The 72,089-nt window shown below is 43.5% G+C and overlaps 1 protein-coding gene across 1 annotated transcript; it reads right to left on the bottom strand.

The window, feature by feature from the left end:
- Positions 1-35,099: 35,099 nt before the first annotated feature.
- On the bottom strand, positions 35,100-64,098 carry LOC121554065 (vasorin). The gene is made up of 5 exons (XM_041867515.2): positions 63,841-64,098; positions 39,870-40,111; positions 38,998-39,557; positions 38,528-38,755; positions 35,100-38,346 (listed from the first exon to the last, which is right to left on the bottom strand). The coding sequence occupies exons 2-5, from the start codon at positions 40,087-40,089 to the stop codon at positions 37,141-37,143; spliced, it is 2,214 nt and encodes a 737-aa protein (XP_041723449.2). The 5' UTR covers positions 40,090-40,111; positions 63,841-64,098; the 3' UTR covers positions 35,100-37,140.
- Between the last annotated feature and the right edge of the window lie 7,991 nt (positions 64,099-72,089).

The following is a 72,089-nucleotide window of genomic DNA, read 5'->3' as shown; positions in this document are numbered from 1 at the left end:
GATCTGAGAGACAAGGCAAGAAGGGTCTTCTATGCCATCAAAAGGAACATAAAATTTGACATACCAATTAGGATCTGGCTAAAAATACTTGAATCAGTTATAGAACCCATTGCCCTTTATGGTTGTGAGGTCTGCGGTCCGCTCACCAACCAACAATTCACAAAATGGGACAAACACCAAATTGAGACTCTGCATGCATAATTCTGCAAAAACATCCTCCGTGTACAACGTAAAACACCAAATAATTCCATGCAGAGCAGAATTAGGCCAATACCCGCTAATTATCAAAATCCAGAAAAGAGCCGTTAAATTCTATAACCACTTAAAAGGAAGCGATTCCCAAACCTTCCATAACAAAGCCATCACCTACAGAAAGATGAACTTGGAGAAGAGTCCCCTAAGTAAGCTGGTCCTGGGGCTCTGTTCACAAATACAAACAGACCCCACAGAGCCCCATGACAACAACAACAACAACACAATTAGACCCAACCAAATCATGAGAAAACAAAAAGAGAATTACTTGACACATTGGAAAGAACAAACAAAAAAACAGAGCAAACTAGAATGCTATTTGGCCCTAAACAGAGAGTACACAGTGGCAGAATACCTGACCACTGTGACTGACCCAAACTTAAGGAAAGCTTTGACTATGTACAGACTCAGTGAGTATAGCCTTGCTATTGAGAAAGGCCGCCGTAGGCAGAACTGGCTCTCAAGAGAAGACAGGCTATGTGCACACTGCCCACAAAATGAGGTGGAAACTGAGCTGCACTTCTTAACCTCCTGCCAAATGTATGACCATATTAGAGACACATATTTCCCTCAGATTACAGCGATCCACAAAGAATTTGAAAACAAACCCAATTTTGATAAACTCCCTTATCTACTGGGTGAAAAACCACAGTGTGCCATCACAGCTGCAAGATGTGTGACCTGTTGCCACAAGAAAAGGGCAACCAGTGAAGAACAAACACCATTGTAAATACAACCGATATTTATGTTTATTTATTTTCCCATTTGTACTTTAACTATTTGTACATTGTTACAACACTGTATATATACATAATATGACATTTGAAATGTCTTTATTCTTTTGAAACTTCTGAGTGTAATGTTTACTGTTAATATTTATTGTTTATTTCACTTTTGTTTACTATCTACTTCACTTGCTTTGGCAATGTTAACATACGTTTCCCATGCCAATAAAGCCCTTAAATTGAAATTGAAATTGAGAGAGAGACAGAGAGAGAGTTTTTCTGTTTTTCTGTTGTGTTGTAGTTTTTATGTAATGTTGTTGTTTTTCTATTGTGTTATTGTTTTTCTGTTGTGTTGTTGTTTTTCTCCAATCCATTGTGCATTCTATGCCTTCTGTGCTTTTTGCTGAGTACAGTCTCTGCCTGTCTGTACCAAACCAGGGTAACAGCACCTCCACATACCCTTCTATAACATCCTCATAGTGAATGGACTTGTATGACTGTATGCATTGGATCAGTTAGCAATGACAGTCTGGTAATGACAGGTGACGTGTCTATTGTCCGGGGCGACGCCCTGACGTTGACTTCTGTTGTTTTAGTCTTGTTGTGTGTGTGTGTGTGTGTGTGTGTGTGTGTGTGTGTGTTGTTTTAGTATTGTTGTGTGTGTGTGTGTGTGTGTGTGTGTGTGTGTGTTGTTTTAGTCTTTCACCACCCCTAATGAGGTGCTAATCTCACTGCCACACTACTGTAAAGAGACCAGCTTGTCGTGTTGCTTCATACACACATACTTGTGCACACACACCCACACATCACACGCAAGTAAAAGTGCGCAAACACACACAAAATAAAAACACACACACATGCACGCACACACACACACTGGTTTTCCCTTCCTGGCTCCAGAGTTACTGCCCCACAGGGACAAGAGAATGTTGTGCGCCCTGTGTCTTTAAGGACTGTCACTGAGAGAGGAGCTTTCAGTAGTCACTGTCATCTGGTGAAAATATGCTTGACACCCCACTCTCCCTCTCTCTCTCCCTCCTTCCCTGTCTCCTTCCCACCCTCCTTCCCTGTCTCCTTCCCTCCCTCCTTTCCTGTCTCCTTCCCTCCCTCCCTTCCTCTTTATGATGTATTTATTGTAAAGGGTCCCAAGTCAAGAACGATCAGCAAACATTGTTCTTTTGTTCTCCCTCTTTCTCTCTCTATCTTGTTCTGCCGGTCAAGAGCCATTAGCAAATATTACCACTCTTTCTCTCCCTCTCCTTTTCTCTCCTTTTCTCTCCTCTCTCTCTCTCTCTCTCTCTCTCTCTCTCTCTCTCTCTCTCTCTCTCTCTCTCTCTCTCTCTCTCTCTCTCTCTCTCTCTCTCTCTCTCTCTCTCTCTCTCTCTCTCTCTCTCTCTCTCTCTCTCTCTCTCTCTCTCTCTCTCTCTCTCTCTCTCTCTCTCTCTCTCTCTCTCTCTCTCTCTCTCTCTCTCTCTCTCTCTCTCTCTCTCTCTCCCTCTCCATCCCAGTCTCCCAGTGTGTTAATTGGTCTTTGCTGTGGTGCCAGACCTGTCATTCACTATCCTGGGTTTACTCCAATAGGACTTATATGTCCTGTCAGCAATCACCAGCAGAAGAAGGGATGAACTAAGAACTGTCATCTTCTGCTGTGTATCCTATCATCTTTTATTTGTGTCTTGTCTTCTTTCAACAATTATTATGACTTGAGGTTATTGTAATGTTGGTGGTCTGTATTAGTCTTGGAGAAAGACAGTGTGTCTTGTCTTCTTTCAACAATTATTATGACTTGAGGTTATTGTAATGTTGGTGGTCTGTATTAGTCTTGGAGAAAGAGAGTGTGTCATGTCTTCTTTCAACAAGTATTATGACTTGAGGTTATTGTAATGTTGGTGGTCTGTATTAGTCTTGGAGAAAGACAGTGTGTCATGTCTTCTTTCAACAAGTATTATGACTTGAGGTTATTGTAATGTTGGTGGTCTGTATTAGTCTTGGAGAAAGAGAGTGTGTCATGTCTTCTTTCAAAAAGTATTATGACTTGAGGTTATTGTAATGTTGGTGGTCTGTATTAGTCTTGGAGAAAGAGAGTGTGTCATGTTTTCTTTTAACAAGTATTATGACTTGAGGTTATTGTAATGTTGGTGGTCTGTATCAGTCTTGGAGAAAGAGAGTGTGTCATGTCTTCTTTCAACAAGTATTATGACTTGAGGTTATTGTAATGTTGGTGGTCTGTATTAGTCTTGGAGAAAGACAGTGTGTCTTGTCTTCTTTCAACAAGTATTATGACTTGAGGTTATTGTAATGTTGGTGGTCTGTATTAGTCTTGGAGAAAGAGAGTGTGTCATGTTTTCTTTCAACAAGTATTATGACTTGAGGTTATTGTAATGTTGGTGGTCTGTATCAGTCTTGGAGAAAGAGAGTGTGTCATGTCTTCTTTCAACAAGTATTATGACTTGAGGTTATTGTAATGTTGGTGGTCTGTATTAGTCTTGGAGAAAGACAGTGTGTCTTGTCTTCTTTCAACAAGTATTATGACTTGAGGTTATTGTAATGTTGGTGGTCTGTATTAGTCTTGGAGAAAGACAGTGTGTCTTGTCTTCTTTAAACAAGTATTATGACTTGAGGTTATTGTAATGTTGGTGGTCTGTATTAGTCTTGGAGAAAGACAGTGTGTCTTGTCTTCTTTCAACAAGTATTATGACTTGAGGTTATTGTAATGTTGGTGGTCTGTATTAGTCTTGGAGAAAGAGAGTGTGTCATGTCTTCTTTAAACAAGTATTATGACTTGAGGTTATTGTAATGTTGGTGGTCTGTATTAGTCTTGGAGAAAGAGAGTGTGTCATGTCTTCTTTAAACAAGTATTATGACTTGAGGTTATTGTAATGTTGGTGGTCTGTATTAGTCTTGGAGAAATAGAGTGTGTCATGTCTTCTTTAAACAATTATTATGACTTGAGGTTATTGTAATGTTGGAGGTCTGTATTAGTCTTGGAGAAAGAGAGTGTGTCATGTCTTCTTTCAACAAGTACTATGACTTGAGGTTATTGTAATGTTGGTGGTCTGTATTAGTCTTGGAGAAAGAGAGTGTGTCTTGTCTTCTTTAAACAATTATTATGACTTGAGGTTATTGTAATGTTGGTGGTCTGTATTAGTCTTGGAGAAAGAGAGTGTGTCATGTCTTCTTTCAACAAGTATTATGACTTGAGGTTATTGTAATGTTGGTGGTCTGTATTAGTCTTGGAGAAAGAGAGTGTGTCATGTCTTCTTTCAACAAGTACTATGACTTGAGGTTATTGTAATGTTGGTGGTCTGTATTAGTCTTGGAGAAAGAGAGTGTGTCATGTCTTCTTTAAACAAGTATTATGACTTGAGGTTATTGTAATGTTGGTGGTCTGTATTAGTCTTGGAGAAAGAGAGTGTGTCATGTCTTCTTTCAACAAGTATTATGACTTGAGGTTATTGTAATGTTGGTGGTCTGTATTAGTCTTGGAGAAAGACAGTGTGTCATGTCTTCTTTCAACAAGTATTATGACTTGAGGTTATTGTAATGTTGGTGGTCTGTATCAGTCTTGGAGAAAGAGAGTGTGTCATGTCTTCTTTCAAAAAGTATTATGACTTGAGGTTATTGTAATGTTGGTGGTCTGTATTAGTCTTGGAGAAAGAGAGTGTGTCATGTTGTCTTTTAACAAGTATTATGACTTGAGGTTATTGTAATGTTGGTGGTCTGTATCAGTCTTGGAGAAAGAGAGTGTGTCATGTCTTCTTTCAACAAGTATTATGACTTGAGGTTATTGTAATGTTGGTGGTCTGTATTAGTCTTGGAGAAAGACAGTGTGTCTTGTCTTCTTTCAACAAGTATTATGACTTGAGGTTATTGTAATGTTGGTGGTCTGTATTAGTCTTGGAGAAAGAGAGTGTGTCATGTTTTCTTTCAACAAGTATTATGACTTGAGGTTATTGTAATGTTGGTGGTCTGTATCAGTCTTGGAGAAAGAGAGTGTGTCATGTCTTCTTTCAACAAGTATTATGACTTGAGGTTATTGTAATGTTGGTGGTCTGTATTAGTCTTGGAGAAAGACAGTGTGTCTTGTCTTCTTTCAACAAGTATTATGACTTGAGGTTATTGTAATGTTGGTGGTCTGTATTAGTCTTGGAGAAAGACAGTGTGTCTTGTCTTCTTTAAACAAGTATTATGACTTGAGGTTATTGTAATGTTGGTGGTCTGTATTAGTCTTGGAGAAAGACAGTGTGTCATGTCTTCTTTCAACAAGTATTATGACTTGAGGTTATTGTAATGTTGGTGGTCTGTATTAGTCTTGGAGAAAGAGAGTGTGTCATGTCTTCTTTAAACAAGTATTATGACTTGAGGTTATTGTAATGTTGGTGGTCTGTATTAGTCTTGGAGAAAGAGAGTGTGTCATGTCTTCTTTAAACAAGTATTATGACTTGAGGTTATTGTAATGTTGGTGGTCTGTATTAGTCTTGGAGAAATAGAGTGTGTCATGTCTTCTTTAAACAATTATTATGACTTGAGGTTATTGTAATGTTGGAGGTCTGTATTAGTCTTGGAGAAAGAGAGTGTGTCATGTCTTCTTTAAACAATTATTATGACTTGAGGTTATTGTAATGTTGGTGGTCTGTATTAGTCTTGGAGAAAGAGAGTGTGTCTTGTCTTCTTTAAACAATTATTATGACTTGAGGTTATTGTAATGTTGGTGGTCTGTATTAGTCTTGGAGAAAGAGAGTGTGTCATGTCTTCTTTCAACAAGTATTATGACTTGAGGTTATTGTAATGTTGGTGGTCTGTATTAGTCTTGGAGAAAGAGAGTGTGTCATGTCTTCTTTCAACAAGTACTATGACTTGAGGTTATTGTAATGTTGGTGGTCTGTATTAGTCTTGGAGAAAGAGAGTGTGTCATGTCTTCTTTAAACAAGTATTATGACTTGAGGTTATTGTAATGTTGGTGGTCTGTATTAGTCTTGGAGAAAGAGAGTGTGTCATGTCTTCTTTAAACAAGTATTATGACTTGAGGTTATTGTAATGTTGGTGGTCTGTATTAGTCTTGGAGAAAGACAGTGTGTCATGTCTACTCCCACTCCCCCTCTCCAGCGCTCAACGTCGCCGGTCTACTAACCACCGGTCCTGGCACCATCATTACCTGCTCCCCGTCACTACGCACACCTGGACTTCATCATCACCTTGATTACTCTCCCTTTATTTAGCCCTCAGTAGCCTCAGTCATCAGGCAGTACTGGTTTTGTTCAGGTTCAGTACGCTTCTCCTGTTTGGTTTATCTGCCTTTTCTTATCATTAAACTCACCTTCTGCACCTGCTTCCTGACTCCAAGCATAGACGTTATTAACTAATAACGTTAAACGTTACGTTAGTATTTTAATCCATTGCGTTAAAAAGTACTACAATCTATTCACCCCAAATATCCTGTGTTGTATCAACCTCATTAATCAAAATCAAATGCCCTAGCTAGTTTAGCAAGTGGCCGTTTGAATTCGTGTTGTGGTTCAGGTCATTTTAGCCCTGTATGTTTCATCGCATTCGTTTTTAGACGTTTTGTTTTCTCTTGGGCCCAGGAGAGCGAACCAGATTTCCAGACGCCAGTCGGGGAGTGTGGTGGTTGAGGTTTGGCTTATCAGATCCCAACATTCCATTTGACTTGTTCAAGAGAAATCGTTATTGTCACGTTGAAAGTTTGTTTTCTGAGATAAAAAGAAAGGAACGTAGTTTTTCTCTTCCATACCAAGAGAACAACTAGCTGCTTAGCTGAACAATGTTCTTGTTCCCTGTGGATTGGCTCAAAATGGCTGCCGACCTTGCAGGTAAAAATCTGTTGATGTGCACTTGACCCTAATTGCTCCTGTAAGTCTGGATAAGAGCGTCTGCTAAATGACTAAAATGTAAATGACCTTCAGCCTTCAATGGAGTATCCTTCTAGGCATTATGGGTAGGCTCTATTGCTGTAAGTAATAGTAAAGCCACATTCTAATTCTATGAACTGTATCGCACTTCCCAGTTGAAGAACACTATTTACAGACCATCACTGTGAGAGATCGCAGGCCTGAGAACTGGACTACTGAAGATATTGTTTAAATGTTCATAATCCAAATAGTAATTCATTTCTCTCAAGTATCTTAGTCACAGTTCTCAATTGATGTCTCTACAACCCTCTTGAGCTGTCTAACACTATGGTTCTGTTTGGCAGGCATAGGGTACACATTCACACACATGCACAGAGAGACAGAGAGAGAGAGATACGGATCTGAACTATGAGGAAGCTCCAACTCTGTGTGTCTTGGGAAAGGTTGCAGGAGTATAAGCAACGTAGCGGAGACAGTGATGGGAATGTTTAGGATGCAGTGTGTGCGTGTTTGCGTAGGGTACAGTTTATTCATTGTACAGATTAGTTGCTTTGTACAGGATGTCTTGTCAACTTTGTCAACTTTGTGCACTTCGGATGTCATCCTCCCTTCAGCAAAGCATGCAATAGGCCTACAAATCTCAATGCTAAAGTTGACAAGTTCAGTTAACACTTCTCTCCCTTTTCCCCTCCATTCTTCTCTCTTGAAGTCTGGTGCCTCGGAAGAATATTATTTATTTATCTCTGGCTCCTTTTTGAGGGACACACTCACACAGTCATTTGTTTTGAAAGAAGATGGATCCAACAAGAAAAAAAAAGCACCCAACCAACGTCTTTTGGTTTAATCCAAACATCATGCTGGCTTGGCAAAAATAAATACAAGATGGTGTGTTGGCTGAGTTAGGAGTGCTGTGTGTCTGTGTGTGTGTGTGTGTGTGTGTGTGTGTTGGCTGAGTTAGTAGTATTGCATAAAGATGACAAGGGTTTCTTTAGGGATTCTAGAGGTGTTGAAATGTATTGTGTGGTCGTTGAGCTCAGAGGAGACGAAGAAAGGGGTAGATGTTTTTTTTCAGATCTTTTTTCAAAATGTGAGCCTTTATGAATCTTTATATCAGAATGGGGAGGAGAGGGAGAGAGAGAGTGTGGGGGAGGGGAAGGGAGATAGGGAGGTAAAAGAGAGAGAGAAAGACAGTGAGAGTGATAAAGCCAGAGAAGGAAAGAAGGACAGAAAGCAACGTTTTTAATCCAAAATGTCCCTTTTTATTTCAACAGGCACATTTCTACTCCTCTGGAACCCTTGACTTTTATTTTACCCTTCCCTCGTTCTTTCTCTCTGTATTTATTTTGACATAAACACAATCAAACAAACATAATAAGACCCACTGGCAGATCGCTATGATCACTTCTTACGTCCTTCTATCAAAACCATCTGAACGGATGAATAGGCCTACTATGTACCAAATAGCTGGCCGATGTCAATGTTGGTATTTTACAATGTTGGATGTATGTCGTTTTGACGTTTCAACAGTGTTGGAAAGCTTAACTTTTTGGGTTGCATTTCGCACACCTGAGGTCCATCAGCGTTCTGGCTCTGTTAAATACAATAAATTACTTACACCATATCGAAACCATCTGAAGATATAAAAATGTACCAAGTAGCCTAGCAATATGTCAATGTTGGCAGTTAGAACAATGTTGAAACAATGTTGGTTTAATGTTTAAACAATCTTGGAAAGCTTTTCTTGTTGGCTTGCAGTCCATTAGCAATCTGGCCCTATTTAGTATAATATATTATTGGTTTTCTGAGAGTTCTGAATTTGGACCAAGTAGCCGGCTGATTTCAATGTTGGCAGTTGGCAATGTTGGAAAGCCAGAACCAGCACCTGGATCTACTGTAGATGCATTACTGTGTACATTGTTTTACCTTGTTTTTGCACTTTTCTAGGTTAGGGGAGAGTGGGGTAAGTTGAGCCATTTTTTACATTCAGCATCACTGCGTCAAGGGAAATATATGAGTATACCATACATTAGGAACACCTTCCTAATATTGAGTTGCACCCCCCATTTTTGCCCTCAGAACAGCCTCAATTCGTTGGGGCATGGACTCTACAAGGTGTAGAAAGCATTCCACAGGGATGCTGGCCCAAGTTGACTCCAATGCTTCCCACGCTGTCAAGTTGGCTGGATGTCCTTTGGGTGGTGGACCATTCTTGATACACACGGGAAACTGTTGAGCATGAAAAACCAAGCAGCGTTGTAGTTCTTGACACAAACCGGTGTGCCTGGCACGTAATACCATACTCCGTTCAAAGGCACTTAAATCTTTTGTCTTGCCCATTCAACCCTCTGAATAGCACATGTACACAATCCATGTCTCCATTGTCACAAGGCTTAAAAATCCTTATTTAACCTGTCTCCTCCCCTTCATCTACACTGATTGAAGTGGATTTAACAAATGACATCAATAAGGGATCATAGCTTTCATCTAGATTCACCTGGTCAGTCTATGTCATGGAAAGAGTAGGTGTTCCTAATGTTTTGTACAGTCAGTGAATATAGAGAGTGTATATAAAGAGCCTATCCAGCTGACAATCTATTGGAACCAAGACTTGAAAATAACTGGTATTGGCACAAGATGGAGGGAATGTTGGAACATAACTAACAAAATTACACTTAACAAAAATGTATGCTTAATCAAGTATAAACTAATGTATAGAGACAAAATTCACAGATTTTATAGCACAAAGGCAGAGTCATGTCTTAAGTGTAAAACTAACAATGACTCAATAATCCATGCCTACTGATAATACTATTAAATCCAAAAGTTATGGGCAGAGTTAAAAATGTGACTGTCAGAAGTATTACAATGTAAATTTACTTTTAATCCATGTCTGTATATTTCAAGACATGGCATATGAGGGTGCAGTGAGATACCCAATGGGTTGGAGAATACTTTTCTAGTCAATCATCTTGAAAAAACGTATATTTAAAATTGCAATTCAACCAATCCTCCATCGTTAAAACAATGGAAAGGTCAAATGCTTTATTATCTAAATGTTGAACGTGCATGGGCGACTGACAGAAACAAATGGTTCAGTTTGAGGACATTTGGCAGAGAGTGATGCGGGCACTGGAGATAGGGGTGTGAGCATGTGGGTCTGGGCAGGTGTGATGTCGTTGATGTTTGTGTGTGTGTCTGTATGCTGTCATTTGTATGTGTATGAGATATAGTAATCTTTCTAACAAAGATATCTCCACATACACTACATATACAAAAGTATGTGGACATCCATTCAAATTAGTGGATTCGGCTATTTCAGCCACACCCGTTGCTGACAGGTGTATAAAATCGAGCACACAGCCATGCAATCTCCATAGACAAACATTGGCAGTAGAATGGCCCATACTGAAGAGCTCAGGGAATTTCAGTGTGGCACCATCATAGGATGCCATCTTTCCAACAAGTCAGTTTGTCAAATGTCTGCCCTGCTAGAGCTGCCCCGGTCAACTGTAAGTGCTGTTATTGTGAAGTGGAAATGTCTAGGAGCAACAACGGCTCAGCTGCAAAGTGGTAGGCCTCACAAGCTCACAGAACGGGACTGCCGAGTGCTGAAGCGCGTAGCGCATAACAATCGTCTGTCCTCGGTTGCAACGCTCACTACCGTGTTCCAAACTGCCTTTGGAAGCTTCATGAAATGGGTTTCCATGGCCAAGCAGCCGCACACAAGCCTAAGATCACCATGCGCAATGCCAAGTTGTGGCTGGAGTGGTGTAAAGCTTGCCGCCATTGGACTCTGGAGCAGTGGAAACATGTTCTCTGGAGTGATGAATCACACTTCACCATCTGGCAGTCCAAAGGATGAATCTGGGTTTGGCTGATGCCAGGAGAATGCTGCCCGAATGCATAGTGCCAACTGTATATTTTGGTGGAGGAGGAATAATGGTCTAGGGCTGTTTTTCATGGTTTGGGCTAGGCCCCTTAGTTCCAGTGAAGGGAAATCTTGACGCTACAGCATACAATGACATTCTAGATGATTCTGTGCTTCTAAGTTTGTGGCAACAGTTTTGGGAAGGCCCTGGTTCAGCATGACAATGTGCCTGTGCACAAAGCAAGGTCCATATAGAAATGATTTGTCAAGACCAGTGTGGAAGAAGTTGACTGGCCTGCACAGTGCCCTGACCTCAACCCCATCGAACACCTTTGGGATGAATTGGAACGCCGACTGCGAGCCAGGCCTAATCGCCCAACATCAGTGCCCGACCTCACTAACGCTCTTGTGGCTGATGGAAGCAATTCCTCGCAGCATTGTTCCAACATCTAGTGGAAAGCTTTCCTAGAAGAGTGGAGGCTGTAATAGCAGCAAAGAGGGGACCAAATCCATATTAATGCCCATGACTTTGGAATTAGATGTTCGAGGAACAGGTGTCCACATATTTTTGGTAATGTGGTGTATTTCAGGATGTTGTGTATCCCTGGAAATAGTCAGAATTCATGTAAACATTACAGTTTTGAAAACATAGCTTGTCCAAAAAATAGTGGTATTTTGCACAACTTACCCTGGGTATGGGGTGTGTTGAGCTACGGGACAGGGTAAGTTAAGCCGCCTACATTTTTCTGTGCTGAATTAAATATATCACCACTACCTTTATAAAACCATGTCTATCTTTATATCCAAAAACAATTCCACACAATCACAATCGTTTTTTTGTCTTTTAACAATTTTAAGCATCTTTTAACACAGGCCTAACACCTAACAAACACTTTGTACTTTTTTTCAACCCTTTTAACATAGGCCAGGCCCTGTTGTTACCTCATATCCCAGCGATAATGCCTTGCATTACACCATGGAAGAAAACATTTACATTGGCTCAACTTACCCAATGGCCATTGGCTCAACTTTACCCCAAGGCAAACGTTTTGACTGTATTAGCCCACACAGCTACAAGGATGCACTTTCATGCTACTGTAGGTTTGAAGCTCATAGAGACTTCAACTGATGTATAGAACAACCTAAAATGATCTACTTTAGTTTAGATACAAGCATCATGAAACCTCTTAACACAATACATTAATTTCACTTGATGAAAATCAGTTTTCTGGACCTAACATGCTTCCCACTTTTTGCATGTGGTTTCTTCCTTCACAGACTCCATGGAATGATGACCTCTTCTTAAATATTTGGTCAAATGATTCATTTTGTTTATGGTTTCCTAGAAACAAAGGTGGCTCAACTAACCCCTTTGGATCAACTTACCTACTCTCCCCTACAGTTGGAGCATGTTATTGAGTCAAAGGGTGTAGTTTCTGAGAGGACCAATGTGAAACAAGTTGGCAAAGTCAATGGTGGCAGTTGGCAATGTTGGAACGGTTTTCTCACTTGGTTACATTCCAAACACCTGAGCTCAATCAGATTTCTGGCTCTATTTAATATTTAATCTTCTGGAGTCAGAGGTAGGGGTGTGGTTTCTTAGATTATAAACGTACTGTAGCTGGTAATGTCTGATCAGTATCAAGGCTTCTTCTTGTTCGGTTGCAGTTTTGCACATCTGATGTAGATTATAATTCTGGCTGTGTTTCTGGCTCTGTTGGGAGATGGAGTCCGAGGTATAAGGTGGGGTTTTGAGCTACAGCTCTTTCTGTTAGAATGAAAGCAGATCATCTGGCAGAGGATTGGGGGATGAGGCATGGTGTATATATGATGGGAGTGTGTGTGGAGATGTTAAAGTGATGTGTGTGTATCAGTGTGGTTATTTAAAAGGTGGTAGTGTGTTCTCAATGTGTGTGTATTTGTGTTGTGTGTCCGTGACTCGTGAGTGTGTGTGCATGCATACGTGTGTGTGTGAGAATGTGTAGGAGGACAGGAGCCTTGCAGGCACCCTTGAGTAAAGTTACATTCTGTGGTGCAGATGGAGCATGAATTCCCTCTAATCCCAGCAGCAGGGTGAGTTATACCAATTCACACAGAATGAGTTAAACCAACTTAACTATTTGCAGTGACTGAAAATATGATTTTCTTCAACCCCCACTTTGTCTCCCACACGTTGCCACATGAGGCCCACACTGTCACACGTTCTCATGTTCACGCACACGTTCATACACACCATAAACAACACAAACACACACAGTCAGGGTCAGACCAGAGATAACCTTGATGCTGTGAATCAGACAGACAGGCACGGTGAGGGGCCACCTCTAGTCCAGTCAGGACCCCACGACACAGCCCACCCACTCTATAAAGACCCCCACAGGAGTCTGCACAGGAGGGAGGAAGTGTGTTTGTGTGTGTGTGTGCGTGTGTACAGGGCTGACTGCAATCTGATACATCTCTCAGATGTAATCGATCCATACATACCCTCTGTAATCAACATATGGAAAACGTAACTCAAATAAACCATCACCATGAACCCCTGTGTTGATTTTCCGAATCCAACCCTTTCCTCCTCCTCCCACCTTTATCCCTCTTTCCCCTCTCCCTCCCCCTCTCTTTCTTTTTCAGTTAGTGTAAATGAAAGACAGATGAATTTCATGGTGGCTGGTTCAATGGGAAGCTGTTTATGTTTTCTGTGTAGTGGACCTTCTACAGTAGGGCCTCTGTTTGATCCAAAATGGCCTCCTTGTTTCACGGTGGCTGGTTCAATAAGGAGCTGTTTATCACAGGAGGTTGGTGGCACCTTAATTGAGGAGAATGGGCTTGTGGTAATGCCTGGAGCGGAATGGTGGAATGGTATCTGTGCTGTTTATGTTTGCTGTGTAGTGGACCTTCTACAGTAGGGCCTCTGTTTGATCCAAAATGGCCATCTGGTTTTTGGAGAGAAAGGGTGAAGTTTCCCATTAGACACTGATCTAAGGGGCAAGAGAAGAAAGATAACATTATTTTGATGGGTGTTCATTCTTTGTGGAATTTAAAAAATAATTTAATTCAGTAGAAATGTTTACAAATTAGATGCGCTGAAATTAAAGCAATTTCCCGAAAATGAACACTCAGATTATAGTGATATTATGTCTGATATCTCAAACAATGTAAAGTATCTATAGATAGGTGTAATCTGGAGGCCAAGCGTGTTGATTTTTAATTACATTTTTTGTCATTTAACAGACGCTCTTATCCTGCCGGCCATTCCCTCCCCTACCCTGGACGACTTGTGCGCCACCCATGAGTCTCCCGGTCGCGGCCGGCTGCGACAGAGCCTGGATTCGAACCAGGATCTCTAGTGGCACAGTTAGCACTGCAAAGCAGTGCCTTAGACCACTGCGCCACTGGGGAGCTATCTGAGGGTATCCTGCTATTGCAACACTTGTTGAATTATGCAAGAGAACGTGACAACAATAGTAATTAATGAGGCAATCTAGACAGGTTTGGTGAGTGCAGGTAGGCCTAGACAGAGCAAGTTTTTGGTGGTTGCAGCCCTGTTCCACCCCTTTATGTTAATTTATTCATGTATACCCTGTGTATTTATGTAAATGAGGCTCATTTTCTTTATTTTAACACCAAATCTTTTTTTTATACCTGATACCATTAGAAAAATATTTTAGGGTTGTTGGAATTTTCAGAATAAATTGAATACCTGAATTCCCTCCAAAATCCCTGCACTCCATTCATTATTTGTCCGCGACAGTCAAATGTTTTATGTGCTATAATTCAGTCAATATCTGATGGATTTTAAAAAATTTAAACGCTTGGAGTATATTCAACTCTTGTTCAACTGTTGCATGTATTATAATTATTTTAAACCCCCGTGGGGAGGAATATATTTTTTTATCCCGCTCCTGGAGAGTGGAAAACCTGGATTTATCTGACAGGAGTAGAGAGGGAGCGAGGAGCGAGGAGCGAGGGAGAGTGAACGTAATTCCCTGAGCAGTTTGATTTCCAGCAGGTATTTGGGATGTAAGGCATGGCTCCTGCCGGGGATAGAGCTCTCCTTTGTGTCAACTTTCCACTGAATGAAAAAAAGGAGGAGCTACTTTTTTCTTATTCCTTGATTTAACTGTAAGAGTTGGGGGGGTTGCTTTAGTTATGGACATGGTTTTGATTAAAGTATATGAGGTTCTGAGCTCACTACTCAGCATTAGGGAGAAGTAGAGTTCTTCTTGCAAAGCGGTTTTCAACCTTGCCCTCTGTCTTGTTGAGTCCAGATTATTCCTTAGAGAGAGAGAGGGAGAAAGATGGAGATACTCCTGGTATCACTGAACAAAAGTACAAACGCAACATGTAAATTGTTGGTCCCATGTTTCATGAGATTAAATCAAAGATCCCAGAAATGTTCCATACGCACAAAAAGCTTATTTCCCTCAAATGTTGTGGTTTTAGAGAATTTGGCAGTACATCCAACCGGCCTCACAACATCAGACCACATGTAACCATGCCAGCCCAGGACCTCCACATCCGGCTACTTCACCTGCGGGATCGTGCTGAGGAGTATTTCCATCTGTAAAAAAGCCCTTTTGTGGGGGAAAACTCATTCTGATTGGCTGGGCCTGGCTCCCCAGTGGGTGGACCTGGCTCCTAAGTGGGTGGGCCTATGCCCTCTCAAGCCCACCCATGGCTGTGCCCCTGCCCAGTCATGTGAAATCCATAGATTAGGGCCTAATTCATTTCTTTTAATTGACTGATTTCCTTCTATGATAACTCAGTAAAATCTTTGAAATTGTTGCTTGTTGCGTTTATATTTTTGTTTAGTATAGATCTAATAACCCTTAATGGATATTCTGGGCCCAGTTCTCATCCTCAAATCCTCCATACATCGCGTTGTGTGGGCGATTGGTTTACTGATGTCAACATTGTGAACAGAGTGCCCCATGGTGATGGTGGGGTTATGGTATTGGCAGGCATAAGCTGTGGACAACCAACACAATTGCATTTTATCAATGGCTATTTGAATGCACAGAAATACCGTGACGAGATCCTGAGGCCCATTGTTGTGCCATTCATCCACCGCCATCACCTCATGTTTCTGCACTATAATGCACAGACCCATGTAGCAAGGATCTGTACACAATTCCTGGAAGCTGAAAATGTCCCAGTTCTTCCATGGCTTGCATACTCACCAGACATGTCACCCATTGAGCATGTTTGGGATGCTCTTGATCGACGTGAACGACAGCATGTTCCAGTTCCCGACAATATCCAACAACTTTGCACAACCATTGAAAAGGAGTTGGACAACATTCCACAGGCCACAATCAACAGCCTGAACAACTCTATGCGAAGGAGATGTGTTGCGCTGCATGAGGCAAATGGTGGTCACCCCTGATACTGACTGGTTTTCTGATCCAAGCCCCTACTTTTTTTTAAAGATATCTGTGACCAACAGATGCATATCTGTATTCCCAGTCATTTGAAATCCATAGACTAGGGCCTAATGAATTTATTTCAATTGACTGATTTCATTATGAATTGTAACTCAGTAAAATTGTTTCATGTTGGGTTTATATTTTTGTTCAGTATAGTTGGCCCATGCCAAGCGTTACTCAATCATCCTTGACAGATCTCTCCACACCTCATGTGGTCTTGTCTGGGTGCATCCCAAATGGCACCCTTTTCCCTACAGCCCCATGGGGTTCTGGTCAAATGTAGTGCACTATATACAGTTGAAGTCTGAAGTTTACATACACCTTAGTCAAACACATTTAAACTCAGTTTTTCACAATTCCTGACATTTAATCCTAGTAAAAATTCCTTATCTTAGGTCAGTTAGGATCACCACTTTATTTTAAGAATGTGAAATGTCAGAATAATAGTAGAGAGAATGATTTATTTCAGCTTTAATTTCTTTCATCACATTCCCAGAGGGTCAGAAGTTTACACACACTCATTTAGTATTTGGTAGCATTGCCTTTAAATTGTTTAAGCTTCCCACAATAAGTTGGGTGAATTTTGGCCCATTCCTCCTGACAGAGCTGGTGTAACTGAGTCAGGTTTGTAGGCCTCCTTGCTCGCACACACTTTTTCAGTTCTGTCCACACATTTTCTATAGGATTGAGGTCAGGGCTTTGTAATGGCCACTCCAATACCTTGACTCTGTTGTCCTTAAGCCATTTTGCCACAACTTTGGAAGTATGCTTGGGGTCATTGTCCATTTGGAAGACCCATTTGCGACCAAGCTTTAACTTCCTGACTGATGTCTTGAGATGTTGCTTCAATATATCCACATCATTTTCCTTCCTCATGATGCCATCTATGTTGTGAAGTGCACCAGTCCCTCCTGCAGCAAAGCACCCCCACAGCATGATGCTGCCACCCCCGTGCTTCACGGTTGGGATGGTGTTCTTCGGCTTGCAAGCAACCCCCTTTTTCCTCCAAACATAACGATGGTCATTATGGCCAAACAGTTCTATTTTTGTTTCAACAGACCAGAGGACATTTCTCCAAAAAGTACGATCTTTGTCCCCATGTGCAGTTGCAAACCTTAGTCTGGCTTTTTTATGGCGGTTTTGGAACAGTGGCTTCTTCCTTGCTGAGCGGCCTTTCAGGTTATGTCAATATAGGACTCGTTTTACTGTGGATATAGATACTTTTGTACCTGTTTCCTCCAGCATCTTCACAAGGTCCTTTGCTGTTGTTCTGGGATTGATTTGCACTTTTCGCACCAAAGTACGTTCATCTCTAGGAGACAGAACGCGTCTCCTTCCTGAGCGGTATGACGGCTGCGTGATCCCATGGTGTTTATACTTGCGTACTATTGTTTGTACAGATGAACGTGGTACCTTCAGGCATTTGGAAATTGCTCCCAAGGATGAACCAGACTTGTGGAGGTCTACCATTTTTTTCTGAGGTCTTGGCTGATTTCTTTTGATTTTCCATGATGTCAAGCAACGAGGCACTGAGTTTGAAGGTAGTCCTTGAAAGACATCCACAGGTACACCTCCAATTGACTCAAATTATGTCAATCAGCCTATCAGAAGCTTCTAAAGCCATGGTTTCATTTTCTGAAGTTTTCCAAGCTGTTTAAAGGCACAGTCAACTTAGTATGTAAACTTCTGACCCACTGGAATTGTGATACAGTGAATTATAAGTGAAATAATCTGTCTGTAAACAATTGTTGGAAAACGTACTTGTGTCATGCGCAAAGTAGATGTCCTAACCGACTTGCCAAAATTATAGTTTGTTAACAAGACATTTGTGGAGTGGTTGAAAAACAAGTTTTAATGACTCCAACCTAAGTGTATGTAAACTTCCGACTTCAACTGTAGGTAATAGAGTGCCATGTGCTACACAGCCTGTTACTATGGCAACGTTCCTGGATTTAATCAAGTGCATTTGCACAATACAATACATCCATTCCTCTCTCAAACAGCCCCAATCCATCCAATTTACCATGTTACTACCAAAGAGATTCTAAAGAAACCAAGCCCAACCAATAAAACGGCATTAAGTGTGGTCCTCTGTAGCTCAGCTGGTAGAGCACGGCGCTTGTAACGCCAAGGTAGTGGGTTCGATCCCCGGGACCACCCATACACAAAAAAATAAAATAATGTATGCACGCATGACTGTAAGTCGCTTTGGATAAAAGCGTCTGCTTATTATTATTATTATAACAACATGGCAGCATTCAATGTTAAACCGAGCGCTAAGTGGGTGAGTTAAAGGTGAGGAATGCCATGGCAGTGATGTGAGCTGGGAGGGAGGAGTTTCAATGACAGGGGATTAAGGAGATGGCTCTGTGCATGGTGTAGGGAGGCTTGGGGCGTTGAGTGAGTCTTCATGCTCCTCTTGATCTTTGTCTTGAAGTCGATACCAACCGTCCATAGATCTCTAAATAGGCCTCTGGATGTTTTGTTGGCTGGACTGATGGATTCATCTCTCTCTGTTTTGCTTTCTCTTTCTCTCTGTCCACTGTTGGAGAAAAGAAGACTGACTGTCTTGGGCTGTCTTGAGGCTATCTCGCTCTCCTTCTGAGATAGACTGACTGTCTTGGGCTGTCTTGAGGCTATCTCGCTCTCCTTCTGAGATAGACTGACTGTCTTGGGCTGTCTTGAGGCTATCTCTTTCTCCGTCTGAGAAAGACTGACTGTCTTGGGCTGTCTTGAGGCTATCTCGCTCTCCTTCTGAGGAAGACTGTTGAGTGTTTTGCTGGTTGTAATAGACTTCCTAACTATATAGTGCAAAATCCATCTGAAAGCTTCGCCCCGATACAGTGAAATCTTCACTCATAACCAATTTACCTTACCCATGATGATTGTGTCTCTCTTTGCCAATAGTATTACATTTTATTGTGCCTTGTCCAATCTAATAACCTGTAACTGATAAGCTGGACTGTGTGCCTTCACAGATAGACAAAGAGAGTTACACCCTTGGAAAGAGAGTGGATCATCTCTTCCAACTGATTTTTATTACCCTGCAGTCTACTATTAAACGATTTACGTGCTGAGTAGGGGTGTGTGTGAGGTCATAAGCACACACACACATGTTCAAACACTCCCCCTTCTCCCTCACACACACATCTGTTTCACCGTCGGACCGTGTCCTGTTCCAACACTTTAAACATTTAATCAGTGATCCCCAACAGATTTTCCAGCAGCAGACACACACAGCCAGTCAGCCAGCCAGCCAGTCAGCCAGCCAGCCAGCCAGCCAGCCAGCCAGCCAGCCAGCCAGCCAGCCAGCCAGCCAGCCAGCCAGTCAGCCAGCCAGCCAGTCAGCCAGCCAGCCAGCCAGCCAGCCAGCCAGCCAGTCAGCCAGCCAGTCAGCCAGCCAGCCCAGCCAGTCAGCCAGCCAGCCAGCCAGCCAGCCAGCCAGCCAGTCAGCCAGCCAGCCAGCCAGTCCAGGGGGGTCTGGCCTATCTGCTCCAGGCTTCTTTCTAATACAGTGAGGGGAAAAAGTATTTGATCCCCTGCTGATTTTGTACGTTTGCCCACTGACAAAGACATGATCAGTCTATAATTTTAATGGTAGGTTTATTTGAACAGTGAGAGACAGAATAACATCAAAATATCCAACAACAAAAATGTTATAAATTGATTTGCATTTTAATAGGGAAATAGGTATTTGACCCCCTCTCAATCAGAAAGATTTCTGGCTCCCAGGTGTCTTTTATACAGGTAATGAGCTGAGATTAGGAGCACACTCTTAAAGGGAGTGCTCCTAATCTCAGTTTGTTACCTGTATAAAAGACACCTGTCCACAGAAGCAATCAATCAATCGGATTCCAAACTCTCCACCATGGAGATGTCAGGGACAAGATTGTAGACCTACACAAGGCTGGAATGGGCTACAAGACCATTGCCAAGCAGCTTGGTGAGAAGGTGACAACAGTTGGTGCGATTATTCGCAAATGGAAGAAACACAAAAGAACTGTCAATCTCCCTCGGCCTGGGGCTCCATGCAAGATCTCACCTTGTGGAGTTGCAATGATCATGAGAACGGTGAGGAATCAGCCCAGAACTACACGGGAGGATCTTGTCAATGATCTCAAGGCAGCTGGGACCATAGTCACCAAGAATACAATTGGTAACACACTACGCCGTGAAGGACTGAAATCCTGCAGCGCCCGCAAGGTCCCCCTGCTCAAGAAAGCACATATACAGGCCCGTCTGAAGTTTGCCAGTGAACATATGAATGATTCAGAGGAGAACTTGGTGAAAGTGTTGTGGTCAGATGAGACCAAAATCGAGCTCTTTGGCATCAACTCAACTCGATGTGTTTGGAGGAGGAGGAATGCTGCCTATGACCCCAAGAACACCATCCCCACCGTCAAACATGGAGGTGGAAACATTATGCTTTGGGGGTGTTTTTCTGCTAAGGGGACAGGACAACTTCACCGCATCAAAGGGACGATGGACGGGGCCATGTACCGTCAAATCTTGGGTGAGAACCTCCTTCCCTCAGCCAGGTCATTGAAAATGGGTCGTGGATGGGTATTCCAGCATGACAATGACCCAAAACACACGGCCAAGGCAACAAAGGAGTGGCTCAAGAAGAAGCACATTAAGGTCCTGGAGTGGCCTAGCCAGTCTTCAGACCTTAATCCCATAGAAAATCTGTGGAGGGAGCTGAAGGTTCGAGTTGCCAAACGTCAGGCTCGAAACCTTAATGACTTGGAGAAGATCTGTAAAGAGGAGTGGGACAAAATCCCTCCTGAGATGTGTGCAAACCTGGTGGCCAACTACAAGAAACGTCTTACCTCTGCGATTGCCAACAAGGGTTTTGCCACCAAGTACTAAGTCATGTTTTGCAGAGGGGTCAAATACTTATTTCCCTCATTAAAATGCAAATCAATTCATAACATTTGTTACATGCGTTTTTCTGGATATTTTTTTTGTTATTCTGTCTCTCACTGTTCAAATATCCCTACCATTAAAATTATAGACTGATCATGTCTTTGTCAGTGGGCAAACGTACAAAATCAGCAGGGGATCAAATACTTTTTTCCCTCACTGTATTCCTGCCCAGTTGGATCCGTATACCCTACCTACCATGCCTCTCAATATTATAGCCATATCCTTAATATCTCACTTGGCACACACTGGTTGAATGAACGTTGTTTCCACGTCATTTAAATTAAATGACATTGAACCAACGTGGAATACATGGTGAATTGACGTGGGGTGTATGTCTTTGCCTGTGCCTCAGTTTGCCTGTCTTTATATAACTAAACCCTTGTACTAAGGATTCACACACAATGAGGGCAGAAGTCTGCATGACAGCATAACTGACCTTGTCTGGCCAGTCACTATGACAACATCATTACAGCCCCATTGTTCAGCACCTGCTAAGACAGTCTGTAGTACACAATGCTAAGCCACACACTCATACACACATCAGGCTAGACCAGAGGGACTCAGGGAGTAGCTAACAAGATTAAACATTTCAACAGAGTGTAATTTGGATGGAGGGACACAATGTCCTTTGTGTTGAGAGGAAAGCGTGTGGATGGAGACCATGCATGGAGGGACATGAAGACACACACACACACAAACACACACACAGGGAGGGAGGGACAAACAAAGTTTTAAGGCTTTAAGGGAAGATAGTTGTGTGAAAGGACAGGAAGTGTACTGGTGTTATCTTTCAATGTCCTGGTGCTTGCCAAACATGAGAGAATAGAGGCCATTCACAAGGGAAATAGTACCGATGTACTAGAAGGCCATTTCATGTGAGAGTAGAAGATGGGCTGTATAATAATATATATTAACATAGAAGGTTTGTTGTTCAAGTGTCCTCACCTTATGCACAGGCAGTGACACTCCAGGGCAACATTTTCCTCAACATTACAATTTGCACATTTATAAGATATTCCGCCACATCCTTCAATTCATTATTCCTCCAACCTCTGTTTTCTGTCTGACCACCGACCTTTTCCCACGAGCACCATAAAATTAAAGAAAGGTCTCCAGTAGGAAAGAGTGAAAGCGGAATACTGGAAAACTGGACGGCATTTGGTTGCGAATCCACAGGGAAAACCTATTCATCTGAAAACAAATAGTCTTTATTTGAAGTCTCTCGCACAGCCCTAACTAACCCACAGGAAACCACACATCTCACAGTGACAGGGATACATGGTGCCATACACTCCCATCAGGTTCCAAGCTGGTGACAGAAAACAGACGTCCACAGTTGAGTTTGACGTTATGCTTTGGTTTCTCCACACAAAGCACACGCCCGGGAGTATTGAATGATCTCTGGTGAAGTCAGGACATAATGCCCTTAGTGAGTTTGGCAAGAACACTTAACCTCCTAATTTCAGCCTCACAAATAACATGATCCCAAGTCTATCATACATAGGTTAACCGTTATTCCTATTATAGATACAATTAACAAACAATGTCGAGCTTATCAGCATTTATAATACCTATTGCATCATATCAACTGGCATTTCCCTTAACTTAAGACCAATAAAAGTTGGTTGGTCCTTCAGTTGGTTCTACCAACTACAGTCTACTCTCTCCCTCCCTGTGCACCAAAAACAACATATCTGTTATCTCCTAAAGTCTCTTTACGCCCCTTTTCTCCTCTCCTCCCTCTCTCACTCCTCTCTCTCTCACTTCCTTCCTCCCAGACAGGTCCCAGGACATGGAGGGCACGTCTAAACCTGTCTCTAATTCGGCCACGACAACAGCCAATAAAAGCCAGGCTTGTTGCCTGGGTGGTTGGCGGGGGCAATTCAATAAGTCAATTGTCATCTATTTGAAGCCGGAGAGGAAAAGCCTTAAGGTTTTCCAGACATTTCCTGAGGGGAGGGATGGATGGAGGGAGGGAGGGGATTAGGTGAAAGAGAGAGGGTAGAGGTGGGAAGGGGGTTAGCCTAGGTAGAAGAACGGGGGAGAGTTGGGAGGTTGGAAGTTTGGTGGAAGAGAGGGAAGGAGAGGAGAGAGGGGAGGGTAGGGTAGGGAGGGTAAACACAATAAATGAGAGGAGGAGGGAGAAACAGCCAGGGGGATGGAATGTGGGAGTGGGTTACTCAAAATAGCTAAACACTCCAATACATCCCCCTTGTCTTGTCCCTACAAGAGGGTATATAAAGAGTGTTTGTGCTTCGACACTACATACCCCATTCCTCCAGGGTCAAAGGTCATGCTGGGGGGTGAGGGGTCAGAGGGAACCAGCCCCCTGGCTGTAGGCTTTGTGTAGCCAGGACGGTGTGTGAGGAGTGGGGTGAACGTGAAGGGGGCAGAGTTTTGAGTGTTGGGGAATGAGGTCTTTGCCCAGAGACCATGATGTAAAACCTCTTTGATCAAAACAATGGTGATAGATATTCTATTTTTCCCCTGAACTGAAAATAACATGAAAACATTGATTATATGTTCATAGATAATTCAAGACATTAGTGGAAATGTCTGTTCTGTATATTTATGGACAGTGCACAGTATGTTTGTATATGGGCCAAGTGTATGTATCACTGTGTTTGTGTATGTGTGTGTGAGCATTATACAGACATGTTTGTTTTGATGTGTAGATCAGTGTTAGCCTACATGTAAGTCTCCATTTTAGGTGGTGTGTACTGTATTTGTGTGGTTGCCTGTATATATATACGTGTCTTTATATGACTAAACCCTTGATATGCATGTGCGTATTATAACCGTTGGTCGTTATGTTTCCCTGTGATGGATGGACTAAGCTCCTTGTAATCCATGTTCTGTCCAACGGTGTCATCTCTCATAACATGACCCAGCTCGGCCCAGAGGAGGTGTGTGTGTAAGGTCCATTGGAGGACCTGCTATTGTTTTCTTATACAAACACTACGCTCCTCTCTAAACCCAAAGCAGCTGTTTCTGACTACAGCTCTGAATACGCTCCAATACATTCCAATACACTCCAATACACTCCAATACACCCCAATACCCTTCAATACACATCAATACACTCCAATACACCCGAATACACGTATGTACTCCAATACACTTCAATACAATCCAATACACTCCAATACACTCCAATATACTCCAATATACTCCAATACACTCCAATACACCCCAATACACTCCTATACTCCAATACACTCAATATACTCCAATACACTCCAATATACCCCAATACACTGTAATACACTGTAATACACCCCCACGACAGGAATAAAGGAGAGTTATTAGGTTGAAGTGAGGCAGTGAGGGGGAGAGGGACTTGTGTTTATACTCCAATACACTCCAATACATTTCAATACACTTCAGTACACTCCAATACACTCCAATACACTTCAATACACCCAATACACTCCAATACACCACAATACACTCCTATACTCCAATACACTCCAATACACCCGAATACACTCCTATACTCCAATACACTCCAATACACTCCAATATACCAGAATACACCCCTATACTCCAATACACTTCATATACTCCAATACACTCCAATATACTCCATTACACTGTAATACACTCCCATACACCCCAATACACTCCAATACACTGTAATACACTCCAATACACACCAATACACTCCGATATACTCCGATACATTTAAATACATTTCAGCACACTTCAGTACACTCCAACACACTTCAATATACTTCAATGCACTTCAATACACATCAATACACTCCAATACACCCCAATACAACCCAATACACCACAATGCACTTCTCTATACTCCAATACACTCCAATTTACTCAAATACACCACAATACACCCCAACACACTTCAACACACTTAAATACACTCAAATGCACTTCAATACACTCCAATACACTCCAATATACTCCAATACACTCCAATATACTCCAATACTCTTCAATACACTCCAATACACTCCAATGCACTCCAATACATGTCAGTGCACTTCAATACACTCCAATACACCACAATATACTCCTATTCTCCAATACGCTCCTAAACAATCCTCAATACTCCAATATGCTCCAATACCCTCATCAAAACACTCCATACACAATAATCAAGCTCCTCCACCAAAAATGTCTTAATCAACAAGGTAACTGTGAGGTGAAATATATACATTTTGGAATTCACCCTCTCTTGAATTTTTAATGAATTTAGGTTCTCAAAATTTCCCCTAAAGGTGTTTGGTCAGGAAACGTCAGGGAAATTGGCTTGAATTTTCTTTTGAAGTGTAGTCGGATGTCGGCGCATTGTGGTTTGTTTGAATCCCGGGCCCGAGTCTCTTCACAACAAACTAACATCCAAAACCCAGTAATTCACCAAGGTGTTTATGCTAGCCTAGTTCAGTCCTGTGACGTCTGTATCCAGTTGGTGGTCCGTTGTAATTCCACAGTGTTTAAGAGTTTCATTCTGCCTCAGAGAACATGGAACCCATTAGTCCTACCACCCTGGGTAAAACAAGACCGTTGGGTTCCTCTAGTTAAATGGAACACCAATTAAAGCCTAATTGGATTAAATATGTATTAAGTTTCAGACAGGAAAAGGGTTGATTGAGGACAGCTTTATTCACGCTGCGTGCCTTTTCTTGTGAGAACCAATCGCTTTAGGCTAGGAACCCGAAGCTAACCAGAAGGCTAAACCAGAGGAATCCATTTTGTGGATAACAAAGTGCCTTTCAATATTCTGGTGAGAATGGCATCCTAACAGGCTACACGAAATAAGTCAATTCTGCGTATTCACAAAGAAGTGATTTTCAGAAAGAGTTGCTAGTATGAGATGCATTTGTCCATAAACACTGATTTGGGGTCAGTTTTGGTTTCTGCCTCCTAAAAGTTAATGTTAGGGAAGGGGATAGGGAAAGCTGATCCTAGATCTGTAATTAAAGCCTGTGCCAGAATGTATACTAAATGCATAAAGCATTTGAAGAGACATTGAGATATGTAATTCATCCTTCATTCAGGCGACATGCTGCCTTCGTGCCAGAGGGTTCCCTCTCCAAGGCTGCTTAGACATCCAACAGACATAAAACATGGTTGTGTGTGCAGTTGTAGTAAACTTTCCCTTTCTCTCTCCCTCTTTCTTACTTTGTTTCTCTCTCTATCGCTCTACAATTTTGTTCAGGCATACAGTACGTCATACTCAGGGGAAAGAGAAATCCAACAGCACATTTGGGAAAGTTTTGTGTGTGTTGTCTAAGGTTGTAATAAGGCATAAGTTATATCTACTGGACTTACACTGGGTGCAATAGTCAGGGGTTGAAGGCTTGGAAGGCCAGTTGGAGACATTATCTAGCCCAAAGATCTGTGCATACTTGAGTTTCATCCCCCTCACCTCCTCCCCCCTCCTCCCCACCTTTCCATCCTTCCACCCCCTGCAACCTGGCCTGTTTTCATTAACGCCTGATTTTTCAAATTACTTCTAAATCATTGCTTATTTGCATCATATCTGGAGTCAATTGCGCAGTTGAGGTAGTTGAAGTAATATGTACATGTGGGTAGAGTTAAAGTGACTATGCATAAATAATTAACAGAGTAGCAGCAGCGTAAAAAGATGGAGTGGGGGGGGGGGCAGTGCAAATAGTCCGGGTAGCCATGATTAGCTGTTTAGGAGTCTTATGGCTTGGGGGTAGAAGCTGTTTAGAAGCCTCTTGGACCTAGACTTGGCGCTCCGGTACTGTTTGTCGTGCGGTAGCAGAGAGAACAGTCTATGACTAGGGTGGCTGGAAAGAGATGGAGTGGGGGGGGGGCAGTGCAAATAGTCCGGGTAGCCATGATTAGCTGTTTAGGAGTCTTATGGCTTGGGGGTAGAAGCTGTTTAGAAGCCTCTTGGACCTAGACTTGGCGCTCCGATACTGTTTGTCGTGCGGTAGCAGAGAGAACAGTCTATGACTAGGGTGGCTGGAGTCTTTCACAATTTTTAGGGCCTTCCTCTGACACCGCCTGGTATAGAGGTCCTGGATGGCAGGAAGCTTGGCCCCAGTGATGTACTGGGCCGTACGCACTACCCTCTGTAGTGCCTTGCGGTCGGAGGCAGAGCAGTTGCCATACCAGGCTGTGATGCAACCAGTCAGGATGCTCTCGATGGTGCAGCTGTAGAACCTTTTGAGGATCTGAGGACCCTTGCCAAATATTTTCAGTCTCCTTAGGGGGAATAGGTTTTGTCGTGCCCTCTTCACGACTGTCTTGGTGTGCTTGGACCATTTTAGTTTGTTGGTGATGTGGACACCAAGGAACTTGAAGCTCTCAACCTGCTCCACTACAGCCCCGTCGATGAGAATGGGGGTGTGCTCGGTCCACTTCTTTTTCCTCTAGTCCACAATCACCTCCTTTGTCTTGATCACGTTGAGGGAGAGGTTGTTGTCCTAGCACCATACGGCCAGGTCTCTGACCTCCTCCCTATAGGCTGTCACGTCATTGTCGGTGATCAGGCCTACCACTGTTGTGTCATCGGCAAACTTAATGATGGTGTTGGAGTCGTGCCTGGCCATGCAGGAATGAGTGAACAGGGAGTACAGGAGGGGACTGAGCACGCACCCCTGAGGGGCCCCCGTGTTGAGGATCAGCGTGGCGGATGTGTTGTTACCTACCCTTACCACCTGGGGGCGGCCCGTCAGGAAGTCCAGGATCCAGTTGCAGAGGGAGGTGTTTAGTCCCAGGGTCCTTAGCTTAGTGATGAGCTTTGAGGGCACTATGGTGTTGAACGCTGAGATGTAGTCAATGAATAGCATTCTCACATAGGTGTTCCTTTTGTCCAAGTGTGAAAGGGCAGTGTGGAGCGCAATAGAGATTGCATCATCTGTGGATCTGTTGGGGAGGTATGCAAATTGGAGAGGGTCTAGGGTTTCTGGGAGCCATGGTGTTGATGTCAGCCATGACCAGCCTTTCAAAGCACTTCATGGCTACAGACGTGAGTGCTACGGGTCGGTCGTCATTTAGGCAGGTTACCTTAGTGTTCTTGGGCACAGGGACTATGGTGGTCTGCTTGAAACATGTTGGTATTACAGACTCAGACAGGGAGAGGTTGAAAATGTCAGTGAAGACACTTGCCAGTTGGTCAGCGCATGCTCAGAGTACACGTCCTGGTAATCCGTCTGGCCCTGCAGCCTTGTGAATGTTGACCTGTTTAAAGGTCTTACTCACATCGGCTATGGAGAACGTGATCACACAGTCGTCCGGAACAGCTGATGCTCTCATGCATGTTTCAGTGTTACTTGCCTCGACGTGAGCATAGAAGTAATTTAGCTCATCTGGTAGGCTCGTGTCACTGGGCAGCTCGCGGCTGTGCTTCCCTTGGTAGTCTGTAATAGTTTGAAAGCCCTGAAACATCCGACGAGCGTCGGAGCTGGTGTAGTACGATTCGATCTTAGTCTTGTATTGATGCTTTGCCTGTTTGATGGTTCGTCGGAGGGCATAGCGGGATTTCTTATAAGCTTCCGGGTTAGAGTCCCACTCCTTGAAAGCGGAAGCTCTACCCTTTTGCTCAGTGTGGATGTTGCCTGTAATCCATGGCTTCTGGTTGGGGTATGTACGTTGGTGTACTCCTCAATGCCATCGGAAGAATCCCGGAACATATTCCAGTCTGTGCTAGCAAAACAGTCCTGTAGCTTAGCATCTGCTTCATCTGACCACTTTTTTATTGACCGTGTCACTGGTGCTTCCTGCTTTAGTTTTTGCTTGTAAGCAGGAATCAGTAGGATAGAATTATGGTCAGATTTGCCAAATGGAGGGCGGGGGAGAGCTTTGTACGCGTCTCTGTGTGTGGAGTAAAGGTGGTCTAGAGTTTTTTTCCCTCTGGTTGCACATTTAACATGCTGGTAGAAATGAGGTAAAACTGATTTAAGTTTCCCTGCATTAAAGTCCCCGGCCACTAGGAGCGCCGCCTCTGGATGAGCGCTTTCCTGTTTGCTTATGGCCGTATACAGCTCATTGAGTGCGGTCTTAGTGCCAGCATCGGTTTGTGGTGGTAAATAGACAGCTACGAAGAATATAGATGAAAACTCTCTTGGTAGATAGTGTGGTCTACAGCTTATCATGAGATACTCTACCTCAGGCAAACAAAACCTTGAGACTTCCTTAGATATCGTGCACCAGCTGTTGTTTACAAATATACATAGACCGCCACCCCTTGTCTTACCAGAGGCTACCGTTTTATCCTGCCGATACAGTGTATCACCCGCCAGCTGTATATTATTCATGTCGTCGTTCAGTCACGACTCGTTGAAACATAAGATATTACAATGTTTAATGTCCCGTTGGTAGGATATACGTGCTTGTCGTTCGTCCACTTTATTATCAAGCGATTGTACGTTGGCCAATAGTACCGATGGCAAAGGCAGATTAGCCACTCATCGCCGGCTCCTTACCAGGCAAATGAGAACCACTGTTTTTGGGTGACAGGCTGTGAAGTTCAAGTTTTTCTTAATTTAGGGATTATTTGGATAGTGTCCACATACAAACTATCCCTCGTCCTCATCATATGCAATATTGCATTATCCTACACCCCTAACACCTTACCCCATGCACCAAAACACCAGACACTACCCCAGACTTTCCTTACAGCCATTCCATGTATGCTAGCAAGTTAAAGTGAGAGGAAAACATGTCATTCAGTATAATGACAAATGCACAATTAAGAATTAACACTATTCTTAACACTATTCTTAACACTATTCTTAACACTATTCTTAACACCATTCTTAATGCTATTCTTAACACTATTCTTAATGCTATTCTTAACACTATTCTTAATGCTATTCTTAACACTATTCTTAACGCTATTCTTAACGCTATTCTTAACACTATTCTTAACACTATTCTTAACACTATTCTTAACACCATTCTTAATGCTATTCTTAATGCTATTCTTAACACTATTCTTAACACTATTCTTAACACTATTCTTAATGCTATTCTTAATGCTATTCTTAACACTATTCTTAACACTATTCTTAATGCTATTTTTAACACTATTCTTAACATTATTCTTAACACTATTCTTAATGCTATTCTTAACACTATTCTTAATGCTATTCTTAACACTATTCTTAACACTATTCTTAACAAACATCCTCAGCCAAGCGTCCAACACTCTTTAGAATAAACAACGCTCTTCTTTTACAAAACACACAAACACACAAAAAGGGAAGCAACATTTTTTACTCACCAGCAATTTTCTGAGGAATTTGGAAAGTTAATTAAAAATAACCTGCCCTGTCTGAAAACCACAATGGCTGCTTTGAGCCTCTCAGCTGGAACAGTGGTGCTGGCCCACAATGCCACCTGCCAGGAGGAAAATAATCCCTGCTTTTTCATCCCTTCTTCATTATTGGAAATGAAAGTAAGAAGAAGGAGGGACCACACAGGTAAGAGAGATGTGTATCAGTACATTACACACACACCACCACTACAACCCAAAGGGCAAAAACTGGTTGACTCAACGTTGCTTCCACGTCATTTCAACCATAAAATTCAAAGTGATGATGTTGAATCAACGTGGAAAACTGATTGGATTTGCAAAAAGTCATCAATGTAAGGGAATTTCGCCAGACTTTGAACCTGAATCCAATGACATGGTGACATTTTTTGTTGATTTCATGTTGAATTCACATTAGTTGACAACTCAACCAAATGTAAATCAAAACTAGACGTTGAACTGATGTCTGTGTCCAGTGCGAAGTTGTTCAAGTTTTGCTGATGAATCCATCGGAGGACTGTGCGGCAGTAATTTTTAGGCCTAGCTTTAAAGCAGTTAGAACCCTATTCAGATTTGAGATAAGTTGACTTAACATGGACTTAAGTCCAAAAATGCGGACCTAAGTCCATGTTTCATTGACCTAAGTCCATGTTAAGTCTACTAACTCAAGTCTGAATCGGGCCCCGAGTCATATATCTATATATATGTTTTCAAGGCCTGGCTATTGACAACCCAGTGATATATTTGCTGGTCTGGCTACTGCAACCTGCCCTGTCATCATCACAGCGTGGCTGACTCACATACCTGAGACATGAGTCCAGCTCAGAACAGAGCAGAGGGGAGTTCTGTTTCTGTCCATTTATTTGGTTCCCATGGAGACAAAGACACAGAACAGGACGCCTGAGAAGGACTGAGACTGGAGAAAGAGAAAGAGAGAGTCTTTTTTAAAAGACTTCTCCACCCAAAGACCACACAAACAGAGCCCTGCACACTGATTAATCTAAATAAATAAAACGTACAGATGGGCCCCAGACAGCGCAACATACTTCAATACAGCATTGCACTACTCAGAAATTACAGCCTGTATCAATGATTTCCTTTCAAGTACATTCAGCCCAAACCTCCCTGACATAAACTTGGCCGTGAATAAAAGTAATGAGATCTATCATAAAGCAGCCACAAAAGCAAATTTATGCAAAATAAAAAACAGTTCTAATTGGAAACCTCAAAGAGAAATGGTTTGATGCTAAATGTAAACTTTTTTTCTTAGATCTTTATCAAATAGAAAACATCACCAATCACAGGATAGAGACGTTGGGCAACAATATTGTGACACATTGAAAGAATACAAACAAAACCTAAAATGGAAGAAACGGAAGCATTTAGAGAACACTCTGAAAGAGATTGAAGACTCCATTGATGGAAGCTAGTTCTGGGGGAAATGGAATGATCTAAATGGAAAACAGAGGAATGACCTAGCCATTCAAAATGGCAACATTTGGAAAGATCATTGTGAAAGTCTCTATGGAATAACACCATCAGAAGACCTTACCTTAAACCAAAAAAAGACACAAGAAAAACTCAGCTCTAGAACATACAATTAAAAACAACCAGAACCCAATTGACTACCAACTTACACACGTAAAACTTTCAAAACTTACGAGAGAGAGAGGGAGAAAGAGACAGAGACAGAGACAGAGACAGAGAGAGAGAGAGAGAGAGAGAGAGAGAGAGAGAGAGAGAGAGAGAGAGAGAGAGAGACAGAGACAGAGACAGAGACAGAGACAGAGACAGAGACAGACAGAGAGAGAGAGAGACAGAGACAGAGAGACAGAGATAGAGAGAGAGACAGAGACAGAGACAGAGACAGAGACAGAGACAGAGACAGAGACAGACAGAGAGAGAGAGAGAGACAGAGACAGAGAGACAGAGATAGAGAGAGAGTCAGAGACAGAGAGCGAGACAGAGACAGAGACAGAGAGACAGAGAGAGACAGAGAGAGAGACAGAGACAGACATAGAGACAGAGACACACAGAGAGAGAGAGAAAGAGAGCGAGAGGAGTAGTGTGTGTGAGTGTGAGTGTTTTCTAAACCTTGTAGACTAGTACAAGTGGGTACAGCAGTAATTTACCAACCTCCCCACAAAGCAAACAACAAGGACTTTCATTTATTCATTTATAGGATTTAAATTGTCTTATGTTTGTCATATTTTTCCATTGGCATAAACTTCTTGATGATTAAGGAAAAATACAATAACTTTTGTTCATTCCAGTAACCAACAAAACTTCATAAAACCATAATTTGGGGTTTGGAGTAAGAGGTGGGGAGGGGGTTGTAAGGGGAGGGGGTGATGAGGGATGCAGTGAAAGTGTGTGTGTGTGCGTGCGTGTGTATGTGTGTGTGTGTCTGTCTGTGTGTGTGTATAGGTCTGTGTGTGTGTGTGTGAGTGTGTGTGTGTGAGTGTGTGTGTGTGTGTCTGTGTGTGTGTGTGTGTGAGTGTGTGTGTGTGAGTGTGTGTGTGTGTGTGTGTGTGTGTGTCTGTGTGTGTGTATAGGTCTGTGTGTGTGTGTGTGTGTGTGTGAGTGTGTGTCTAGGTCTGTGTCTATACTGTATTCCTAGCTATAATTTCTGGGAATGGCCTCTCAATGGGCTGGCAACACACATCTGGCTGTCGTTCCTTAAATCCCCAGTCAGTAGGAAAGACTGACTAATGCCCTAATGCTTTTATTACTAGGGTCATTAAGCTCTGTGTGTAACATTCAACCAGTATTTATGCTTGTGGAGGTGAAGTGATGTAGTAAGTTTATGTACAGTGTATAGTGTGTAGTAAATGTGTTTGGTCCGTATTGACTACTGTGAGGCGTTTAAAGGTGATTTAGTAACTGATGTAATTAATATGTAGTATGTGTATGTAGTACGTGTGTGTACTGTAGTATTTGTGAGTGTTTTATGATAAACCTGGTCTCACACAATGATGTATATGTCTATGGTGTCAAAAACCTGAGAGACAGAAGCCCTGTTAATACCTGCAGTTAACGTCTTGACTTGATCTTGTCTGTTTACACTTGTAAGATCTGATCACAATCAGATACCAATGCCTCTTGCACTTGTCTACATTTGCACAATCATAATGTGATTGTGCACGATCTGGACACAGGCCACATGTCAGAACCAGGTATAAACAGGGCTAGAGAGTCACTGACCAAGATATGACCAAGATATTTTTTGCATTACATTTTTTTAATATTCTTTTATTTTTTGTCATTTCATATCAAAAACATAAACACGTTTTTGCACAAAAATAAAACATTAAAATAATAAGACAAAGGCTTTCCCGAAATGAATAGAGAACATAACAAAGCAAGTTGAAAATATTTCAAACATTTCCGGTCCCTCACGCTACATTATATTAAGCTGTATAGGATTTCTTCTTCCAGTTTCGGTTTTAGTGGACAGATATATGAGCTTATGGTCCTTGGTTTCTATTGGATGAGTGAGAGCATGAAGAAAGACAGTAAAATAAGAGAAAGAATACAGGCAGTAGAAAATAAGATTGTGGTTGGACAATAGGGATGAATACTTGGACTGGATTGGATTAAAATATTGAATCCCCTTTTTTTGCACACACACACACACACACACATAACCACGCATGTGCACACACGCACACAGATAAACTGTTTTCTATCTACCAAGACATAAACTTGTGCAGTGAGATTGTAGAGTATTTCACAGAAATAGGCACAGAGAGACAGGCAGAGAGAGAGAGACAGAGAGACAGGTAGAGAGAGAGAGAGAGAGACAGGCAGAGAGAGAGACAGAGAGACAGGTAGAGAGAGAGACAGAGAGACAGGCAGAGAGAGAGACACAGGCAGAGAGAGAGACACAGAGAGACAGGCAGAGAGAGAGACAGAGAGACAGGCATAGAGAGAGACAGAGAGAAAGGCAGAGAGACAGGCAGAGAGAGAGACAGAGAGACAGGTAGAGAGAGAGAGAGAGAGAGAGAGAGACAGGCAGAGAGAGAGACATAGAGAGAGACAGGCAGAGAGAGAGACAGAGAGAGAGACAGGCAGAGAGAGAGACACAGAGAGACAGGCAGAGAGAGAGACAGAGAGACAGGCAGAGAGAGAGACACAGAGAGACAGGCAGAGAGAGAGAGACAGAGAGACAGGCAGAGAGAGAGACAGGCAGAGAGAGAGAGAGAGAGACAGGCAGAGAGAGAGAGAGAGAGACAGGCAGAGAGAGAGACAGAGATACAGGCAGAGAGAGAGAGAGACACAGAGAGACAGGCAGAGAGAGAGACAGAGAGACAGGCAGAGAGAGAGACAGAGAGAGACAGGCAGAGAGCCACACAGAGAGACAGGCAGAGAGAGACACAGAGAGAGACCGAGAGAGAGACAGAGAGACAGGCAGAGAGGGAACAAGAAAGGAAAATAACAAAACAAAGAAGCGAAAGAAAAAGAAATAGAATGGTGACACATTTGTACTTCCCATTCTCCCAGACAGGAAACAAAGATAAATATATCAGAACGGTGCGATTTTCATTCCGTCTGAACTTTTCATAGTCTAGTTGGCTGCAGGCAAGCAAAACAGGCCCGAAAACACGGCCAAGAACCTTGTTGACCAAGACAGAGGGAAGGGTGAATGAAACAAAGAGAGAAAGAAAAAAGAAAATAAGAAAACAGAAGAAAAAGGGAGAGAGAGAATGACAGAGAGTCAGAGAGAGAGAGAGAGAGCGAGAGAGAGAGAGAGAGAGAGAGAGAGAGAGAGAGAGAGGGAAGAAAGAAGCAGAGAGAGACAAAAACCAGAAACACAGAGAGAGAGATAGAAAGAGAGAGAATAAAATAATAAAAACCTACTGGGGATATCATCGGCTAGCTGCGGCCATATCTTCAAAACGCCACGGTCAGTAGCAAGTCAAGGAAATGACTGGCTTCCACTCCTTCGACACATATAGTAAATTGCTCTCAAAGTCTTTGAACTCTCTTGCTTTTTTCAGGATGTGTGTGTGCCAATTTAATGGCTCAGGGTTTGCGGTGACCGAGCTTTGAGGACAGTTTTGGAGCTTGAGCGTTCAAAAAGAGACTAGGTTTGTGTCCCAAATGGCACCCTATTCCCCATAATACACTACCTCTGACCAGGGCCCATAGGGCTCCGTTCATAAGTAGTGTGCTATGTAGGGAATAGGGTGCCATTTGGGACACGGATTGGGGTTTCTGGGCTAACCATGTCCTTATGTAGCTTTGGCAGGCTATTGTATTTGGCTGACTGGTTTTAGACAGTAAAGAAGAATGAGAGTGGGAGTTTTGAGTTTAGAGTCTGTGCTGTTTCTGACACTTCTTATTCACAATGTGGCATTTGCAGACTAGGCTACATGCTTACATTTACTTTGTGAACAGTTTCTACATGATTGAAATTTGAAGCGTTTTGGGCAGGGGTAAATATAATCTAAATTCAGTAAATTCAGGTGAATTGGAATGACCTATTTAGCAATAGAAAAATCATCATTAAAAGTAAATGAGACCTTTCAATTCTAAACTTTCTGAATTGAAATTGACCCCAACCCTTTGCCATGTCGAGGGAACAGCACAATTCAATACAGCATCAACATTTCTGACTACAACAAGACTGGATAAACAGCATTACAGCAACAGAGAAATCCATGATAAAAATACATACAAAGCACACTACAAAAACATCATATGAAATCTGCTCGACAACAACAACCTTCACATTGCGTCCATCACAGCTACTGACCACGCCACTAAGGACAGAGGCTGTGTCCCAAATGACACCCTATTCCCTATATAGTGCACTACTTTTGACCGGAGCACTTGTCTTTTTCTACTAGACTTTGCCGATAACTTCTGTATTGAACTTCTTATTCTTTACATACTTACTATGACTGTGATATGTGGTTGTCTCCCCTAGCCATCCTAAGATGAATGCACTAACTGTAAGTCGCTCTGGATAAGAGTGTCTGCTAAATGACTCAAATGTCAACATTTTAATGGTCAAAAGTAGTGGACTTAAAGGGAATAGTCGGTCCTCCTTGCCTCTTCTCTTCATTTAGTCCACGTGTCTTTCACAGCAAGTTGATCAACCCTGGTGGGGGTGTGTAGCGGGATGAAGGGAAATCTGACCGGTGGTGGTGCCGTCTAAAACTGTATTCTGTTCGTGGTACCATCTCTACAGAATCAGCATGTTAGTACCTTTGGTTTAGACTCTGGGAAGGGTTGTAATGTCACAGAGAGTTTCTCTTCTCTTCAGTGCAAGTTCTCCCAGGGGGCAGTTGGGGAGGGGTGCCTTGTTTGTTTCAGGAAGTGCTGAACAGTGTACAGAGCACACACACTCACACAACCTATGTTTCTGCACCCCACTTCCACCCCTCCCAGCCTTGACTCAGTGCCTTCCCTATACCTCCACAAACCCTGCTCTCCCAATCTCCTGATCCAGCAACAGGATTGCAACTCATTCAATGCAGTTCTTTTAAAAACATCAACATTGCAAAAATAAAAGCATCATTATTACAGCATATCATGTCAATGCAAGAAGGCACTTCCGTTTTCAGTCCGATTATAAGATAGACCCTTGTTGGCATGGCGATTGCACTTTAGGTTTAAATGCTTGTTACATTTCTATCAACTTGAACTAAAACGCACCCCTTTCACTGTCTCATAATGGTAGAGTCCTCCCATCCACTTAGAGATTACGGGGCGTACCGTTAACCTCTACAGGGGTAGATACTTCTGTTCCATTCCATAGCTCTGAATGTCATTGAGTGCAATATTCAGAAATCCATTAAGTCAATGGATTGAGTTTCTAGAAATACGATGGCTTCAAGGATGCCACATTATTATTTGATGAACAGTGCCCCTGTCCCTGTCCCTGCATGAGGGGGACCTCATATTCTAAACCACCATTTTGTGGAAGGGGATGTGACGATCCTCCATTTTGTGGCTGGGTCGGGATGGAGGTATGACAGGGGGAAATATCTGCTCCCTTTTGGGGTAGCATGCCCCCGTTCCCCCCGCCGTTCTCCAGACAAGCCTTAAGGCCCTCCAGTTCCATTGGTCCCATCCCACCCCCTTCCAGCTCGATGTGGGCCGCCTTAGCCCGTCTCCTCCGGAGGAAAAGAACCAGGACGGCCACCACCGCAACCCCCGTGACCAGGGCGAGAGCAGCCAAGGCTGGGATGAGGGTGTAGGTGAGCTGGCTCTGATCATCCACCTGGGGCTCCAAGGACGAAGCCTGGGGACCTCCCTCAGTACGAGCCTCCATACAAGACCCACCCTCGGTAGGGCTACCTCCACCACCTCCACCCCCATTCACCCTCTCTCCCAGGGGGCTGGCGCACACCGAGTAGGTACAGTTGGGCCGGAGCCCTCGGAGGGTGTATTCTGGGTACGAGGCGGGGACGCTGAGGTACATGGGGCGCCGGTCGGGCCCTGAGAGGTTCCGGTAGGTCAGCTTAATCCCACGGATGTGCGGCCTCGTCTCTAGGAAATGGTGCAGGTCGAGGAGGATGGACGTGGAGGTCACCTGACGGGAACTGATGTCATTGGGATCAGAGGTTACAATGGGGGCGACCATGGAGGCCAAAACCTCGGGGGCGGAGGGTTGGGGCGGGGGGTCGTTGTGGTTAGACTCCTCCAGGTTCTCGCAGTACAGGCCCGTAGTTCTGCGTGGACAGAGACATCCAAGCTGTCCCAGAGGATCGAAACGGCACGTACCCCCATTGAGGCAGATGTTCGGCGGGCAGATGTGGCCCTCGTCCCCCTGGTCCCTGGAAGTGGAAGTCGGAGAAGCTGGAGGAGGGGGAGGGGGACGACTCTCAATGCCTGTCTCCGTTGAGGATGGTTCATCACTAGGGAATGGCGGAGGTGGGGGGAAGGCGTTGGTATGGGTGGTTCCAGGGGATGTAGTCGGAATGGGGGGTGCGGACGTACTCCCCTCCCCTAGGGCACTCGTCATGACAGTGGTCGTAGCTGGACAGCCGAAATCTTGATGGTCCAGCTCCGCCAGCACCTTCAAATCAAATCTAACTTTATTTGTATCCCATTTTATAAAAGCCAGCAACTAAATGTGTTTCACAGGAAACATTTATAAAATATATTTAATATTTAATATATTTAATACATGAAATTAATAAATAAAAAATATATAAAAATACATAAAATATTAGAATAAAAAATAAATAAGACAATACCTTGCCAGCATTCACCGGTGGGAAGTGGCACCTTGTCTCTTCTATGCGTCCCAGATCCACGTTCTTCTCTTTCAGCCAGCTAGGGAACCAGGCCAGAATACAGAGACAATTGAAGGGATTCTCGGCCGCCGTGAGGTGCCCCAGCCTGGGGAAGAGCTGGAAGAAACCCTGGGGCAAGCCCTGGAGGTTCAGCCCGCTGATATCCAGCTCCTGGAGACCCACCAGACTCTGGAAAATAAGAAGAAAAAGAAGAATACTTTATTGTCCAATGTTCACAAATGTCCAACAGAAATGTGACTTCTGGTTTATCCCAACCCCACTAAAAAACATACAAACACAGGGAGTTTGGATAGGTTGGACCAGAAGCTTGCCATAGTAAAGCCCATGGAGCAGTTTCAGGGAATAAGCCGTATGTTATCGACCCATCAATTACAGGACTATTTGACACATTTTTAAGAAAATGTATTTACCTGGAAGTCCTTGTTCCGGAGCTCCCCAATGGGGTTGGCAGCCAGGCTGAGCCTGATCAGCCCCCGGGTGGCCTTCAATGCTTCAGGCATCCCCTCCAGCTGGTTCTGGGACACATCAAGGTCATGGAGGTTCCCCAAGGAGGCCATCAGATCCGAGTCCAGGGTGGTGAGCCCCAACGCAGCCACTTTGAGCGACTCGAGGTGGGGGGTCTGGAGGTCTTGGGGACCCAGCTTCGGGAGAGAGTTGAAGCTGAGATCGAGGAGGAGAAGCCTGGGGAGACGGAGCATCGGGAGACCGGTCAACTGGTTCCCCTGGAGCTTCAATTCCAGAAGATCCTCCAGACCCTTGAAGGCCTCCGATTGGATGCTCTTGATACGGTTGCCGTGGAGATACAGCCTCTCGAGTTGCACCAATCCGGAGAAGCTATCCTTGGAGATGTGGGTAATGAAGTTTGCAGACAAATCGAGATTCCTCAGCGAAGATAGCGGTTCGAAGACCCTATCCGGGACCTCCATGAGTTCATTCTGGGACAGGTCCAACATCTCCAGTTCCCCCAGGCCTAAAGAAGAAGAAGAATATTATTTTATTTTCCAATGTATATGGAATTACAATGGAAAAACGTGTGTTTTACTTTATTCCAACCCCTCGAAAGACACATAGAGGTTGAAAAAGGTTGGAGCAGAGGGCAGCAGTTTAGGGGTTAAGTGCCTTGCTCATGGGCACAACAGCAGGAAATGACATCCAGGACACTGATCCAGCAACACTCCATTTGCCGGCCCACTCCTAAACAATTGTTTTCCTTTTACACATGGGATTAGAACTGGCAACCTTCCAGTTGCTAGCCCACTTCTCTAATCTCAACGCTACCTACCTGTGAAGTCATCCTGGGCTAAAGTATCGATGCCGTTCTGGAAGACGTAGAGATTTTTCAAGGAGGAAGGGAGGCCGCGGGGGACGACAGTGGAACGACGCTGGATGCAGAAGATTGAACCCTGGGCCTGACAGGAGCAATCCTCTGGACAGTCACTGGAGAGAACAGAGGAAGAGGAGGAGAGGAGGAAGAGGAGGAGGAGGGGGAGGAAGGGCGCCATGGTGGTGGAGTCCTTGTGTAATCTGAAACACAAAGAAAAATAAAGAAATGTCAGTGTTGGTTGTTTGAGACTTTTCTTGGAAGGAAAATGTGTCATATTTTCAGAGTAACGAATCAGCAGTGGTCAAAAACCTGGACAAGATTAAATAACTTATTTTTTAGCCTAATTTCACCACGCACAAGTCTATTGGCTGTTTAGTGCGGTCAGAGTCTGATTATTCTTATCCTAATGTTTCAGTATGCACACACAAACACACAATCCAAGCCATCAAAAAACTCTCCCTTCCCAATCCACCACTGGAGAAAAATCCCCCATTGTTGAATTCCCTCATGACATCACAGAACACAACAAGTAGAATCAAACGCAGTAACAGACCCCATGACCTCTCTGACTGGGTCTCCCTCCTTATTCCCCTCAACCAGAGCATACAACCATGACCCCTTACAGACTGCAACATCACTATGATGAAACCCTGCACAGTCACACACACAGCCCCTTCATAGTGGCTACATTTACTGTTTGCTTGGTGAGCACACACATAGTACATCCCCTGGATGAAGTGGACCTGAGTCCTGAGCGAGGTCCTGTTTTAGCCCACCCACAGTCACCACATCCTGGGGTGATTGAGAAGCATGTCCAGCCTCTCCCCAGTGTCTATGGCATTGGTGTGTGTGTGTGTGTGTGTGTGTGTGTGTGTGTATGTTTATGGCCCATGAAAACCGTCCTGGCTTTAAACAGCTGGACACCCACGAAAACACGGGTACTGCATACAAACACAAACTATGGCTTTGTGAGTGTGTATTGGAGTGTGTATCACACACAGATGTATGCACACACTCCCACAGACAGAAACACACACACACACAAACATCTTCATACAAACTTATGGGCACATATACAGACATGCACGCCCACACACGGCTACTCCATACAAACACGTTTTCTCAAAATGGACTCAATCACACACGTTTGGCCACACACCCCTAGCCAGACACACATTCACCATAAACACAGACCTTACTATGCTGGCTCCACGAGGGGGGACAAGAGAGAGAGACTAATAAACAGAGAGAGAGAGAGAGAGAGAGAGAGAGAGCGAGAGAGCGAGAGAGCGAGAGAGAGAGAGAGAGAGAGAGAGAGAGAGAGCGAGAGAGAGAGAGAGAGAGAGAGAGAGAGAGAGAGAGAGAGAGAGAGAGAGAGAGAGAGAGAGAGAGAGAGAGAGAGAGAGAGAGAGAGAGAGAGAGCGAGAGAGAGCGAGAGAGAGAGAGAGAGAGAGAGAGAGTAAGAGTGCGAGAGAGAGAGAGAGTGCGAGAGAGAGAGAGAGAGAGAGAGAGAGAGAGAGAGAGAGAGAGAGAGAGAGAGAGAGAGAGAGAGAGAGAGAGAGAGAGAGAGAGAGAGAGTGAGAGAGAGAGAGAGAGAGAGAGAGAGAGCGAGAGAGAGAGAGAGAGAGAGAGAGAGAGAGAGAGAGAGAGAGAGAGAGAGAGAGAGAGAGAGAGAGAGAGAGAGAGAGAGAGAGAGAGAGAGAGAGAGAGAGGGACACTCTACTCAACCGTTTCTATTGACCTAGGCAAGGATCAACCACAGTTACATACAGTATGTATGCATCCCAAATGGCGCTCTTTTCCCTACTACTTCTGAACAGGGCCAATGCACTATATAGGGAATAGGGTGCCATTTGACATGAAGCCAGCATGTGTATACAGTATATAAGTGTATTGACAATGTATGGAAATCTTAAAGCCTTCCCACATCCCTTTTAGACCTTTAGCTTGTAATAATAAATATCTCTGAAATGTAGAGTTCGAGGATTTGCTGTGAGTGAGTGTGTGTGTGTGTGTGTGTGTATGTGTTTTAATAATAAAGCAGGTTGATCTGTGTAATCTATAACATTAGGTTCTGGGTGGGTAGCGAGATGGGAGTAGATGACTAAAGCCCCTGACGTGCAGTCCTAAATCTAGACCTAGGATCAGCTTACTTTCCACAAGTCCTGAACATAACCATTAGGGAGGAAATGTAAATCTGACCTAAGATCAGTGTCTGAGGGGCGACTCCATCCAACCCCTATTTTACAGTGATCTCATTCTGCAGGCCTACAGTATATACAGTAAAACCTCATGGGGGCCTTAGGCCTAGGGCTGTCCAGTGAGATGCCTAAGGGGAAAAGGAAGGTGCATGAAATGGGGTTTGGGGTGGTTAAATTTACAACCAGTGTGTAGTGTGTAGTGTGTGTGTGTGTGTGTGTGTGTGTGTGTGTGTGTGTGTGTGTGTGTGTGTGTGTGTGTGCTGTAGCAACAGTTTCAATGGGACGATATACTCTGTGATTCACCTCAGTGGAGAAGAAAATAAACAGTGTAGTCACTGACCTCTACCTCTACTACACCTTCTCATGACCTCCTCTACCTCTTCTACACCTTCTCATGACCTCTACCTCTACTACACCTTCTCATGACCTCTACTCCCTCTTCTACACCTTCTCATGACTTCTACTCCCTCTTTCTTTTTTCTTTTTCTCTGTCACTTTCTTTCTCACACTAGCAATCACATATACATATTTTTCTTCTCTTTTGTCTTTTCCTCACGTGCTTTTAGTTTTGTATTATAGCAGGGTAATGTTGAAACTCATAGGCCTATCAGTTCCAAAGAAAAGGTCAATTTCCTGATGAAAATGTGCGTGCGCTCCTAAATTCTCCTAAAGGGTTTATAAGAAGGGCATTTCAAGGTAGCGTATCTCAGTGAGACTTGCCCTCAGTCGGGTCAGGGAACACTTCGAGAGTAATTGGCGAGGTAAAAGTCCCCCTTATCTCAACTGGGAGAGACTAAAGGTTTCACAGCAAACAACAAGGCTACCTACAGTACATATCTCTGTTCAGCAAAGATAAGACTGATAAATTAAAGGTTGTTGCTATTCTAGATGCAGGGGTGGAATCTCAGTTTTCCTTGGTGGTGTTTCAGCTGTACCATTATCTTGAGTTACTTCTTAGTATCCTACTGTCAGCAAGAATACACTACAAGTACACATGTATTTTACATGCACATGCAAACACACACACAAACACACACACACACACACCCGTACAAAAGCATGAACATACATTCTAATTCTTGCTCGCTCTCTCTCTCCGTCTCATTCACTCCCTCTCTCCCTCCCACTCTCACTGCCTTGCTCTTTCTCAGTGAACCCTGCACTACTCTCTTCCCGTTCCTCCCTCCTTCCTTCTCTTCCTCCCTCCTGCCCTCTGCATGGCTCCTGAGGTTGGAAGTTGGATAGAAACCCGAGACGTTTCATTAAAGTGAAGAAGTGAAGGGGCCAACCTCCTGCCTCCTGCCCTCCTTTACCTCCTCCCTCATCCCCCCTTTTCCTCATAACAGGAGAGATCTGGGCCTGATCCGGCTGGCGCGGCTGCAATTTGTAATAACCCCCCAAAATCCATCTTGATCAAGGAGAGAGGGAGCGAGAGAGAGGGAGGGAGCGAAGAGAGAGAAAGAAAGAAAGAAAGAAGAAAGAAAGAAAGAAAGAAAGAAAGAAAGAAAGAAAGAAAGAAAGAAAGAAAGAAAGAAAGAAAGAAAGAAAGAAAGAAAGAAAGAAAGAAAGAAAGAAAGAAAGAAAGAAAGAAAGAAAGAAAGAAAGAAAGAAAGAAAGAAAGAAAGAAAGAAAGAAAGAAAGAAAGAAAGAAAGAAAGAAAGAAAGAAAGGTTGTTTTTTATTTATTCTCACATTTGTTTCTTGTTTATTTCACTTGCTTTCAATGTAAACATATGTTTCCCATGCCAATAAAGCCCCATTTGAATTGAAATGAATTGAATTGAGAGAGAGAGAGCAAGGCCTCTAAGGTACAACAAAGGTAAAGGGGGAGATTAGAGAGAGGGATGGCTGAGGGGTAACAGGGTTTGCTTAATAGTCTTTCCTCTATACATCTGTCTCCGTCACATCCCTCACGGCACAATGCCTCTCCCCCTTGTGACCTACTTTTTCTGTGTATGTACTGACATGTACAGTATGTGTAACTGATAGATGCACACTCACACACACACACACTACGTGTTAATGTTTTAAATGTATGTCAATTGTAAAGTGTTTTGTCTGTAATGTCATTTTCATTATGCGTCGGACCCCAGTAAGACTAGGTGTCGCCATTGGCATCGGCTAATGGAGATTCTAATAAAATCTAAATATCTCTCTCAACCTGATACAACAAGCCTTGTGAGTTACTTCTTAGTAGTAGTTACTTCTTAGTTACTTCTTAGTAGTAGTTACTTCTTAGTTACTTCTTAGTAGTAGTTACTTCTTAGTTACTTCATAGTAGTAGTTACTTCTCAGTAGCCAACTCCAGGCTCTTCCTGCTTTCTCAATCAGTCAATCAGTCAGCTGTTCATTCTAACTTTTGTTGATGTTGTCAAAGTCAAAACTAAATAGAGCTATACCATACATTAGGGTTGCTTTGAGTCTGTTGGTTGTTGTTGCCATGGAAACCAAAAACAGGTGTCACTCACAACATCGTCAGGCTCATACCTGAGGGTTAATGGTAAAGAGGGCACGACAGGTAAGGTGTGACATCACATTACACACACACGCGCACACACACACACACACACATAACACAAAACTTGCCATGTCACTCTGTCAAGTCAGTCACAAGGACATGACCTTCCCCTAACATCCACTGTAGCTAATCTAGCTATTATGATACCCATTATACTCACTAAACCCTGTAGTGTAGAACATACACACACACACACCTGACATTACTCTTCTAGAATGAAATAATTAGTTAATGATATGGTATTCAGACAAGGCACAGTGCACCTTTGTTTAAAAGCTTTGTCAAGGACCGAATGGCACACTTAGCCTGCATCCAAAATGGCACCCTATTCCTTATATAGTGCACTACATTTGACAAGAGCCTTATGGACCCTGGTCAAAAGTAGTCATAAATAGTGCACTAAATAGTGAATAGGGTGGCATTTAGGACACAGCCATAGGCCTATTAGGAATCCGGAACTCTGCATTTATCCAGCTGATAGAACAGTAACTCCAGTAGGTAGGTAAGCTGCTCTGGTTCATTCTTTAAAGGGTAAGAGCCTCAGAGCAGTTTGAACTTGGCAGGTAGCCGAATGACCGACAGATTGAAGAGAGAAAGAGAGAGAGAAGAAAAAGAAAGAGAAAGGCTTAATAAAGACAGAAAGAGGGAGAAGATGAACGAGAGAGAGAGATGGGGAGAGAAAGAAAGAGGAGCATATGAAAGGAAATGACTAATCACAGTTTCTGTTTCTCACTCATGGAGTTCCACAGGACATTGGGCCCCACGTTTGACAGTTCTGCCTTGTATTGATAGTTAAGGGGATGACGATGTTAATGATACCTGGCAGATGCAGCAGTGTACATATATTCTACAGAAGACATGAAGTCTCCAACTTTACAACTTAACAATACAATCAACTCTCTTACAAAGAACAGCGTCTGTCTCATCAGATCCAAATGCTCAATGAAATTCTATCTGTGTTGCTCAATATCTCTCCTCTCACTCATTATTGTGTCTGAACCATCCTTTATGTTATGACTAGGGTCGGGGTTTTTCCTAGTCAGGTCACATGGCCAGGGAATACTCTGGGTCCTAGTTATGACAGACAGACTCCAAAATCACATCCATCTGTAGCCCTACGTCTGAAATGAGCTTTGCTATTACTTCTTAGAAAAAGGATATAGCTAGAAAATGATTTGGCTTCAATTGTAAAGCCTCAGAGTGAGAGTCCAAATGAAAGTGAGGGCGGACAGAGGGATGAAGAGATGAAAGGATGGCGGGATGGAGGGAGAGAATGAAAGTCTTACAACTCAATTGTCTCATCTCTGGAAAATAACTTTTCTCCTTTTATGTCACATATTGTCCCTTTCTTTCTTTCTTTCTTTCTTTCTTTCTTTCTTTCTTTCTTTCTTTCTTTCTTTCTTTCTTTCTTTCTTTCTTTCTTTCTTTCTTTCTTTCTTTCTTTCTTTCTTTCTTTCTTTCATTCTTTCATTCTCTCTTTCATTTGTTTGATTTCCTGTTTCAATGGGATTACGTCTGAACCACAAAGCCCTGAATGTCAACACATTGTTCTCATAGAAAGAGACTAGCAGAACAAGAATGGCAGTTGTTACCACATTGAGGAGTTGTACTGGACGTTATGAAGTGATGGAAAACTAAAACTGTGTTGAAATGGCATTACTTCAGTGGGACTTCTTCCTATTTTATTCACTATGGAATATCATTTTCTGGAATATCATTTTCTGGAATATCATTTTCTTGAATATCATTTTATTTTGCTTTATTTTTTCTGTGTGTCTTCTCTCCCAGTTTGTAGAGATCCTTATAGTTCTCTACCCAGTGGAAAGCCCTGTTATCCCCTTGAAATAGAACAGGACCCTCTCACATGCCCTGGTACACGCGCACGCACACACTACCACAGCTGGATTGTATTACCCACAGTGCATTGGGGGCCATCTCTCACTGTGACAACGCCGCACTATAAACTGTTTCCCCCAGATAGAGGAGAGAGAGAGAGAGAGAGAGAGAGAGAGAGAGAGAGAGAGAGAGAGAGAGAGAGAGAGAGAGAGAGAGAGAGAGAGAGAGAGAGAGAGAGAGAGAGAGAGAGAAAGAGAAAGAGAGGGGGAGAGAGCGCAAGAGAGACAGAGGGAGAGAGACAGAGAGAGAGAGAGAGAGAGAGAGAGAGAGATAAAGAAACAAAAATACAAATTTTCTGGTGAGGGGGGGATAGGGGAGAGAGAGCAAGAGAGAGAGAGGGGGGGGAGGGAGAGAGAGAGAGAGAGAGAGAGAGAGAGAGAGAGAGAGAGAGAGAGAGAGAGAGAGAGAGAGAGAGAGAGAGAGAGAGAGAGAGAGAGAGAGAGAGATAGAGAAACAAAAATACCAATTGTCTGGTATATACAGAGTAAAACACAACTCCATTCATACAAACCCCCAGTGTGTAAACAAAGCTTTTGATACGTCTATACTCTATACTCAGACCACATGACAAAGGCCAGACAGACAGACAGACAGACAGACAGACAGACAGACAGACACAACAGAGACAAAGGCTAGACAGACAGACAGACAGACACAACAAGAAACACAGCACCTTCTCTTTATCCATCTGTTTCTAGTTGGTCAGGATTTGTATGTATGGCAAGATGGGCTCTGCTAGCCTGGGTTAAACTACACTGAATGCTATAAAATTACAGTGATCACTATTGAGTGTTGTTTAACCAGGCTCGGGGTCTGCTGCTGCATAGAAAGTCTTAAGCGATCCCCAAAGTCATCATACTTCTGAAAGAGGTGGCTCTTATATTTGAACAGGCTACCCAGCAAGCTAGCTAGCTAAACAAGCTAGAAATGAACCAAAACATTGTTTAGAAAGTTGCTTTCAGTTGCCTGGCTTGCTGGATTGACATATATTAAATGTATTGGTGTTAAAATACAGCAGTTATGCTATTTGGGACCACCAGGCTGCTGATGTCATGCAGCCTGTCGTTTTTTATGTTTATACTTTTTTATAACAACAACGACAAGTTTTATGTCGGACGACAATAGAATATTCATGATGTTACTGCGACAACTGTCTCCAAACATGTCGATAGACCAACTGTAAACCAACCTTTAGTGGTACAGACCCCTCATCCTCCTCCCCACAGTGATATATCCCATTACCCATTTTCCCTTAAAGCTTTAGGCAGTAAAAACTGTTCAACAAATCAGAACTGGTTACAAGGAGTTAAACTCTAGAACTTAACACTGAGAATAGCAATGCCATTGTCAACAGAACCTGCAATTAGATACTGTGTAAGAGCATGTAGAGAAGGAATGGCTTGACAGTAACGTTTAATTTTGAGGGCCTGAGCAGCTATGATAGGTTTAGTGCTACGGTATGTTCTTGACCCCACTTCTAAAAGCATTATCTACACACCAATTGCTCCACATAAACACACAGACATTGACACACAAACACACACACACATGCATGCAAGCACACATGGCATACACACACACTCATGCACAGAGTGGTGTAAAGTACTTAAGTAAAAATACTTTAAAGTATTACTTAAGTCAATTTTTGGGGTATCTGTACATTACTTTACTATTTATATTTTTGACTACGTTTTACTTTTACTTCACTACATTCCTAAAGAAAATATTGTACTTTTTACCCCATACATTTTCCCTGACAACCCAAAGTACTCGTTACATTTTGAATGCTTAGCAGGACAGGAAAATTGTGAAATTCACACACTTATCAAGAGAACACCTGGTCATCCCTACTGCCCCTGGTCTGGCGGACTCACTAAACACAAATGCATCTTTTGTAAATAATGTCTGAGTGTTGGAGTGTGCCCCTGGCTATCCGTAAATTTTAAAAACAAGAAAATGGTGCCGTCTGCTTTGCGTAGTATAAGGAATTTGAAATGATTTATACTTTTACCTCTACTTTTGATACTTAAGTATATTTGAGCAATTACATTTACTTTTGATACTTAAGTATATTTAAAACCAAATACTTTTAGACTTTTACTCAAGTAGTATTTTACTGGGTGACTTTCACTTTTACTTGAGTAACTTTCTATTAAGGTATCTATACTTTTACTCAAGTATGACAATTGGGTACTTTTTCCACCACTGCACACACGCAACCCCACACACACACACACGTGCACGCTCACACACACTAATATCCCTAATTCCCTCTACACAAAAACACTAACACAATGCAGCACAAATCCAAAAGTCCAGAGCCAGACCACTTTCGACCCTTGCTTTCCACAAATTCTCTCCATCCAATCCATCCATCTACACATTCCACACACTCCAAACACAACTACGACCATAACAATAACATTACCTCTCCTCATCCTCCGACCGACACGCTTCACTGGAAACCTAACCCACCAAAACAAGCCTTGTAAGTCGCGGCGCGACACACTCCCAAGAGTCTGTTACAGACACACACACACGCACAGGCACACACACACACACACATGCCCCCACACACACACACTCCCAAGAGCCTGTTACAGACACACACACACGCACAGGCACACACACACACACAGACACACACACACACGCCCCCACACACACACACTCCCAAGAGCCTGTTACAGACACACACACACGCACAGGCACACACACACACACAGACACACACACACACGCCCCCACACACACACACTCCCAAGAGCCTGTTACAGACACACACACACGCACAGGCACACACACACACACACACACACACACACGCACAGGCACACACACACACACATGCCCCCACACACACACACTCCCAAGAGCCTGTTACAGACACACACACACGCACAGGCACACACACACACACACACACACACACACACACACACACACACACACACCACGCACAGGCACACACACACACACATGCCCCCCCACACACACACACACAGTCCCAAGAGCCCGTTTCCTGGGGTAGAGTTTCAGTCCTTCTACTAAACTGTTGCTGTTCGGGGTCTATAGTAGAAGACAGGGGGAAGAGAGAGAGAAGAGAGAAAGAGAGCGAGGGACACAATGGATGAGAGGCACCGCCTGACACGGGTTACACCTGAGTTACACCTGCATCGGGTTGCTGTGTCTCTCAACTGGGAGGGAGGGAGGGAGGGAGGGAGGGAGATGAGGGGAAGGAGGTGTAGAGTGGTGGAGGAGAGGAGGAGAGGAGGGAAAGAGGAGAGAATTTTGATCTCGCAAAAGCAGAGTTTCTAAAATGGTGGTTTGACTCGGGAACCTAATTGTTGTGGATGAAAACAGAAGCTGGAACCACATCTATTTGATGGGTGAAAGTATAATAATTTTGTCATATACACCAGTTAGGTGCAGTGAAATGTTTTTGTTTTTTACACTACTGCTTTAAAGCACCAACATACAGAAACTTCTTATTTTACATTTTAGTCATTTAGCAGACGCCCTTATCCAGAGCCACTTACAGTTAGTGAGTGCATACATTTTTCATACTGGCCCCCTGTGGGAATCGAACCCACAACCCTGGCGTTGCAAGCGCCATTCTCTACCAACTGAGCTACAGGAGGGCCTATGAAGGAGACAATGAGTAAACAGGAAGTAAACTGGAACTTGCAATATGTGTTTGTCTGCTGGCTGCCGTGTGTGTTGCAGAGTGTTTAGGTTCGTGGTGTGCTTGGCCCTGACCAGTACCTCTCTGACTGCATTTCACTAGTAATGTTGTTCATTTTGAAATATGTCTATGTAAACACAAACCTATGAGAGTGTATGTAAACACACACATTTGCACACTCAAACTCTTTCCCTCTCTCCGGCACACACACACTCTCATGAACACACAGGCCTCTCTCACATACACCCTCACTCTGACACACACACACTTCTTTGTGTGTGAGATAAGCATCGACACACAGCTGCCAGCACCTTCTCTATGTCACCTGCATTAATAACAGCTGCCAGCCAGGTCTACTGGGCTGGTTCTCTAATTAAACATATCAGAGCTGACATTGTGGTTCAGACTCTAGACCAGAGAGAGAGAGAGAGAGAGAGAGAGAGAGAGAGAGATGCACACACACACACACACACTTCTTCATAAAAACTTATGGGCATATATACGCAAATGCGCGCCCACACACGGCTACTCCATACAAACACATGCTTACTCAAAATTGACTCACTAACACACACGTTTGGCCACACACCCCTAGCCAGACACATGGTCACCATAAACACAGACCTTACTATGCTGGCTCAGGAGAGAGAGACTAATAAACACAGAGAGAGAGAGAGAGAGAGAGAGAGAGAGAGAGAGAGAGAGAGAGAGAGAGAGAGAGAGAGAGAGAGAGAGAGAGAGAGAGAGAGAGAGAGAGAGAGAGAGAGAGAGAGAGAGATGTGGTTGTCAGAGAGCTCACTACTCCTTCACATACCCAAAACCAATGGAGAGTGAAAGACCATAGCTATGTGGTAAACTCCCCAGGCTAAGGAATACATTACTCAACAGCAGGCTGTAGTTATGTCTGTAAAGACATGTTGCCTCTGATGAGACAGTGGCGAGGCCTTAGGGACAATGACAGTGTCTTGGGGACAATAGAGCATTTGGCATTGGAATGATGACACTCAACTCCGCCCACCGTTTTTAAACTGATATGTGTTCCATAATTCCCTCTGCTTCCTGTACCGGCAGTATACCGGTAGAATAGTATCTCAAGAATCTGCTAGAGTGACATATCTCACTTTTTAATCTCTCTCTCTCTCCACTTATTTCCCCCCTTCTTTAATCTCTCTCTATGTGATGAGTACTGAGGATACCAAGAGGCAGGACGCAGAAATCAACAATGTAAAGGTTTACTTAACACTGAGCAAGAGAACAACACAGAGCGAGTACACGACATGACACTAACAATCACACACACAACACAACACTGAACAGTCCAGGGCTATATAGGGGTGGTGATGAGAGGTGGTGCGCTCAGACCGGTGGCTCAGTAGACCAGCAAATCTGATTCGCCGGAGGGGAGCAACGGGAGGAGACGTGACACTATTTCCTTAATCTCTCTCTCTCTTGCTCGTTCTGACAGCTCTACCTTGCAGATCTTTTTTCTCTCTCTCTCTAACCTGTCAGTTTTATTAGCTGTTTTGAGACAGTCTGTCTTTCTCTATATGCCATAGGTGAGAACAACATGAAACGTACAGTAATGGCTTCCAGGTGTACATGAGGGCCAAGCAGAGTAAACATGGTTTGGAAAGAGTTGAGAGGCTTTGAGACTTGAGAAAAGTACACTGGTTAATGTCAAAATGTATATGAGAGAGAGAGAGAGAGAGAGAGAGAGAGAGAGAGAGAGATAAAAAGACAGAGAGCATGGTAAGGAATGTATTGGATGCCAGCTGTGAGGAACATGTACTAGACTGACATGTAGGTGTGCTTCTTGTCACACTCCTGTACTCTTCCATCACCTAAACACACACGCTCCTGTTCTGTTCTAACAATAGCAGCACTGTTCACCCCAGTTCCTAGAAGAAGGACAAACTTAGTAGCTCCCATTTTATGTGTCTAGTATCAGATCACTTAAACAGATTCAATGGAGAAGCTCCTGCTCTTTACTACAATTAAATAAATAGGATGTTTTATGACGTCGCCTTCTCTCTAGGGCTAGTTGAGATGGGTGGATGTGGTAACCTAGTCCCATGCCTCCTTCTCTCTAGGGCTAGTTGAGATGGGTGGATGTGGTAACCTAGTCCCCGCCTCCTTCTCTCTATGGGTAGTTGAGATGGGTGGATGTGGTAACCTAGTCCCACACCTCCTTCTCTCTAGGGGTAGTTGAGATGGGTGGATGTGGTAACCTAGTCCCATGCCTCCTTCTCTCTATGGGTAGTTGAGGTGGGTGGATGTGGTAACCTAGTCCCACGCCTCCTTCTCTCTGTGGGTAGTTGAGGTGGGTGGATGTGGTAACCTAGTCCCATGCCTCCTTCTCTCTATGGGTAGTTGAGATGGGTGGATGTGGTAACCTAGTCCCACGCCTCCTTCTCTCTGTGGGTAGTTGAGGTGGGTGGATGTGGTAACCTAGTCCCATGCCTCCTTCTCTCTATGGGTAGTTGAGGTGGGTGGATGTGGTAACCTAGTCCCATGCCTCCTTCTCTCTATGGGTAGTTGAGGTGGGTGGATGTGGTAACCTAGTCCCATGCCTCCTTCTCTCTATGGGTAGTTGAGGTGGGTGGATGTGGTAACCTAGTCCCATGCCTCCTTCTCTCTATGGGTAGTTGAGGTGGGTGGATGTGGTAACCTAGTCCCATGCCTCCTTCTCTCTATGGGTAGTTGAGGTGGGTGGATGTGGTAACCTAGTCCCATGCCTCCTTCTCTCTATGGGTAGTTGAGGTGGGTGGATGTGGTAACCTAGTCCCATGCCTCCTTCTCTCTATGGGTAGTTGAGGTGGGTGGATGTGGTAACCTAGTCCCATGCCTCCTTCTCTCTATGGGTAGTTGAGGTGGGTGGATGTGGTAACCTATATTAGTTTACAGAGATATTTAAGATAATGTAAAGACGGTGGCTGGTTTTATAGAGAAGTCAGATGTGTTAGTACTTGTCTGGAGTCTCTAGATCCTCTCTACCATGACTGTTGCCTACAGGGTAAACACATACATACACACACACACACACACACACACACACACACACACACACACACACACACACACACAAACACACACACACACACACAGAAACACACACACACACACACACACACACACACAAACACAAACATACACACACACACACACAGGAACACAAACATACACACAAACACAAACATACACACACACACACACAGAAACACAAACATACACACACACATACACGCAGGAACACACATACAGTATGTACCAATCTTGAGTAACATTTGGGACTACCTGTTTTTCCTGCTTTTGTTTATGGACTCTTAAGAAAGAGATTCATCAAAGATGCCTAAAAACCCTGGGGTGTTTACTCAACACTACACAAAGCTACAACTGCCAAAGAACATATCCATGTTGAATTGACAATTGCAAATCATGTCAACACACACTGTGTGAGTGTGTGTTTTAAACAGACCCAGGCCCTGTGGCTGTGCCTCACTCTCCACCTCTCTCTCCCTCTCTCTCTAACCTGCAGGCCTGTCATATCTTTCAGCGAATAGTGATGAGTCTCTTGAGTCTCTTCCACTTAGCTACAGGTGTGCCAGGGGGAGAGAACGGCTCTTTACAGGCTGCAAACACACACACACACAAACAGAGGAACAGCTGGGACACAGGTTTGCAAGGCCCGATCTATCGTCAGTCCCCCTACCCCTCCTCCTCCCTCCAGGTGCCTGAGTTCCCCCCAACCTCTATCCCGTGTCTCCCCTCTGTGGGCCCCAACATAGTGATAGACCTCCCCATGTCTAACTGGAGCTGTAAACAGTAGACACCTCATAGCTTGGGGAGCTGTAAACAGTAGACACCTCATCGCTTGGGGAGCTGTAGGGGTTATATGAGTGTGGTCATGTCAGCCCACTGCCACAATATGGACTGTATCTGACACACACACATATACACATACACACACACACACACACAGAGAGAGACAGACACACACACTCCCAGGAACACATTCACAAACACACACACAAACATACACTCCAAAAATCACATCTGCCATATTAGTTAGCCACACACCCGACTCCTCGTTAGCACACTGACCTTCTATGTGCCTATGCCAATAAGACACATACACTACACATTAAACTACACTACACTACACATTAATCTACACTACACTACACACACACGGTTGGATCACCTCATCACCCCAGCGTTAAGCCAGTGAGGGGAGTTATACTGCAGATGTCTGTGGAGATTTAGGAGCAAAGAAAAAGGGGATACTTAGTCAGTTGTACAACTGATTGCATTCAACCGAAATGTGTCTTCCGCATTTAAACCAACCCCTCTGAATCAGAAAGGTGCGGGGGGGAGGGGGCCTTAATCGACGTCCACGTCATCGGTGCCTGTGGGAGCAGTTGTTGTTGGGAGTTAACTGCCTTGCTTAAGGGCAGAACGGCAGATGTATCCACCTTGCCGGCTCGGGGAATCGAACCAGCAAACTTTTGGTTACTGGCCCAAAGATGGACTGAGAGGGGGGTATTCGTCCATTGGTGTGTGTTTGTGCATGAGTGTGACTCAGTTAGGTTTAGGTAAGAATAGTGTGAACAAGTTAAAAATGAAAATGTGTGTTTTGAGGGAACTGGTGTGAAACTAAGGGAGCAGGAATGTTGTATGGGGGAAATGAAAGATGATGTGTAGGTTACTGAACTTTAATGTTTACTCTCTCACATAACTGTTTACTCAAACTTGTCATGGACCCCTGGACACACACTCATAGAGAGAGAGAGAGAGAGAGAGAGAGAGAGAGAGAGAGAGAGAGAGAGAGAGAGAGACAGAGACAGAGAGAGAGAGAGAGAGAGAGAGAGAGAGAGAGAGAGAGAGAGAGAGAGAGAGTGAGACACAGAGAGAGAGACACACAGAGACAGACAGAGAGAGACACACAGAGAGCGAGAGAGAGAGCAAGAGAGAGAGACACACAGAGAGCGAGAGAGAGAGCAAGAGAGAGAGACACAAAGAGAGAGAGAGACAGAGAGAGAGAGAGACACAGAGACAGAGACAGAGACAGAGACAGAGACAGAGACAGAGACAGAGACAGAGAGAGACAGAGAGAGAGAGAGAGAGAGACAGAGACAGAGACAGAGACAGAGACAGAGACAGAGACAGAGACAGAGACAGAGACAGAGACAGAGACAGAGACAGAGAGATATTAGAGAACTTAAACTGACCATCCGTTCACTCCAGTCTCCTTCACGGTGTCCTGGTGAAGTATTCAATTAGTCTAACCAGAACTGTGTTCCTACGTGTTTATTTGGTGGATAAAGCCATTTAGCCAGTGACCTCTGTTTGTTCATAGACCCCAGAGACAGACACATTCTGGGTGGAGGTTGACTGATCTAAGGATCAGATTACCTTCCCCAAATCCTATCCTTAAATATTAGGAGGGCGGAGGCATAAACTGAACTTAAATCAGAATGTGCAGGAAAATGTTTAAAACACACACACACAATGTAGGATAAATCACTTCACACACTCTGCTTGCTCTGAGAGAAGGTGTTGACATATGACTTATAGTGAAGTCATGGAGGCATTTGCAATGTTTGGTAAGGGACTACAAAATGATGTCATTCAAGACCTTCTATGTTGTGTGTTTGTTTTCATTCATACATTACTTAGAGGGAAGAAAGAGGAGGGAGAGAGAGAGAAAGAGGAGGGAGAGAGAGAAAGAGGAGAGAGAGAGAGAAGAGAGAGAGAAAGAGGAGTGAGAGAGAGAAAGAGGAGGGAGAGAGAGAAGAGCGAGAGAAAGAGGAGGGAGAGAGAAAGAGGAGGGAGAGAGAGAAAGAGGAGGGAGAGAGAGAAGAGAGAGAGAAAGAGGAGGGAGAGAGAAAGAGGAGGGAGAGAGAGAGAGAAGAGGAGGGAGAGAGAGAAGAGAGAGAGAAAGAGGAGGGAGAGAGAGAAAGAGGAGGGAGAAAGAGAAGAGAGAGAGAAAGAGGAGGGAGAGAGAATGAGGAGGAGAGAGAAAGAGGAGGGAGAGAGAGAAAGAAAGAAAATATATAGTCACTTCTCACCTATAATGTACAGACACAGAGCACTACTCTGTTTGTGTTAACACACACACACACACACAAACACACACACAAACACACATGACCAGTATGTGAAATTCAAACAGATTTTACTGATAAACCTCAATAGTCTACAGTAAAATAGTCAATTGATTCAACACGCTGACACCCAGGAACAGTGCAGCTCTGTTGTGGTTTATACAGTGAGATCTGTACATAACAAATACCAACGCTATCTCTATCTCTACTGTTATCTCTAACAGAGGTTCTGCCTGGGGTACATTTCCCTCAGTGCAGCTCTCCATTACAGATATCAATGGTACTATATTTAGAGGATATATAAGCACAATAGTTTTACAGTGTAGGGTCTCTATGGTATAACTGTGGCTGATCAATTGACGGTGGTTGATCAATTGAGGCTTTTGTAAAGGATTTTATCATCAGCAAAGTTTGTGTGTGTATGTAGTATGTGTGTGTGTGCGTGCGTGCGTGTGTGTATTAGCGTGTCTGTCTATTGACAGAGTGTATCGTTGTAAAGGTCGTTCACACACTGATTGTGATTACAGAATGTGCAGAATTGTTAGGCGTTCCTAAAAGACCAGCTCCTTGTCACAGACTATCAGATAACTTTCTCCCATATTGAACAACATTCCAACCCATGTTATTCTGGATCAACACACACACACACACACAGCATTCATATCTCCATATCTAGCATTAACATCATCATCTCAGGCCAAATCCATTTTCTATTCGTCACTGTCATCATGTGTTCTCATCAAAACCTAATAGCCCTGTAGTCTGAACAGTTGGGGTCAAGCCTTGGTCAGGCAGTCTAAAAGCCACAAAGTCATCATCAGTCTGTTCAGTATTTCTGCAGCTGATTGACTCTCAACAGACTGCAGTGTGCTAGCTGTGATTGTCTTGGCTGTACAAAGTGTGCTCAGCCTCAGAGGAATGCCTCATTTTAACTGGACAGCATTGCCATCGAAGACCAAACTTTGTCCCCCATCTCAACTTTACCTCTCTCTCTCTCTCTCTCTCTCTCTCTCTCTCTCTCTCTCTCTCTCTCTCTCTCTCTCTCTCTCTCTCTCTCTCTCTCTCTCTCTCTCTCTCTCTCTCTCTCTCTCTCTCTCTCTCTCTCTCTCTCTCTCTCTCTCTGAAAGGGCATCAAGTGCAAACACACACACGCTTTCATTACTTCCCTCACCTCTCCCGCCGGTGTATAAAATGCTGTCGCTGCGTAACTTTTGATCCATTCTCCTTCACTTTGAAGTGGCTACAGCCCTCATCTGTTAACAACATGGCCAGATTAAAAAGTACTATAGGCTCAGGGAGCTGTAGTGTGAGAGGAGGATGTGAACAGGGAAGTTAAGAGGGGCAATCTGGGATTGGTACTTCCATTTCTTTATTTTTAAATTAAGTTTGTACAGTATGGTGACCGCTTTGTTGTTGTTTGAATCCCAGATTGCCCCTTTAAGTATCCTGAAGCAACCTTCAATACTTCAATATTACCCAGAGGTTTATTTTACTTCTTGTTGAGACAAAGGTCTCCTTTACTTGAGTAAACAAACCAATAACACTGATTGACATTGTAAACGTTCCAAGTTGTATGGTGATCATACAGGTATGACTGGTATGTTGTCTACTATACCTGAAAGAACAAATTCAAACTGAAGTACACACACACACAAACACAAACCCCTCGACCCTAGTCCTTCTTCCCTGCCAGTTTCCTGCCTGCCAAAACTCCTACATGCCCAATCCTGGCCCTCCGCCCAAAACGCACACACACGCTCCTGGACCCTGGTCCTTCCACCTCGTCAGTTCCCTGTCCTGACCTGTGTTCTGACTGGCCCCTCCAGCTGCACCCCCCTCTGACTTCTGACCCCCTAATCCGCCCGCCACCCGTAGGGGGGAGCAGAGCGGGCAGAAGTATGAGAGGTCTGGGGAGGGGGGAGCAGGAGCAGACAGAGGTATGAGAGGTTTGGGGAGGGGGGAGCAGGCCAGAGTACAGGAACAAGCAACTAACAGCTCTTCATTGTAGTAGAAAGGAGGGGAACAGAATGTGCCTGTCTATTCAATGGAAGTCTGACAGCTGGACATCCTTACAGAAAGTTACCGTACATTTAACTGCAAAACATGTGTGCATGTTAACATGTCTGCGCATCTGTGTGTCCTTATGATGTGTGTGTGTGTGTGTGTGTGTTTTCCCACTGTGTTTCCAAACACAGGGCTGTATGAAGCTCTGGGTCTCAGAGCAGGCTGTTGCCAAGGGAAACACAGAATACATTTACCACGAAACCCACACATACATACCTCAACAAACTCTGTCATCACTCACACAAATACAGTGGGGAAAAAAAGTATTTAGTCAGCCACCAATTGTGCAAGTCCTCTGTAGCTCAGCTGGTAGAGCACGGCGCTTGTAACGCCAAGGTAGTGGGTTCGATCCCCAGGACCACCCATACACAAATAAATGTATGCACGCATGACTGTAAGTCGCTTTGGATAAAAGCGTCTGCTAAATGGCATATTAATATTATTAATATTAAAAAGATGAGAGAGGCCTGTAATTTTCATCATAGGTACACGTCAACTATGACAGACAAAATGAGAAAAAAAATCCAGGAAATCACATTGTAGGATTTTTAATGATTTATTTGCAAATTATGGTGGAAAATAAGTATTTGGTCAATAACAAAAGTTTCTCAATACTTTGTTATATACCCTTTGTTGGCAATGACACAGGTCAAACGTTTTCTGTAAGTCTTCACAAGGTTTTCACACACTGTTGCTGGTATTTTGGCCCATTCCTCCATGCAGATCTCCTCTAGAGCAGTGATGTTTTGGGGCTGTCGCTGGGCAACACAGACTTTCAACTCCCTCCAAAGATTTTCTATGGGGTTGAGATCTGGAGACTGGCTAGGCCACTCCAGGACCTTGAAATGCTTCTTCACGAAGCCACTCCTTCGTTGCCCAGGCGGTGTGTTTGGGATCATTGTCATGCTAAAAGACCCAGCCACGTTTCATCTTCAATGCCCTTGCTGATGGAAGGAGGTTTTCACTCAAAAATCTCCACGATACATGGCCCCATTCATTCTTTCCTTTACACGGATCAGTCGTCCTGGTCCCTTTGCAGAAAAACAGCCCCAAAGCATGATGTTTCCACCCCCCATGCTTCACAGTAGGTATGGTGTTCTTTGGATGCAACTCAGCATTCTTTTGTCCTCCAAACACGACGAGTTGAGTTTTACCAAAAAGTTATATTTTGGTTTCATCTGACCATATGAGATTCTCCCAATCCTCTTCTGGATCATCCAAATGCACTCTAGCAAACTTCAGATGGGCCTGGACATGTACTGGCTTAAGCAGGGGGACACGTCTGGCACTGTAGGATTTGAGTCCCTGGCGGCGTAGTGTGTTACTGATGGTAGGCGTTGTTACTTTGGTCTCAGCTCTCTGCAGGTCATTCACTAGGTCCCCCCGTGTGGTTCTGGGATTTTTGCTCACCGTTCTTGTGATCATTTTGACCCCACGGGGTGAGATCTTGCGTGGAGCCCCAGATCGAGGGAGATTATCAGTGGTCTTGTATGTCTTCCATTTCCTAATAATTGCTCCCACAGTTGATTTCTTCAAACCAATCTGCTTACCTATTGCAGATTCAGTCTTCCCAGCCTGGTGCAGGTCTACAATTTTGTTTCTGGTGTCCTTTGACAGCTCTTTTGTCTTGGCCATAGTGGAGTTTGGAGTTTGATTGTTTGAGGTTGTGGACAGGTGTCTTTTATAGTGATAACAAGTTCAAACAGGTGCCATTAATACAGGTAACGAGTGGAGGACAGAGGAGCCTCTTAAAGAAGAAGTTACAGGTCTGTGAGAGCCAGAAATCTTGCTTGTTTGTAGGTGACCAAATACTTATTTTCCACCATAATTTGCAAATAAATTCATTAAAAAATCCTACAATGTGATTTTCTGTATTTTTTTCTCAATTTGTCTGTCATGGTTGACGTGTACCTATGATGAAAATTACAGGCCTCTCTCATCTTTTTAAGTGGGAGAATTTGCACAATTGGTGGCTGACTAAATACTTTTTTCCCCACTGTATGCACACTGATCCATCCACTTCCCAGTAAGCGACAGAGTGGATCTACCTTCTGTTTCCCAACCAGCCTCTCTCATCACCTGGTGTGGCTGTAGTTGTGGAGCTGATCTGAGCTAGAGAGACAAGGCCTTTGAAGTGCTTTGAGAAGACCCTGTAGCCTCAGTCTACTGTCTATCTGAGTGTGTATACAGGGGTGAGGGCCTCTGAATGGGGTGTGTGGGGGGGGGCTGTGTGTGTGTGTGTGTGTGTGTGTGTGTGTGTGTGTGTGTGTGTGTGTGTGTGTGTGTGTGTGTGTGTGTGTGTGTGTGCGCGCGTGTGTGTGTGTGTGCGTGCGTGTGTGTGCGTGTGTGTGTAGGATTGAGGGGCTATTGTATGGGATGAAAAGGCGTGTGTGTGCATAACCCAGACTGCGTCCTTGGGGAGAGGGGTGAGAGGCGAGGGGATTAGGGCTGGCTGGGGGTAGGGGTGGGGGTCAAAACTGAGAGAGGGGTGGAGGGAGTCAAAATAACTCTTAGCCTCAGGTACTATATAAGATTAGTCTGTAGACTGATCAGGCATCTGAATATGCAAATGTCTCTCTCGCTCTACCTCTCCACCTCTCCCTCTCTACCTCAAGTGACGAGCGCTAAAGGTTCCTCTTTCAGAGTAGTATACTGAGGAATGTAATGAGGAGGCTATATGTGTCACGCTCAATACCTTCCCACTGGACCACTGTATTTACCCAACACGCTCTGAGGATTCGGGGGGAGGGTTTTATGGAGGTGCACCACAGGGGAGCAAAGGGGAGCCACCCGTAAACCTCTCCCTAGGGGGTCTGGGTTCTGAGAATCATAGGTTCCCCTCCGATGAACATGTCAAGTCAGTGCTGTGTTAGACTAGCGGTAAAATTCCTTGAGTGTCAGGAAAGCTGTCACATTAAGATAATTCATTGTGGAAAGGTAAAGATACTGTTAAAGAGCAGTGGAACATGTAGGCTATAGGCTAAATGCCACATGTCAAAGAAAGGTATATTACAGCCACCTCGCAGTTCAACCAAGGAGCATAAAATCAAGAACAAACTGTCTACAAAACACATTCAGCCACTCATTGAGGACAAGGGACATATTCATTATAATAATGTTAAGTCCTGTTTCTCTCTTTTCGGCATTGAAGGAGAACAATGGACATACAATGCAAGTTATCTATTACTGTATTAAAACCTGTCTTTCTCAGCATCAGGATGATTCATGTTGGGTTAGGAGGAGACGCTCGCTGTTTTATCACACATGGCGACAACTTCCCCTAAACGCTCCAAATGCTCCCACATGAACCAGAGCCCCACTCCCTTTGTCTGTGTCTGCACAGCTGCAGGGCAGGAGACTGGACTGCGACTGGAGAAAGAGCAGAGCGGTAGGGAGAGAACAGTGTGGCAGCGAGAGAAAGAACTGAGAGCAGATAGAGGGAGACAGAAAAGAATGACAGAGAGAGAGAGAGAGAGAGAGAGAGAGAGAGAGAGAGAGAGAGCTGAGCTCATGGAGGTTTTAATTCCTTAATTGTCCCTAACAAGGGGAACCCTCAGTAACAGCTGACCTGGAGGACCTAGAGGGAGCACCACCAAAGCACCACAGGGCACAGTTAAGCCTGGCTAAGAGGAGAGGATTTATACTGCTGCTGTTGTTGTTGTTGATAACACTACAACCATGCACAACCACTTCTCATTCTCTAATAGCTGCTTCGCACTCTTTAGATTAACACACACGCACACACACGCACACACACACACACTCAAGCACGCATTCATGGCCACGCATGCACATATACACAAATACACACACACCAAACAAAATCCTATTCACCTTGTACCTCTTAGCTTCCTTCACAAAGCTCTCCTTCAGGGCCCCCCCCATATTTAGTTGTCATGGTGGCATGACCCAAACACTTATTAGCTGACCCCTGGGATTAGTCCAAGACCAAAGTGTGGTGGTGGGGGGGGGGTCTCACAATGTGTGTGTGTGTGTGTGTGTGTGTGTGTGTGTGTGTATGTGTGTCAGCATCTTACACGTTCTTTAATTAAATTGCTGAGACACCAAGTCAGGAATGTTTGCTTTCTCTCTTGCTCTCTAGTGCTGATCTCATCCTCCTCCTCCCTCGTTCTCTCTGTCCCTCCATCTCTGTCTTTACTTTTCCCATCCCTTCATAGACTTCAGTTTGTTTAGGTGTCCTTCCTGGCTGCCTCGCTGACCTGTATTTATCTCGCATGCTTTATTACATCTCTTCATACAAAGTCATTGACATAGAGGCCTCTGAATAACATTAGGTATACTTGTGTAGTCAAGTTGCATGTTGCTCAAAATCACAAATGTGCTATTCTCACTACTACAGCAATAATAGCATTTTTAGAATTTGGATTCTATTAAGTTGTTATTACCATTCCATTACTATTCTATTGTATACAAAGACAAGTCATCATAATCCAATGGGGTTAAAGTTGAAATAAACAAAGAAGAGATGACAACCCTGGTCGATTAGTGAGATAACAAGCTCTAATCCAATTACCTTTCAAACAAACAAACACACATGGGAAAAAACAACAACAACAACCAATAACACACCACCCTGACCTGCCTGCTGTGCTTCTAACAACCCACTGGGCACAGACGTCATGTCAACTAACGTGAATTCAACGTGAAATCAACAAAGAAATGTAGGTAAAATGTTGGATGAAAAAATTATGAAATTCCTTTACGTTAATGATTTTTTATTATTATTACTACATGGAAACAACGTTGATTCAACCAGTTTTTGCCAAGTTGGAGCCATATCTCTGTCCTGCATGCCTCTCTCTGTGAGGGTCTCTGGCTGCGCAGAGATTTTAATCTAGAATGGTGACCTATGCACCACACGGTAAAGATGTTTTGACACGCAAATATAACCGTCCATATCACATCTTGACAAAGATCAGCTTTCAAAGGTTTCTGTGGATGCGGTTTGGCTTGACAGACGGGTAAGGTAGGCTAAGTGAGATAGAATAGAACTATGTTGGGGTAGAAATGTTCGGCCATATGAACCTTGGCTATAGACCATTCAGTGCTCATTGTTCGTGGTGAAATCGATAAGCACTAATAATGGGAGACAAGTATGACATATAGGCTCCTACATCATGTGCGTTAAGAGAAAAACTCGGAAATGTTTTAATCTAAAATGTGATCACAAAACTCTTCTCTTCTTTCTAATAAAGACACACAGTAACAGGCATTCAGCTCACAGACAGTAACCCATAGAAATCCCTTTTATAACTTCCCGGAGCCATATCTCGCCTGAACAGTAAACACCGTCCGAAGTGCGCTTTGGAGCACATTGAACAACCTGCAGAATGATCGCGGTCTCCAAACTGTCCCAGACTAGGCTACTAGCCTACTTGTTGCCTTATTTCGATCATAAAGTCGCACCAAAAGTAGAAGAAAATTGTTCGTGAGACACCTACCTGGTAAAATTAACTGAAGTCCCGAAATGTGCTCAAAACACCACTATTTCTTATCCACTTTATCGACGTGTCTAGGAGGCTCAAATCCCTTTAACACAGTTGAATTGTCCACAAACTTCAGAAAGGTAGCCTAATGAAATCCCTGTGCAGAACATTGCCACTAGTTCCTTCTCGCTCTCTCTCTGTGTGTCAAAGTTGCGGTCCCGAAGTCTCCGAGAAATATGCGCCCTATGTCAAGCGCGTCCAAAGTTTTAACAATTGAAGGACGAGAGGCTCTGGCGCTTAAAAAAAATAAAAGTGGGAAGTGGGAGGTGCGTTCTGGTGTGAGCGCGCACCGCACTCGGCGCGTCCACGTTCCCGAATCTGGAGCGCAGAGATGGTCGCTATAGCCTACACCTGTAAAGGGGTCATACCATATCTGTAACAACATGGTGAAAAAGCTATGCGTCTGACCACATGACGTTCTTTTTTTATTGATTCTCGATTAAGGGGATATTCTTGAACATAACAAATACTCCACTGAGAATAAATCAAATTATTGCATAGAACAAGTCACTCATACAATGTTGTTTGCCTATTTGAATTGAAATAATTCACAATATAAACTATGCAAATATATAAGTTCACTGCGTGTTTATGACCAAATTTTCCAAATCATTTTCACAGACTAGGTCACTGAGGCTGTCACTTCACGCATAACACATATGCTTAGTTTCCATTGTAGTCTCCTAAATTTACGTTTCCATTTTAAGCTGGTATATCTACAGTTGAAGTCGGAAGTTTACATACACTTAGGTTGGAGTCATTAAAACTTGTTTTTCAACCACTCCACAAATTTCTTCTTAACAAACTATAGTTTTGGCAAGTCGGTTAGGACATCTACTTTGTGCATGACACAAGTCATTTATCCAACAATTGTTTACAAACAGATTATTTCACTTATAATTTACTGTATCACAATTCCAGTGGGCCAGACGTTTACATACACTAAGTTGACTGTGCCTTTAAACAGCTTGGAAAATTCCAGAAAATTATGTCATGACTTTAGAAGCTTCTGATAGGCTAATTGACATCATTTGAGTCAATTGGAGGTGTACCTGTGGATGTATTTCAAGGCCTACCTTCAAACTCAGTGTCTCTTTGCTTCACATCATGGGAAAATCAAAAGAAATCAGCCAAGACCTCAGGAAAAAAATTGTAGACCTCCACAAGTCTGGTTCATCCTTGGGAGCAATTTCCAAACGCCTGAAGGTACCACGTTCATCTGTACAAACAATAGTACGCAAGTATAAACACCATTGGACCACGCAGCTGTCATACCGCTCAGGAAGGAGACGCGTTCTGTCTCCTAGAGATGAACGTACTTTGGTGCGAAAAGTGCAAATCAATCCCAGAACAACAGCAAAGGACCTTGTGAAGATGCTGGAGGAAACAGGTACAAAATTATCTATATCCACAGTAAAACAAGTCGTATATCGACATAACCTGAAAGGCCACTCAGCAAGGAAGAAGCCACTGCTCCAAAAAGGCCATAAAAAAGCCAGACTACGTTTTCAACTGCACATGGGAACAAAGATCATACTTTTTGGAGAAATGGCCACTGGTCTGATGAAACAAAAATAGAACTGTTTGGCCATAATGACCATCGTTATGTTTAGAGGAAAAAGGGGGTTGCTTGCAAGCCGAAGAACACCATCCCAACCGTGAAGCACGGGGGTGGCAGCATCATGCTGTGTGTGTGCTTTGCTGCAGGAGGGTTAGGTGCACTTCACAAAGTAGATGGCATCATGAAGAAGGAAAATTATTGTGGATATATTGAAGCAACATCTCAAGACATCAGTCAGGAAGTTAATGCTTGGTCGCAAATGGGTCTTCCAAATGGACAATGACCCCAAGCATACTTCCAAAGTTGTGGCAAAATGGCTTAAGGACAACAAAGTCAAGGTATTGGAGTGGCCATCACAAAGCCCTGACCTCAATCCTATAGAAAAGTTGTGGGCAGAACTGAAAAAGCGTGTGCGAGCAAAGAGGCCTACAAACCTGACTCAGATACACCAGCTCTGTCAGGAGGAATTCACCCAACTTATTGTGGGACCCAAGTTAAACAATTTAAAGGCAATGCTACCAAATACTAATTGAGTGTATGTAAACTTCTGTCAAGTGTCAATGTGCAGCGGTAGGACGGAGTCAGGCGCAGGACACAGAACTGAGTAAACAACGTACTTTACTCAAAAAAATAAACAACACTAATTTCCACGCAGGGAAAACACACCAGCTCACATAAGTCTCAGACACAAAACAAAGAACAAACACGCACAAAACCATGTGGGAACCAGAGGGTTAAATAGGGAAATATTATAATGGAATGGAAACCAGATGTGTCCAATCAAGACAAAACAAATGGAAAAAGAAACGTAGATCGTGGCAGCTAGAAAGCCGGTGATGACGAAAGCCGAACGCTGCCCGAACAAGGAGAGGCACCAACTTCGGTGGAAGTCGTGACAACTTCTGACCCACTGGGAATGTGATGAAAGAAATTAAAGCTGAAATAAATAATTCTCTCTACTATTATTCTGACATTTCACATTCTTAAAATAAAGTGGTGATCCTAACTGACCTAAGTCAGGGAATTTTTACTAGGATTAAATGTCAGGAATTGTGAAAAACTGAGTTTAAATGTATTTGGCTAAGGTGTATGTAAACTTCCGACTTCAACTGTATATACGTGGTCTTGGGAAATAAGGTGATCCGACATGGAATACTTCGCCCGTCACAGAAGCTGTCAATGAGCTGTCGGCTGAGGCACTAAATTAAACCAAGGTGGGGGGGTGGGGTATAGTCGGTGCAGAAAGAGAGGGAAGGGAGCGAGAGAGAGGGGGAGAGTGTTTGTGTGTGTGTGTGTGTGTGTGTGTGTGTGTGTGCGCTCGCGTGCATGCATATGAGAGAGAGAGAGAGAGAGAGAGAGAGAGAGAGAGAGAGAGAGAGAGAGAGAGAGAGAGAGAGAGAGAGAGAGAGAGAGAGAGATGGATTGGTTTGGTGAACTAAGAGGAACTGACATCATGATATACTGATATGTCTTAGAGGCTACGGCTACATCACTAGAACATGTTCTTTATTACTTATTTCTCTCTCTCTCACACACACACATACAGAGAGACATCTGTTAGACGTTATGTGAGATGGGGTAGTGGTTCAGACAGACTATTACATGATTGACCAGAGTTCTCCAGTCCAGATCCAGATGAAATCCTGTTGCTATCCATTGCCTCCGATACACAACACACTCACTGAGGGGATAACTACTTAGCTACATGCTTATTAACAGTTGAATAACTTATACCAACCAAAACCCTTTAATATACACTGAACAAAAATATAAACACAACATGTAAAGTTACGTATTTCTCTCAAATTTTGTGCACAAATTTGTTTATATCCCTGTTAGTAAGCATTTGTCCTTTGCCAAGATAATCCATCCAACTGACAGGTGTGGCATATCAAGAAGCTGATTAAACAGCATGATCATTACACAGGTGCACCTTGTGCTGGGGACAATAAAAGGCAACTCTAAAATGTGCAGTTTTTGTCACACAACGCAATGCTACGGATGTCTCAATTTTTGAGGGAGTGTGCAAGTGGCATGCTGACTGCAGGAATGTCCACCAGAGCTGTTGCCAGAGAATTGAATGTTCATTTCTCTACCATAAGCCACCTTCAATGTCGTTTTAGAGAATTTGGCAGTATGTCCAGCCAGCCTCACAACCGCAGATCTTGTGTATGGTGTTGTGTGGACGTGTATGGTGTCTGGTGTCATTATGCACATAGTGCCCCATTTACATTTAAGTCATTTAGCAGACGCGCTTATCCAGAGCGACTTACAAATTGGTGCATTCAACTTAGGATAGCCAGTGGGACAACCACCCTATTTTTCTTATTTTTTATATTTTCAATATTATTATTATTATTTGTTTTTATATTATTATTTATTTTTTAATGGGGGGGGGGTATTATACTATTCCAGATATTCCTTAAAGAGGTAGGGTTTCAAGTGTCTCCGGAAGGTGGTCAGTGACTCCGCTGTGGCCCATGGTGGCGGTGGGGTTATGGTATTGGCAGACATAAGCTATGGACAACGAACACAATTTCATTTTATTGATGGCAATTTGAATGCACAGAGATACCGTGACGAGATCCTGAGGCCCATTGTTGTGCGAATCATCCGCCTCCATCACCTCATGTTTCAGTATGATAATGCACAGCCCCGTGTCACAAGGATCTGTACACAATTCCTGGAAGCTGAAAATGTCCCAGTTCTTCCATGGCCTTCATACTCACCAGACATGTCACCCATTGAGCATGTTTGGGATGCTCTGGATCGACGTGCTCCCGCCAATATCCAGCAACTTTGCACAGCCATTGAAGAGGACAGGGACAACATTCCACAGGCCACAATCAACAGCCTGATCAACTCTATGCGAAGGAGATGGGTCCTTGCTTCTGGAGCTTCTTTGGAACACCATTATGTTTGTCTTACTGAGATTCACTGTAAGGACCCAAGTCTGACAGAATCTGTGCAGAAGTTCTAGGTGCTTTTGTAGGCCCTCCTTAGTTGGGGACAGAAGTACCAGATCATCTGCAAACAGTAGACATTTGATTTCAGAGTCTAGTAGGGTGAGGCTGGGTGCTGCAGACTGTTCTAGTGCCCCTTGCCAATTCATTGATATAAATGTTGAAGAGGGTGGAGCTCAAGCTGCATCCCTGTCTCACCCCCTGGCCCTGAGGGAAGACATCTGTGTATTTATTGACAATTTTGACTGCACACATTGTTTGTGTACATTGGTTTTATAATATCATAGGTTTTCCACCCAACACCGCTTTCCATCAGTTTATACAGCAGGGGCCCATGGCAAATTGACTCAAAAGCTTTTTTGAAATTAACAAAGCACGAGAAGACTTTGATTTTGGTGTGTTTGTCAGTTAGGGTGTGCAGGGTGTATATTATGTGGTCTGTTGTACAGTATTTTGGTAAAAAGCCAATTTGACATTTGCTCAGGACATTGTTTTCACTGAGGAAATGTTGGAGTCTGCTGTTGATGAAACTGCAGAGGATTTTCCCGAAGATACAGTTGACACAGATTCTGCGGTAATTATTGGGGTCAAATTTGTCTCCACTTTTGTGGATTGGGGTGGTCAGACCTTGGTTCCAAATATTGGGGAAGATGCCAGAGCTGAGGATAATATTGAAGAGTTTGAGTATAGCCAACTTGAATTTGTGGTCTGTATATTTTATAATTTCATTTAGGATACCATCAACACCACAGGCCTTTTTGGGTTGGAGGGTGTGTATTTTGTCCTGTAGTTAATTCAATGTAATTGGATAATCCAATGGGTTTGGGTAGTCTTTAATAGCTGATTATAAGTTTAGTATATTATCATGTATATGTTTTTGCTCTTGGTTCTTTGTTATATGGCCGAAAAAGGTTGGAGAAGTGGTTTCTCCACACATCTCCATTTTGGATAGCTAGCTCTTTGTGTTGTTGTTTGTTCAGTGTTTTCCCATTTTCCCAGTAGGGACTTGATTTTATGGATTCTTCAATCACATTGAGCGGTTTTCTGACTTGCTGTTCCTTCTTTTTTGTTAGTGTTTTTCCGTGTTGTTTTAGAGTTTCCCCATAGTAAAGGCGTATCTTATGGTTTTATGGCTCTTTGTGTTTGTTATTGGTTAGGTTTATCAGATTCTTTCTTAGGTTTTTGCACTCTTCATCAAACCATTTCTCATTGTTGTTAACCTTCTTAGGTTTTCTGCTTGAATAAATTTTTTGGATATGTTAGCAGATATGTCAAATATACTATTCAGGCTTTCTACTGCTAAATTCACATCTTCACTATTGCAGATGTGTCCAGGAAGTTGTCTGGGAGGGATTGGATTCGTTTTTGACCAATTGTTCTTTGGTAGGTTTCTACACACACTATCTTCCTTCCATCTATAGCATTTCTGCATAGAATGCAGTTTGTTGGGCTTTGATGCCTCATGGTTGAGTATTGCTGTGTTCAAGTAGGCTGCTATTTTGTCGTATCTGATAGGGGTGTCAGTGGGTTGACTTTGAATGCTCTGAGAGACTCTGGGTTGATGTCTGTGATAAAGTAGTCTACAGTACTGCTGCCAAGGGATGAGCTGTAGGTGTACCTACCGTAGGAGTCCCCACGAAGCCTACCATTGACTATGTACAGATCCAGCATGCGACAGAGCTGGAAGAGTTATGACCCGTTTTTGTTGGTTATGTTGTCATAGTTGTGTCTGTGTTGTCGTAGTTGTGTCTAATTCTCTCTCTCTCTCTCTCTCTCTCTCTCTCTCTCTCTCTCTCTCTCTCTCTCTCTCTCTCTCTCTCTCTCTCTCTCTCTCTCTCTCTCTCTCTCTCTCTCTCTCTCTCTCTCTCTCTCTCTCTCTCTCTCTCTCTCTCTCTCTCTCTCTCTCTCTCTCTCTCTCTCTCTCTCTCTCTTCAATTCAATTCAATTCATGGGGCTTTATTGGCATGGGAATCATACATTATGTTTACATTGCCAAAGCAAGTGAAATAGATAATAAACAAAAGTGAAATAAACCATAAAAAACTAACAGTAAACACTACACTCACAAAAGTTCCAAAATAATAAAGATTTCAAATGTCATATTATGTCTATATACAGTGTTGTAATGACGTGCAAATAGTACAAAAGGGAAAATAAATAAACATAAATATGGGTTGTATTTACAGTGGTGTTTGTTCTTCACTGGTTGCCCTTTTCTTGTGGCAACAGGTCACAAATATTGCTGCTGTGATGGCATAGTGTGGTATTTCACCCAATAGATATGGGAGTTTATCCAAATTGGATTTGTTTTCAAATTATTTGTGGGTCTGTGTAATCTGAGGGAAATAGGTGTCTCTAATATGGTCATACATTTGGCAGGAGGTCAGGAAGTGCAGCTCAGCTTCCACCTCATTTTGTGGGCGGTGTGCACATAGCCTGTCTTCTCTTGAGAGCCAGGTCTGCCTTCGGCAGCCTTTCTCAATAGCAAGGCCATGCTCACTGAGTCTGTGCATAGTCAAAGATTTCCTTAATTTTGGGTCAGTCACAGTGGTCAGGTATTCTGCCACTGTGTACTCTCTGTTTAGGGCCAAATAGCATTCTAGTTTGCTCTGTTGTTTTGTAAATTCTTTCCAATGTGTCAAGTAATTCTCTTTTTGTTTTCTCATGATTTGGTTGGGTCTAAATGTGCTGTTGTCCTGGGGCTCTGTGGGGTCTGTTTGTGTTTGTGAACAGAGCCCCAGGACCAGCTTTCTTAGGGGACTCTTCTCCAAGTTCATCTCTCTGTAGGTGATGGCTTTGTTATGGAAGGTTTGGGAATCGCTTCCTTTTAAGTGGTTATAGAATTTAACGGCTCTTTTCTGGATTTTGATAATTAGCGGGTATCGGCCTAATTCTGCTCTGCATGCATTATTTTGTGTTTTTCGTTGTACACAGAGGATATTCCTGCAGAATTCTGCATGCAGAGTCTCAATTTGGTGTTGGTCCCATTTTGTGAATTCTTGGTTGGTGAGCGGTCCCCAGACCTCACAACCATAAAGGGCAATGGGTTCTATAACTGATTCAAGTATTTTTAGCCAGATCCTAATTGGTATGTTGAATTTTATGTTCCTTTTGATGGCATAGAAGGCCCTTCTTGCCTTGTCTCTCAGATCGTTCACTGCTTTGTGGAAGTTACCTGTGGCGCTGATGTCTAGGCCGAGGTATGTATCGTTTTTTGTGTGCTCTAGGGCAAGGGTGTATAGATGGAATTTGTATTTGTGGTCCTGGCAACTGGACCTTTTTTGGAACACCATTATTTACTTACTGAGATTTACTGTCAGGGCCCAGAAGATCTAGGTGCTGCTGTAGGCCACCAGATCATCAGCAAACAGTAGACATTTGACGTCAGATTCTAGTAGAGTGAGTCCGGGTGCTGCAGACTGTTCTAGTACCCTCGCCAATTCGTTGGGGCTTAAACTGCATCCCTGTCTCACCCCACGGCTCTGTAGAAAGAAATATGTGTTTTTTGCCCATTATAACCGCACACTTGTTGTTTGTGTACATGGATTTTATAATGTTGTATGTTTTTCCCCCAACACCACTTTCCATCAATTTGTATAGCAAATCTCTCTCCAGCATTACCCTAGAATGGGCTTATGCAATCAAACACACACAACAACCCCATTTGAGGTGCCGATCTG

This window comes from Coregonus clupeaformis, chromosome 20 (genome assembly GCF_020615455.1).
Source record: "Coregonus clupeaformis isolate EN_2021a chromosome 20, ASM2061545v1, whole genome shotgun sequence".
NCBI lineage: Eukaryota > Metazoa > Chordata > Actinopteri > Salmoniformes > Salmonidae > Coregonus > Coregonus clupeaformis.
The sequence above is the reverse complement of the archived record's forward strand: the minus strand, read 5'-3'. Positions and strand labels throughout refer to the sequence as shown.

Bases quoted from the DNA above. Each gene is read 5' to 3' on its own strand.
- LOC121554065 (XM_041867515.2), bottom strand. From the start codon at position 40,089: ATGGCGCCCTTCCTCCCCCTCCTCCTCCTCTTCCTCCTCTCCTCCTCT. The intron at 39,558-39,869 runs GTAGGTAGCGTT...CTTCTTCTTTAG, and splicing joins AGCCCAGGATGACTTCACAG to GCCTGGGGGAACTGGAGATG. The intron at 38,347-38,527 runs GTATTGTCTTAT...TTTGATTTGAAG, and splicing joins CACCGGTGAATGCTGGCAAG to GTGCTGGCGGAGCTGGACCA.